Here is a 72089-nt window from a genome sequence, read left to right as displayed (position 1 = left end):
ACTGTTTTGCCAAAAGTTTTCACTTTCATCTCAGGTTCAAAGGATTTGTTAACAAAGTGAGTGACTTGCTATATACAAATAAATAATACAAATATTTATTAGAGAATTATCTAGCTTACTTTCAATATACTAACATTAAAAGAAAAGAGAAATAGAAGGCAGAGAATACATCACCAAATTGGGTTTTGACCAACATCCTGACTTAAATAGCACTGAGAAGTCTCGTGTCGCAGCACATCTGGAATCCCAACTGGGAAAGGGTTCCAGGCAGCAAGTCTGCTCTATGGGTAAAACTTCAAAGATTGCAGTTTAGGGTTCCCATTTATAATCCCAGGAGGGCTGCAAACTGATATTATCATCAATCTGTGACCAAATTGCAAGCCTGGTTTCATGTTAATACTGTTGGTTTTGTCATGTAAAACTTGGAATGTTGCTAAACCTAGGGCTTGGCTGGCCAGGCCCCCTCCAGGGGCTCAATAATCTCAAGACCCTTCCCCCATCTTATCTATGGTGCTGCAAGTCTTGCATTCACAGCAGGCAGTCACTCATAGTCACTCACAGTCAGGACAGTGTCCAGGCAGGTTGGAAGCAATGTCAGAGGCCTGCTTTGTCTCTGAAGCCTAAACAAAACTATTTATTTAATTTCCCAGCAGATGCAAAGATTGCTCAGACTCATTAACTGATCCTATTCATCTCAAACTTGAAATATGATTATAATGATGATAATGACTTTCACCATTTCTATTATATTCACAAACATCTGCTCTGTTGATTTCTTTCAAATTGAATGATGGAATCTTTCTGCTAGAATGATGTTCCATCTACTTCAACCTTGAAATAATCCTCTACAGCTTCATGAATTAGTGTGAAAATCTCAAATTTCCTGTTACATATGTGGAAGCAAGAACTTAGGGGAACTCTAAAGCAGTAAGTATCAAGCTAGGTTTATGATATCCCCAAATTCATCCTGTTCAAACTATTTCACCATAGACACTGCTTTCCCCTGGATGACTGCCACCTATTGCATACATCTATCACTTTGCTTGTGCTGTAAATGAAATTACCTTTCTTTTCTGAATGTCAAAAAAATGAAATATGACATTTTAATATTAATGATGTTACTGTTTTCATCTCAACAGATGTTTCCCCCCCCAAGGTTATTCTGCTGAATTGCTGAGTCTTTGGTTTAAATTGTTTTTAAAAAAAGAATAACAATTGTGTAAGAGTTTGTAGCAGGAAAGAGTTCATTGATGGAGTTAAAAATAATACTCATTTTTATTTGCTTCCAAAGTAAAGATGCTAAAAATGTTGATATATACATACTTGATTTGAGGAGTTTGGCTATGCCAAAGTATTTACAATGATAGGGTTGCAGAGCTGAAATCCAGTACCTGATTAAAAAGAATTCCATAAAAATTAAATGTGATGGGGGAAAAAAAAACACAGAATATTATCAGTGAAGGAAAAAAGAACTTTTTGGGAAAAAAAGCCTACATCAAAATGATAAACTTAAAAAAGAAATTGAAAAAGGGATCTTGGATAAAGATGTGGTACATATGTAGAATAGAATATTACTCATTCACAAAAAAGAAAAAATGTCATTTGCAACAATATGGATGGATTGAGAGATTACCATATTAAGTGAAGTAAGTCAGATGAAGACAAATATCCTATCACTCATATGTGGAATCTAATTTAAAAATAATACAAATGAACTTATTTATAAAACAGATTTCAAAACAGATATCAAAAACAACTGATGTTTACCAAGGGAAATGGAGGAGGGAGGAATAAATCAGGAGCTTGGGAGGAATATACACATACTACTATATATAAGATAGATAACCACCAAGGACCTATGGTATAGCACAAGAAACTCTACTAAATATTCTGTAATGACATATATGAGAAAAGAATCTGAAAAATAATAAATATATGTGTATGTATAACTGAATCACTTTGCTGTACACTGAAACTTAACACAGTGCTGTAAATCAACTATACTGCAATAAAATTATATATATAAGAGACAAAGACTTCCCTGGTGGTCTAGTGGTTAAGAATCCACCTGGTAATACAGAAGACACGGGTTCGATCCCTGGTCTGGGAAGATCTCACAAGACACCGAGCGACTAAGAAATATTGAAACTGCAAGCTGCAACTACTGAGCCCCTGGGCCTAGAGCCTGTGCTCTGCAACAAAAGAAGCTACTGCAATGAGCACCCCTTACTCTCCACATCTAGAAAAGTCCACGCACAGCAACAAAGACCAAGTGCAGCCAAAACCAAACAGATAAACTAATAAAATTAAAAAAAAAAAGAACAAGCCACCTTGTGAACCCATATGAAATTTTGAATCAATGTCAAATAAGTATCTATGATAACTTGAATATATAGTGAAACACTGGAGAACAATGATCTCAGCCCTCTGTGAGAAAGCCGATCATTATTCATAAGTCTCCTCACTATTATTCCAAATGTACTGAAAGTTTCGTTGACCAGGAATCACTCACCTTGGAAGACTCCTCTTCTTTCCACTGTCCTCAAATCTTATTTCAACCAAGATATTAGAGTGGGTTTCAATGATTGATATCTTGTCCCTGAGGAAAGATATATTAATTAAAGAAGCTCCTGCAAAACAGGAGAAATTATCCAATGAATCAGGTCCTGTATTTCTAAAAATGTGATAAAAGTATTTCAGAATAGATAAAAATGGGAATTCACCTATATCTGTTTTCCACAAAGATTGTTTCTCTTTGGCATCTCAAGTCCACGTTCAGATTGATATACACAATGACAAAGCCAAGACTTTTTTTTGAAATGGGAAACTAAGTGCAAAAAGAGAAGTTCATTCACATGGAGAAACCAATATACCAATGATTGTCAAACTTTGTTCTTCATGAGAGTCAAGTCCAGTGTTTGTTAGGACATAGATGACTGGGTGCCAATGCTGCAGTTTCATTCAGTGGGTCAAAGGTGGAGTCTGGGAGTCTGAGAATGCACATGTCTAAGAACGATGGTGATACAGTTAGTCTTCAAACTACAATTTCAGACACCACCAGAATTGAAACCCATTCATGTGAAGACTAGTGAGTTTCCATTATATTCAGATTTAACATCACCCTTGCTGCAATGTACCAGACCACCTTACCTGCCTCCTGAGAAACCTGTATGCAGGTTAAGAAGCAAGAGTTAGAACTGGACATGGAACAATGGACTGGTTCCAAATTGGGAAAGGACTACATCAAGGTTTTATATTTTCACCCTGCTTATTTAACTTATATACAGAGTACATCATGCAAAATGCCAGGCTGGATGAAGCACAAGCTTGAATTAACATTGCTGGGAGAAATATCAATAACCTCAGGTATCCAGATGACACCACCCTTATGGTAGAAAGCAAAGAGGAACTAAAGAGCCTCTTGATGAAAGTGAAAGAGGAGAATGAAAAAGCTGGCTTAAAACTCAACATTCAAAAAACCAAGATCATGGTATCTGGTTCCATCAGTTCAGTTCAGTCGCTCAGTCATGTCTGACTCTTTGCGACCCCATGAACCACAACACATCAGGCCTCCCTGTCCATCACCACCTCCCGGAGTTTACCCAGACTCATGTCCATTGAGTTGGTGATGCCATCCAACCATCTCATCCTCTGTTGTCCCTCAGAGGGGGAGATGAGTCTTCTCTCCCCTCAATCTTTCCCAGCATCAGGGTTTTTTTTCAAATGAGTCAGCTCTTTGCATCAGGTGGCCAAAGTATTGGAGTTTCAGCTTCAATATCAGTCCTCTGGTTTCATCATTTTTTGGCAAATAGATGGGGAAACAATGGAAACGGTGACAGACTTAATTTTCCTGGGTTTCAAAATCACTACAGATGGTGACAGCAGCCATGAAATTAAAAGATGCTTGCTCCTTGGGAAAAAAGCTATGAAAAACACTAGACAGTGTATTAAAAAGCAGACATTACTTAGCCAACAAAGGTCCATATAGTCAAAGCTATAGTTTTTCCAGTAGTCATCTATGGATGTGAAAATTGGACCATAAAGAAGGCTGAGTGTTGAAGAACTGATGCTTTTGAACTGTGGTGTTGGAGAAGACTCCTGAGAGTCCTTTGGACTGCAAGGAGCTCAACCTAGTCAATCCTAAAGGAAATCAATCCTGAATATTCAATGGAAGGACTGATGCTGAAGCTGTAGCTCCAGTATTTTGGCCACCTGATGGGAAGAACTGACTCATTAGAAAAGACCCTGATGCTGGGGAAGATTGAAGTTAGGTGGAAAAGGAGAGGACAGAAGATGAGATGGTTGGATGGCAACACTGACTCAATGGACATGAGTCTGAGCAAGCTCCAGAAGATGGTGATGGACAGGGTTGCCTGGCGTGCTGCAGTCCATGGGGTCGCAAAGAGTTGGACATGACTGAGTGACTGAACAACATCATGCTGCAAGAGTAAGTGCATCACTAATATCTGTTTTCTAAGAGGCTATAGGAATGATGGCAGCCTTATCTGCTGTGGTGAGGTTCTTGTAGTTCTCTAGCATCACATGTCTGCATAGCTTTCTCTGAAAGAGGTCCAGTAAAGTCCACTCTTCCTGGGTGAAGTCCACAACCACATCAGTAAAGGTCATTGAGTCCTAAACCATCACACACATACTAGCTTGAGTAAAGTAAGATTTCCACCAATGTTTAGTGGGGAATGAAGATGGGTGACCCATAGGAAGAGGTATTCAACATCTCATCTCTCCCAGGTCACATTGGTCCTAGGTTCTCTTCCATCTGCACTCACTCATGATTCTTCAGCTATGGCTCTACAGGAACAAGGAATACATGAACTTATCCAAATACAGTGAGCCTAAAAGCATTTCCCTTTGGCTGCACAGTTGTAAGCCAATTGGAGGCCGTGTACATGCAAAACAAAAACAATGCAGTCATCATTGTGAGAGGCAGTATTAGGAGGTAATTACCAAAATACTGAGATCATTCAGGGTAATGAATCCCTTGGACTGCAAGGAAATCAAACCAGTCAATCCTAAAGGAAATCAATCCTGAATATTCATTGGAAGGACTGATGATGAAGCTGAAGCTCCAATACTTTGCCCACCTGATGCAAAGAACAGACTCACTGGAAAAGACCCTGATGCTGGGAAAGGCTGAGGGCAGGATGAGAAGGGGACAACAGAGGATGAGATGGTTGGATGGCACCAGACTTGATGGAGACGAGTTTGAGCAGGCTCTGGGAGATGGTGATGGACAGGGAAGGCTGGCATGCTGCAGTCCATGGGGTCACAGAGTTGGACACAACTGAGTGACTGAACTGAACTGAATGTGTCACCAGAATAAGACTCCATTTTGGGAGGGGATTTCCTAGGGACTGAGTCCTGCAGTGGCTTTTCTTTAAGAAGTTCTGGACAAGGGTCTACCTAAACAAAATGTGTCCACTGGTGGATGCAGCAGGCCATTTTGTAGAAGGATACTCTGTCTTCTTACCAAGAGCAACTTCTCAAACACTCAGACATCATCCTTTCTGTCTATCTTTCCCTCAGGAAGGCAGAAAGGGCCTTTAGAAAGAACACCTAGGAGAAAAGAAAGAAGGCATGGGCACACAGAGATGGTCATAATTCCCACAGTCACTGCCTGAAAGTCATTCCACTCTAGCTCAAAACTTCTGAATATTCTTCACATCCAAGAAATCTCACATAAATCCACACTACTGCTGTGAAATACCAGAATAGCCATGTCTTACCTGGAGCCAGAAAAGGGGATGGTGAGCCACGCTGCCCATTAGGAAAAGACAGTGGCTTCATTTTACATGTAAGGGACCTTAAGATCTGGGTAATGTGACTTTTCACTTGCCAAGACAATAAAATACATGAATAATATTATACAGCAACTCTACCTAACACACATTCCAGAAAACTGACTTAGAGAACAGTATTCCTTCAGCAGTTCCTAGATGAACCAGAAGTATGACAGCTCAGGCCCAGACTAAAGGAAACTGGCAGATCCTAACCTAGGGTCTCTGAAAAATGGCATTAACAAAGACTTCTCATGGGACATATAGCTCTCATGTTGTACCGGGGTCCAGCCCCTGTAGGATCCAGGGATTCCCTCAGGATGACGGCGTTGGCGAAAAGGGATAGCGTCAGTGGAGAGAATCAGAGGCCTAATTATAATTGGTTTACGTGGGAAATCAATATACCCCCACGTTCCAATTACTTTGGCCTGAAGAAAGAGTAGAGACAAAAGGAAAGAAAAGGAGACGAGAAAGAACGACACGGGGAGACCGAGCTTAGTGAGCAGGGTCCGTAGCTTTATTTCCAGCAGGCGCTTTTATACCCAAAGTTGTACATAGAAGATAATAGGGGATGTAAAGTCATGCAAGGTCAGCAGACCTTGAAACCAGGCTTTTCTTCAGATACAAAGGCTTTACGATTTACATCATCTTCTGGTCAGGAGACCTGCTAACATTTTTCTTCTGATAAGAGTTAGTCAGCAGAAAGACTTATTTTCTCCAAAGGTGACTTTAGAGTTTAGTACCACTCCCCAAAAGCACTAGGCAGAGTTGCATTCCTATAGGGCAAGGGTGCAGTGGGGGTAATTAAAGGAAGAATTTATTAGCTTAGGGGTCCAAGGTTATTATTAACATTAAAGCTTCAACTTATATTTCTTATATATCAACTATATTAATCAATACACTTTCAGGGACATCAGATCAGATCAGTCGCTCAGTCGTGTCCGACTCTTTGTGATCCCATGAATTGCAGCACACCAGGCCTCCCTGCCCATCACCAACTCCCGGAGTTCACTGAGACTCACATCCATCGAGTCAGTGATGCCATCCAGCCATCCTCTGTCGTCCCCTTCTCCTCCTGCCCCCAATCCCTCCCAGCATCAGAGTCTTTTCCAATGAGTCAACTCTTTGCATGAGGTGGCCAAGGTACTGGAGTTTCAGCTTTAGTATCATTCCTTCCAAAGAAATCCCAGGGCTGATCTCCTTCAGAATGGACTGGTTGGATCTCCTTGCAGTCCAAGGGACTCTCAAGCGTCTTCTCCCAACACCACAGTTCAAAAGCATCAATTCTTCGGTGCTCAGCCTTCTTCACAGTCCAACTCTCACATCCATACATAACCACAGGAAAAACCATAGCCTTGACTAGACGAAACTTTGTTGGCAAAGGCATATTCAAACCTCTGCTTTTGAATATGCTATCTAGGTTGGTCATAACTTTCCTTCCAAGGAGTAAGCGCCTTTTAATTTCATGGCTGCAGTCACCATCTGTAGTGATTTTGGAGCCCAGAAAAATAAAGTCTGACCCTGTTTCCATAGTGGGTGGGAAATATGGAAACTTGGCAGCAGGCATTAACTCGACAAAGAATTTTCTATTGGTTCTATTTTGACATTTTCTAACTCTCCAGGAGGCTCTGTATTGTTAAAATAACTGACTCTCCTTGTACCTCATACTGTTGCAGGACTATTAACAATCACATGCATAGCTGTAGGAGTCCGGAAACCTGTTGGGCAGGTTAGAAGGCTTTCTGAGGGGATCACAATTGCAACACACCTTATTATACCCTGGAGACTTAGTAACTAGAGCTCTAAGTTGCTTTTCTTACAGATAAGAGTGGTTGGGGATAGCCCCTCGTGACTGTCAAAGGAGTTGGTGAAAGTCATGAAATAGTAAAACAGGCTCAGGTTTTGGGGTAGACACTCAGGCAGGCCCAGAGGGGCACCCCTTGAATTCTGGCTCACCTTGTATCTCCCACATGACCTTGTCATGGGGTGGGGACTCCCATGCTGGCTCCTGGCAATGTTGTAATGATGGTAAAATTTGCCTCTAAATTTCATTCTTTGATGTCAAGACCATGTAAGGCAGCTTATAAATATAAGCGGATAGGAATATCTTCATCCCCTGGGAGATTGGGTTATCTGGAGTCTTGCTTCATACCAAACACCAAACAAGAAATACTAGTTATCTCATATACAACATCATAAATTAGGTCTATGTAGATGATAGTTACAAAAAGAGTATCCTCTATATGACAATATCAGTAACATCAATTGCTATTCACTGAAGACATTATGTACCAGATCTCTCATTAGGAGCTTATACCTTATGTATATGTTTAGAACAACTTGATTATTGGAATCTACTCTTTCCACTGTGAATTATGTAAACTCTAAACAGAAATCAAGTATATAGGATAAAAATTTAATGTCCGGTGGATTCAAATCCCTTTGCATGAAGAAAACAATGTAAAACATCTCATTGTTTTATGTGTGTATGTGTGCTAAGTCATTTCAGTCATGTGCAACTCTGTGCAGCCCTATGGACTGTAGCCTGCCAGGCTCCTCTGTCTATGGGATTCTCCAGGCAAGAATACTGGAGTGGGTTGCCATGCCCTCCTCATTTCATTTTTAATACTGACTAAGTGTTTAATTAATATTTGAGTATATATAGGATAAAATATATTCATATAAACAAATTTCATCTTTCATTTTTGTTTATTGTAGGCACTGAAAATATTTTCTTATGTACATGATCTATTCATTATATTTATATCGGAAAAGCACTGGTGTAGGCTGCTGCTAAAAGGGCTTCCCAGGTGGTGCTAATGGTAAAGAACCCACCTGCCTGGTTTGATCCCTGGGTGGAGAAGATCCCCTAGAGGAGGGCATGGCAACCCACTCCAGTATTCTTGCCTGGAGAATCCCCATGGACAGAGGAGCTTCATAGGCTACAGACCACAGGTTTGCAAAGTCGGAAATGACTGAAGTGACTTAGCAGGCACGCAGGGTGCTTCTGGGCTTATGAAGGGAGAACATAAAACGTTTATTTGGTCAACACCTTTGAGTTTCTCTTAATGGATGTTAGAGAAGTTTGAAGCTCTGGGCCTCTTTAAGTTCTTGAAAGTGAAAGTCGTTCAGTTGTGTCCAACTCTGTGACCCCATGGACTATACAGTCCATGAAATTCTCCAGGCCAGAATACTGGAGTGGGTAGCCTTCCCTCCTCCAGGGGATCTTCCCAACCCAGGGATCGAACACAGGTCTCCCACATTGGACGCAGATTCTTAACCATCACTGGATTATTCCTTTATTCTTTCAATGCCGCTATGCCAGGCAATCACTTGAGAACAGTAACATATACAGAAAATATTATAGGCATTAAATATCCATCATTCTTATTACAGAAGATAGACAACAAAAGAATAATTGATAAATCAATTCATTAGTAATATGGGAAAACAATCAAACAGGTAAAAAAAAAAATCGTTATCCTACACACACATAGAAACAGGACACACAGACACCCTACATATATTTTGCTATTTCCTGGGCAAAATAAAGAAGGGAGAAATCATTAGGTCTCCCATACTTGACCCAAAAAGATTACAAAAAAATTTATGAAACTTTTTACAAAAGAATTCAGAATACATGAAAGTACTGGCAAGCCTCCACAGGTCTTCATCGGAAACACTCAAAACAGTTCTGCACTCTCTCCTTGCCTTGGACAAGGAGCAATGCCCCATCATACTTAGTCCAACATTCATCTGTTTTGTGAGTCTCTTCAGAAAATCACCTTCTCATGTTAGTTTTCAATTCCATTTTCATTCAATTTGCTTTTGTTTATTCACTTCTTCCACAGACTTTCTTCATGCTTAAGTTCTTTTAACATTCTGTATCTAAAGGTTAGCTTCTTTTTGTTAAAATATCAATAACCTTTAACATATCCAAACATGGACCACCACTTTCCCCTACTGCTCACCAGAATCTCCAGGACTGTAAGGATGTGAGGACACGAGGTTGGAGTCGACTTTAAAGGCAGAAATTCCTCACCTCTTGAAGAAAACTCATAAAGGTTGCTGTGGATGCTTTTGAAGAGCAGAGCACAAGATGAAACCAGAATGACCCTGTGGAGGCGCCCTTACATTTTGCGGTAGCGGCCCCTGGACCTGGTTCTGAGAGGCCTCGAGGCCCCAACAGAAGGGATCGGTACACACCAGGCATCTCTAAGCCTGTCTGGGGAGTCCCGGGACAAATTTTTCTTTGAATTTTATTTATTTCATTTTGTTTTTAAATCAGTAAGCAAGCTGAGACTAGCATTACATTTGCTAGATTTCACAACTGCTTGGTGTATAATATTTAGTTTCCCTTTTTTTGATAGGGGTTGAGGAGATTACCTGTAAACCTGTAAAGCCCCAGCCTTTATACTTTTTCTTTTGGTTTCCTGCCTTTCCCTTTTTTATTTTTGTTAAGATACTTATCTTGATAAGCTCCTGATGGTCCTGAGGGACTCCTGCTCTGAGCAGTAGCCTCCCTTTCTAGAATGGCCCTGTCAACTTCAGAGAGACTAGAGTCTATAGCCAAGGTGGGGCAATCCCTACTTTCTAAGTTTGATTTTCAGGAAGATGCTTTTTCATGTTGATAGGCAGTGGCATTCATCAGAGCCCAAGCACACTGACCAGGAGCTTTACAAACTGATTTGAGAAACCTTCTGAGATTTCCTGGGAATTAGAACAAAATGTCCTTCCCCCTTTTCATTAAATACTGAGCCACCAGTCTCTATGGATGAGATCCCTCATATCCCAGTAGGTTGGGGAACAAATCACTACAGAAGCCAAGCAAGGAGCAACAGAGAGATAGGTGAGGGTTGCTGGTGTCTTTGGTTGGACAGCTTCTGGGGACCTCCAGGTCTCTTTGTCTCCCACAAGGGATGTTGTGGAGATGTCTCTTGGTGTTGCAAGGAACATCACAAATAATATGGTGATGAAGAAAGGTTAAGTTGTTTCTGGTTGTCTTTAAAACTGGTAGGGATAAAATGTTACCCTGCGGGTTTCCAGGTGGTGCTAGTGGTAAAAAACCTGCCTGCCAATGCAGGAGACTTAAAGAGATGTGGACTCAATCCCTGGATCAGGAAGATCTCCTGGAGGAGGGCATGGCAACCCACCCCAGTATTCTTGCCTGGAGAATCCCTTGGACAGAGGAACCTGGCAGGCTACAGGCCACAGGGTCACAAAGGGTTGGACACCACTGAAGCAACTTACCATGCATGCAGTAGGTCAATAGCTCACATTTATATCAAGTGAGGGAATTCCCTGGTAGCTCAGACAGTAAAGCGTCTGCTTACAATGTGGGAGACCCAGGTTCGATCCCTGGGTTGGGAATAAATACTTATTAACAGGAAAAGAACAGACACTATTTAAGAATGAAAGGATAATTTATCAGAAACATATAAAATGACTACATTTGTGTGCTTCCAGTTCTATGGCCTCAAAATAAAATAATTTAAAAAACAACCTAATATCCACAGTCATACTGGGACACTAAAATACCTCTCTCAATAAAGGGGTAATCAGGAGATAAAGTTTGTAATGATACAGGTTTTAAAAACACAAGATTTATTCATCAGATATACTGAAAATCTATTCAGTTCAGTTCAGTCACTCAGTTGTGTTCAACTCTTTGTGACCCCATGGACTCCAGCAGGCCAGGCTTCCCTGTCCATCACCAAGTCTCGGAGCTTTCTCAAACTCATGTCCATGGGGTTGGTGATGCCATCCAACCATCTCATCCTCTGTCATACCCTTCTACTCCTGCCTTCAATCTGTCCAGCATCAGGGTCTTTTCTAAGAAGCCAGTTCTTCACATCAGGTGGCCAAAGTATTGGAGCTTCAGCTTCAACATCAGTCCTTCCAATGAATATTCAGGACTGATTTCCTTGAGGACTGACTGGTTGGATCTCCTTGCAGTACAAGGGACTCTTAAGAGTCTTCTCCAACACCACAGTTCAAAAGCATCATCAATTCTTTGGTGCTCAGCTTTCTTTATAGTCCAACTCTCATATCCATACATGACTATGGGAAAAACCATAGCTTGACAACATGGACCTTTGTTGGCTAAGTAATGTCTCTGCTTGTTAATATGTTGTCTAGGTTGGTCATAGCTTTTCTTCCAAGGAGTAAGCGTCTTTTTAAATTTCATGGCTGCAGCCACCATCTACAGTGATTTTGGAGCCCAAGAAAATAGTCTCTTACTGTTTCCTCATTTTTTGCCATGAAGTGATGGGACCGGATGCCATGATCTTAGTTTTCTGAATGGTGAGTTTTAAGCCTACTTTTTCACTTTCCTCTTTCATCAAGAGGCTCTTTAGTTCTTCTTCACTTTCTGCCGTAAGGGTGGTGTCATCTGCACATCTGAGGTTATTGATATTTCTCCTGGCAATCTTGATTCCAGCTTGTATTTCATCCAGCCCAGCATTTCCCATGATGTATTCTGCATATAAATTAAATAAGCAGGGTGACAATATACAGCCCTGACATACTCCTTTCCTGATTTGGAACCAGTCTGTTGTTTCATGTCTAGTTCTAACTGTTGCTTCTTGACCTGCACACAGATTTCTCAAGAGGCAGGTAAGGTGGTCTGCTATTCCCATCTCTTTAGGAATTTTCCAGTCTGTTGTGATCCACACAGGCAAAGGCACTGGCATAGTCAATAAAGCAAAAGTAGATGTTTTTCTGGAACTCTCTTGCTTTGATGGTGCAATGGATGCTGGCAATTTGATCTCTGGTTCCTCTGCCTTTTCTAAATCCAGCTTGAACACCTGGAAGTTCGCAGTTCACATACTGTTGAAGCCTGGCTTGGAGAATTTTGAACATTACTCAAAAAAAAGTCAGACACGACTAAGCGACTGAACTGAACTGAATTAAACTTGTTAGCATGTGAGATGAATGCAATTGTGTGATAGTTTTGGACATTCTTTGGCATCGCCTTTCTTTGGGACTGGAATGAAAACTGACCTATACTCAACAATTACAGAACACACATTGTTTTCAACTATACTTGAAGGATTAAAAAAATTTTTTTAATTGGAGAACTGCTTTACAACGTTGTTGGTTTCTGCCATAAAACAGCATGAATCACCCATAAGAATACATATGCTCCCTCTCCTTTGAAGGATTCTTAAAGCTTGACCATATATGAGATGCATCAGTTAAGACTGAAATCCACTGCAACAGATTCTTCCCACACGAGTGATTTAAACCAGTTAGGAGTTTATTTTTCTCATGTTACATGAAATTCAGAAACAAGCAACTCATAGTTGCTTATATACAGCCAAAAAATACCTTACATGTCTATTATATAATCAGTAGTCTATGATTGTCATCTTATTGGTCTATTCTCTAAGGAAAAAGAGATTAACCTGAGGGCACATGGTAAAGTGAAAATGCCAGATGCCATGCTCCCATTTCCATGGAATTCTTTAGAACCCACAAGCTGTGACCTCTTGCTTCTTTCTCACAGGCCAAGACTGTGAGGTCATGGGCACTCACAGCTGCAAGAAAAGCTGGGAGATGAGTCCTCAGAAATTGTCTACACTGCTAATCTGAACACAACTGTAGTTTTGTTACTTGAAGGAAGGGAGAAATGGATATTGGGACAGCAACTTCTTGTATCTCACACATTAGGCCACATAGCAAGTCTCTAATAATTTTCTGTTTGTATGTTATTGATCTATGTCATGAAGATCAGGCATTCTGTGGACAGTGCAATTCAATTAGGAATCTATAACTAAAAGATAGCTAAAATATGCCCAGCCTGCACATTAAAATACATATTTATAAATAACCTATAGTTCAGTCCAGGATATCTTGATGAGAAATGCACAATACTTAGTACTTACTTATAATAAAAACATTACATACCTAAACTTTAGTGAGGGATTTCCCTTGTGGTCCTGTGGCTAAGACTCCACACTCCTGATGCAGAGGGCCTACCTAGGTTCAATTCCTGGTCAGGGAACTAGATACTGTACGTTGTGACTAAAGATCTTGTATGCCACAATAAAGACTGAGGATCCTACATGCTGCAATTAAGACTTGTTGTAGCCAAATAAATACATAAATAAATAAATACTAAAAAAAAACCATCTTTGTGATGTACATCAAGGGGAATTTAGAGTGCTATATAATCTTTAATACTCATCAGCTAATGAGTTGTCACACTTTAAACACTCACTGATAAATACAATCACAGAATCGTAACATTTACGTTTGCCCCAGTATAATGTAACTGAAGAGTTGTGCCTTCTAAATTGGTCATAATATGGTTTCTCTCCAGAGTGTGTTCAAAAATGACTGAGGGGGGAAGGGGCCCTTAAGGCTAGCTTGTAGTCATTTCATTCACAGAGCTTCTGCCCAGTATGTATTCGCTTGTGCATGATAAGGTTAGTGCTAGTGCTGAATGCTTTTCCACACTGGATACATTTATAAGGCTTCTCCCCTGTATGAGTTCTCATATGCACTCGTAGGCAAGAGGAATTCCTAAAGGCCTTCCCACATTCTTTACATGCATAGGTTTTCTCTCCAGTGTGAGCTCTCTTGTGCACAATGAGATAAGAGCCTGTGCTGAAGGATTTTCCACAGTGATTACACTCATAAGGTTTCTCTCCAGTGTGAGATCGGGTATGTTTCTTAAGGGATGACTGATCAATAAACGCTTTCCCACAGTCACTGCATTCATAGGGTTTCTCGCCAGTATGGGTTCTCATATGTTTCTGAAGGGATGAAGGAACAGTGAAAGCCTTGCCACATTCCTTACAGTCGTAAGGTTTCTCTCCAGTGTGAGTTCTTTTATGAACGTTAAGGTGAGAGCTCTGGCTGAAGGATTTTCCGCAGTGATTACACTCATAAGGTTTCTCTCCAGTGTGTGATCTTACGTGTTTCTTAAGGGAAGACTGAAAAACAAAGGCTTTCCCACAGTCCCTACATTCATAAGCTTTCTCTCCAGTGTGAGGTCTCAAACATATCTGAAGGGACAAGGGGCCAGTGAAAACTTTCCCATGTCCATTACATTTTGAGCTTTCTTTCACAGTACACATTTTTTTGTGGACACTATGGACAGATCTTTTCCCATAGTCACTGTGTTCATGGAGTTTCTCTTCAGTAGGTATTTGTTTATGTACTGAGAAGGAAGAGTGTAATTTGGACATAAGATGTTGATTACATTCAGATTTTTCTCCTGTGAGAGTTCTGAAGTGTTTCCTAAGGGGTGACTCTTGATTAAAAGTTTTTCCACAATCACTGAATTCAAGAATTTTCTCTCCAATGTGAGTACACAAATGATTCCTGAGAGTTGAGGGATGGCCAAAGTCTTTCCCATATTCTTTATATTTGTAGCATTTCTCGCCCTTGCAATATCTTGTATGAATAAGGTGATAATTCTTTCTGAAGAATTTTCTACAGTGATCACATTCCAATGGTTTCTCACCAGGGAGGGTTGGTGCCTACAGAAAAAGGAGTAAGTGATGACTAAAGGCCTTCTTGGGGCTTCCCTGGTGGCTCAAACAATAAAGAATCTGCCTGCAATGCAGGAGACCTGGGTTTGATCCCTGGGTTGGGAAGATCCCGTGGAGAAGAGCATGGCAACCCACTCCAGTATTCTTGCCTGGAGAATCCCATGGACAGAGGAGCCTGGCAGGCTACAGTCCATAGGGTCTGCACAGAGTCTGACATGCCTGAAGTGACTTAACATGCACAAAGGCTTTCTCACTTTTATTACACAGGAACTCATTTCCATGTGGATCCTGCCATATATAGGAAGTATATTATTATGACTAACATTTTTGCCATTTTCAGGATGTGTGTATATTTTTTGCCTTATTCTTTCAAGTTGAAATAGCTGAATACTCTTCCCAAGGCCCCATGGAATTTATTCCATCAAAGGGCATCCTAATTATAGAGTTTTTCTAATCATGGGTGAAGAATGAATGATTTATTAAATACTTGATAGTGGAATGACATTTAAGTAAATGTTTGTTGTTGTTGTTTAGTCGCTATGTTGTGTTTCTTTTGTGACCTCATGGATTGTAGCTCACCAGGCTCCTCTGTCCATGGGATTTCCTAGGTAAGAATACTGGAGTGAGTAGCCATTTCCTTTTCCAGGGGATCTTTCCAACTCAGGGATTGAACCTGTGTCTCCTGCCTTGGCAGGCAGATTCTCTACCATTGCACAACCGGGGAAGCTCAAGTAAATGTTTACTTTTTGATATTCTCTGCAAGGCTGCAAGTGTTGAGGTAGGTTTGGAGATTTCTCCAATTTTATAGGATTAATAAATGATTTCCTGATGCAGCTTTCTGATGAATGATTCTACTTGCCTCAAGTGTCTCCTCTTGTTTGGGTGCTGCTGCTGTTTTAATTTCTTGAAATTCACAGAGATCTCCCAGTCTTAAAAAACAGGAATCATTTCTAGTGAATCTCACCATTTTTATGCCATTGGCAGTTTTTTCTCCAGGGACATTCTGCATGAGAATTACATCTTTTGATTTAAGTTGAGTAGCCCCATCTGAAAGTGAATGGGGAAATTTTTTATAATTATTGGGAGAAAAAGTAGGGGTGAAAGAAAAAAGGAGGCAGGCATGCTATCGATTTGTTTTCAATTAATAACCCTAAATATAAGAGGAAAATGTGAGAGAGAAGATGTAACCAGTGATCAGAGAAATTAATTTAGGAACTTGGCTTTCTCTGGGAAAAGATGCCAATGATAGGAACAAGCAACGGAAATGAGAGGTATTTTACATAGAATTCTGGAGGCTTGGGACATAAAGCTCATGTAATGGTCTCAGCCTTCTTAGCTCACAATGACTGACAACTGTACCACCACTCACAGGCTGTGGCTATTCCATACAATGACCCCTTCCTGCCCGGGGCTCACCTGTACAAGCACTTTGGAGAATTCCTCTCCCCTCTGGCCTCAGTTCTTCCTGCGCCACCTCAGTGATTGGACTGTGTTTGCAGAGATGATACCCTGCTCATGGGAAAAGACATATGATGTGGGGAGACTGTGAAGGAGACAAGGAGTCTTTCCACAAAACTGATTCCAATAGTTTGGTTTTCAAGGATTCTAAAGATAGGCAAGAGCAGCAAAAGAATCAGATTACATAGCCTTTTCACAGAGCACCATAAGACAAACACCCACACACCTTTTCCCACATGATCTGACTCTTGAATTCTAAGCCCAAGATCTGTAAATTACCTACATTTTTTAAGAACTGAGAAAATACCATCAGTGAATTTTCTTGGGAAGTGATAAGACTTCCCCACAAGGGCAGGAACAGTCCATTCTGTGTTTACCGTGTATAGCTGTTCTTTTCAGTTCCTGGGAGAGACAAGTGATGAACTAGTACATGCATAAACAAGTGAATATGAAGGAATGAGGCCAACTTTACCCACTGAGGCCAGGTTCCTAAAGTTCTCCAACATCACATCTCTGTACAGGATTTTCTGAGTGGGGGCCAGCAGGGCCCACTCCTCCTGTGAGAAGTCCACTGACACTTCCTCGAAGGTCACCAACTCCTAAAACACCATGTATACATTCAGGTTCAGCCAAGAACTATCTCTAACTTTGAACCAGAAAGATGATGGGTGAGGCTGAGAGGAAATGGGGAGAAGACCCAATGTGCAGTAAGCTCAGACATTCTTCAGAGGCCTCATCATTTCACCCAAGTTCTTGGAATCTTCCACTTCTGTTCTCACTCACTGGACCATCTCTTTCAGGATCATGGTTTTTAGAAGCTTTTCTAACACAGCTGAGCTGCTATTGCCACAACTAGGTTGCAAGGAGTCTTCTAATCTTATTCAAGATCTAGTACAGATTGAGCATATTATAGAATGAGAAAATACTTGGAAAATGAATGTTTTTCCTAGTGAAAAAAAGTCTTTGTTTTCCTTCATGGCAGCCAGCAGAATATGGAACTAACACTCACCCTCAGGGATTATCTAAAACACAAAACAAATGTTGAAGCTTTTCCTTAAACATTCTCTCTCTCCCATTCTAAGAAGCCCAAAGAACTGAGGGAGCCTGAGGCTCTAGTATTTTGGCCACCTCATGCGAAGAGTTGACTCATTGGAAAAGACTCTGATGTTGGGAGGGATTGGGGGCAGGAGGAGAAGGGGACAACAGAGGATGAGATGGCTGGATGGCATCACTGACTTGATGGACATGAGTCTGAGTGAACTCTGGGAGCTGGTGATGGAGGGAGGCCTGGCGTGCTGTGATTCATGGGCTTGCAAAGAGTTGGACACGACTGAGTGACTGAACTGAACTGAACTGAACTGAGGCTAGTCCGGTTGGGCTGTGAAGCTCTGGGTCACGGACAAGAGATGTAGCCTTTGGGAACAGTGATTTTTTTTGGATAGAGTAACTTCCCACATACCTGTGACCAGGTTGTCAGCAATCCTGCAGCCATTCTTTCTTTTGTGTGTCTCCCTTCTGGCTTGGCAGGGTTCTGACCATGAAGACCTAGAAGCGAAGAAAGAAGCCATGAGATTCTGGGCCTGACAGATATTCAACACTTAGAGGCCTTGTAAGAGTTCTCATACTAGCTTCAGAGTAGCCACACACACCTAAATGCACACACATATATATATACATATATATATATATATATACACACACACACACATAATACAGTAAAGAATTTATCTCCTTATCCAAGAACAATTAGGAATTGGGAATACAGTATGTTCTTATTTTTTAAACTTTTCCTTAGACTGAGCCACCAAAATTGCCTAGAGTCACTAACAATTCAGGAGCAATGAGTCCTCTAGTATTAAAATTCCTCTGTATAAGAAACCAGGACTCCTTTGGGAACTATGTTCAGTGTGGAACAAGAAATGTTCAGCATAAGCCTGGAACAGCTTATACCAGAAAGGAAGGAATCTACCACACAGGAGAAAACTTAAAAAGGTTCCCACTGGCTTATGATGGAACAATTTAATAAACAGTAATTACAATCAGTTGAAATACACCAAATATAAAACAAAGCCATGAGTCCATAATGTTACTAAAAAATGGTCAATGGTCACTACCAGAGGTGACCAGGATATAATTTTGTTATTCTGAAAATTCGTAAAAAAAAAAAAAAAATCAAGCCTGTATCATCCTGTCCCCTCCTTTATGAACAACATTTTATTATTACTAAATAGTTATGATACAGGAAAGTTCTTTCCAGAATAATCATACAAACTTTATTCTAAGTTCCATTTATTATGAAGAAAATGCTAAAATCAGAAAGTCATCATTCTGAAACCACTAGTAAATTAATGCACTTAGGCAATGACAATCAATGGTTACTAAAATATTACGTGAAAAGTGAATGGGAATATTTATTTTCAACTTCTAGCTTTGAAAAAATTTCAAACTCAAAAGTTGTAAGAATTAGTGTAAAAGTGATGAGCTTCCCTATACTCTTTACTAATTGTTAAAGTTTTGTCACATTTGCTTTCCCTCTCCTCTCTATAGGGGTGTGTGTGTGTTTCATCAAGAATATTGAGAGGAAACTACTTGAGAGGAAATTGCGGGTGTCAGACCCTTTTTTCCTATATGCTTCAGAGTGTCATAGGAACTGGGGACTTTCCCTAACAAAATCAAAACCAGGATTTAATATTTATTATCTAACATATAATTCATATGCAGAATTTTACCAACTAGTCCAGTAATATCCTTTACAGCAGCCACTTTAAAATTTCCTATCCAGGATTATGCCCTCAGACTATGTTTCTTTCATCTTCTTTAATCTGGACCAGTCCCTTGGCCTTTCTTCATCTTTTCAGGTTTGAAAAGTCCCAGGTCAAATGTTTTACAGATTACATCTCAGTTTTAGTTTGTCTGTTTTCTCATGGTTAGAGTCACAACGTTTATTTTTGGATGATGTATTTTATAACTGATGCTTGTCCTCAGTGAATCACTTCAGGAGGCATATGGCAACAGTGTGTCTGATTACTGATGTTAATTTCGATCACTTGGTTAAGGTGGTATGCAGCAGGTTTCCCCATTAAGTGACCCCCCCCCTTTTTTTGTAACTAAGAAGAAACCTGAAGGGGATAATTTTAAGACTAAATAGATGTGCTGGGCAACTTTATAAAGGAAGATCAGGCTGATAAATCTTAACATCTTAAGAGACACCTGGACACCATGAGTTCTGATATGATGCAATAAGAGACAATACCAATTATAAAATATTTTTTAATAAAAAAAAAATCCTAACAAATCCTTTCATCTAATTAGCAGTTTATAGAAGAAGGGTAAGAGGAGGGGACAGAGGACATGCTTAATGATATATAGGGGACATAATCAGAAATATCCAGTTTGGAGGAGAAAGAGGAAAGGAAAACTCTTCCTGATTAAGAGACTTCAGAGGTGTAACAATTCACTGCAATGTGTGGCCCTTACAGCTTAAAAAAAAAATAATGTTATTTATTTTAGGCTGTGCTGGGTCTGCGTTGTTGTGTGGGCTTTTCTCTAGTTGCAGTGAGTGGGGGCTACTCTCTAGTTGTGGTACACAGGCTTCAGTAGCTGTGGAACATGGGTTCAGTAGTTGTGGTGCTTTGGCTTAGTTGCTCTGCAGCATGTGGGACCTGCCCAGACCAGGGATTGAACTTGTGTCTCCTGCACGGGTGGGTGGATTCTTTACTACTGAGCCACCACTTCAGTTCAGTTCAGTTGCTCAGTCATGTCCGACTCCTTGCGACCCCATGAATCACAGTACGCCAGGCCTCCCTGTCCATCACCAACTCCCGGAGTTTACCCAAACTCATGTCCATAGAGTCGGTGATGCCATCCAGCCATCTCATCCTCTGTCGTCCCCTTCTCCTCCTGCTCCCAATCCCTCCCAGCATCAGGGTCTTTACCAACGAGTCAGAGTCAACTCTTCGCATGAGGTGGCCAAAGTACTGGAGTTTCAGCTTTAGCATCATTCCTTCCAAAGAACACCCAGGACTGATCTCCTTTAGAATGGACTGGTTGGATCTCCTTGCAGTCCAAGGAACTCTCAAGAGTCTTCTCCAACACCACAGTTCAAAAGCATCCATTCTTTGGCACTCAGCTTTCTTTATAGTCCAACTCTCACATCCATACATGACCACTGGAAAAACCATAGCCTTGACTAGGCGGACCTTTGTTGGCAAAGTAATGTCTCTGCTTTTTAATATGCTATCTAAGTTGGTATTTATTTAACTTATATGCAGAGTACATCATAAGAAATGCTGGGCTGGAAGAAGCACAAGCTGGAATCGAGATTGCTGGGAGAAATATCAATAACCTCAGATATGCAGATGATACCACCCTTAACGGCAGAAAGTGAAGAGGAACTAAAAAACTAAAAAGCCACTTGATGAAAGTGAAAGAGGAGAGTGAAAAAGTTGGCTTAAAGCTCAACATTCAGAAAACGAAGATCATGGCATCTGGTTCCATCACTTAATGGGAAATAGATGGGGCAACAGTAGAAACAGTGTCAGACTTTATTATTTGGGGCTCCAAAATCACTGCAGATGGTGATTTGCAGCCATGAAATCAAAAGACGCTTACTCCTTGGAAGGAAAGTTATGACCAACTGAGCCACCAGGGAAGCGCCCAATTCTTTTTTTTATAGATTAGAGAAATATGGTAAAATTTTTGAACGTTAAGGCTTTGTAACGGCATTTACAAAGTTCCTGGTTTCAGCTGGCACCTCAAAGATATATTCCTTTTAAGTTACATGATTTTAGGTTCTCAATTAACAAAGGTCAACAGACATGGAGAAAGTCTAGAAAATGCTCAACATTGACAAATTAGTTCGAAAACTAGAGAATTTGCCTTCAAAAATAGCTATTTCTACCAAAGTGAGAAAAAAAGGTATTGTTGTTGGATTAAACTACAATTTTAAATATCAACGTCCCTTGGAAAATATCACTATAGCTTGAAAAATCACATGACTTACAACTCACACTTTTGATCCTTGGAATGACATTTTTTAATTCCAAAATGCAGTGTGCTTTTCTTCCCCCAAAGTGATTTATTATAAAAAAGCTTGCTCCCTCTCAATGCTGAGTTAGTTCAGCAATGCAGCTCCATCCTTTTAAGCATTCTAGTCAAGTGTTAGTCACTCAGTCGTGTCTAACTCTTTGCGGCCCCATGGACTGTAGCCCACCAGGCTCCTCTGTCCGTGGAATTCTCCAAACAAGAATACTGGAGTGGGCTCCAATTCCCTTCTCCATGAAGTATGCTTCTGAGTCAGTAGTTTTATACTGGATGCCCTTTAAAGCAATCTTCCTGAATGTTAAAATGATCTATGATTTTTTCATTAAACTTATGAGCAAATTTGCTAATATGTTTATCAAGAGCAATGTTTCCCTTTCTTTTTTTAAAAAATATTTATTATTTATTTCCTGCACCAGGTCTTTGTTGGGCACGTGAGATCTAGGTCTCTGACCAGGGATTGAACCTGGATCCCCTGCATTGGAAACTGGGAGTCTTAGCCATGGGACTATCAGGGAAGTCCCTCCCTTTCCTTTTTAAAAGTAATTTTTAAGTTTATTTTTATTGAGGTAATAATGATTTACAAAACTATGTAAGCTTCATGTGTACAAAACCAAATGTCTTTTCTAACACTCCTTTATTAAGACATCCCACAGTTCACTATAGTGTACATTCTGCCTTGCTGCAATAAGTAATAAATCCAACTTGCTTAATTCTGTGTGTTCCTGGTAACCTTTGGCTAAAGACCACTGATAATATCAAGAAAAACTATTAACTTGGGGGTGTGTCGTAATGGTGTTGTGATAATGCTAAAAACTTCTGTTAAAAGTTTGTTTAAAAATTTTTAATTGAAGTATATTGATATATATGTCATGTTAGTTTCAGGTGTACAGCAAAGTGATTTATTTATATCCATTGTATACATATATCTATGTGTATGTGTGTGTATATATATATACACACACACACACGTTTATACATATATATACATATACATATATGGGCTTCCTTTGTGGCTCCATGGTAAAGAATCCACCTGCCAGTGCAGGAGATGAAGGTTCTATCTCTAGGCTGGGAAGATCCCCTGGAGAAGAAATGGCAGCCCACTCCAGTATTCTGGCCTGGAAAATTCCATGAACAGAGGAGCCTGGCAGGCTATCGTCCATAGGGTCACAAAGAGTTGGACATGACTGAGCAACTGAACACAGCACAATAGATCAAAGTAGAAACTAGTATGATCATCTCAATACACACTAAAAAAGTCTGATAATACTCAACATTGCCTAATGATTTAAAAATATTTTCAGCCAACTCCATAAAAAAAAAAAAACCTCAACTTTTAAAATGGGCAAAATATGTTTTTCTAAAGAAAAATACAATGGCCATTAAGCATATGAAAATATGCTTATTATTAACTACCAGGGACATGCAAATTAAAACCACAAGATACTACTTGACACTCATTTTGATAATTATTCTCAAAAAGACTAACAACTGGTGAGGATGTGGAGAAATCAGAACTCTTATTTGCTGATGGGAAAGAATAATGGTACAGCCCCTTTAGAAATATTTGCAGTTTATCAAAAGGTTACATATACGATTATCATAAAATCAGCATTCCACTCCTAGGTATAAACCCAAGAGAAATGAAAATAAGTCCACACAAAAACTTTAGCAGGAGAGCTCACAGCAGCATTACTTATAATAGCCAAAATGTGGAAAATAACCCAAATGCCCATTAAATTGTGAGTGGATACATGTGATGTATCCATACAAAAGAATTACTTGGCCACTAACAGGAATTAAGTACTGATACTTCCTACAATGTGGATGAACCTTGAAAATATTATACTAAGTGAAAGAAACCATTCACAAAAGACAAAATATTATATGATTACATGTACACGAAATGTCCAGAATGGACAAGTCTATAAAGACAAGAAACAGGCCAGTGCTAACATGGGCCTGGTGGGTAGTGAGGCATGGGGAGTGAGTGCTAATGAGTGTGGGGTTTCTTTATGGGATGACGAAAATCTTCTAAAATTAGATTGCGGTGAGGGTGGCACATCTCTGGGAATACACGAAAATACACTGGATTATACACTTTAGTTACATGTGATTATATCTCAATAAAGCTATTACAATTAAAAGATGCTCCTTGGAAGGAAAGCTATGACAAACCTTGATAGCCTATTAAAAAGCAGAGACATCACTTTGCTGACAAAGGTCTATATAGTCAAAGCAATGGTTTTTCCAGTAGTCATGCAGGGATGTGAGAGTTGGACCATAAAGAAGGCTGAGCACTGAAGAATTGATGCTTTCGAACTGTGGTGCTGGAGAAGACTCTTGAGAGTTCCCTGGACTAGGGAGATCAAACCAGTCAATCCTAATGGATATCAACCCTGAACATTCACTGGAAGGACTGATGCTAAAGCTGAAGCTCCAATACTTTGGCTACCTGATGGGAAGAGCTGACTCACTGGAAAAGACTGTGATGTTGGTAAAGACTGAAGGCAAAAGGAGAAGAGGGCAGCAGAGGATGAAATGGTTAGATAGCATCACTGACTCAGTGGACATGAATCTGAGCAAACTCTGGGAGATAATGGAGGACAGAGAAGCCTGGAGAGCTACAGTCCATGGGGTCACAAAGAGTCAGGCATGACTTGGCAAGTGAACAATAACAACAGTGAAAACTATTACAAAAAATGTTAGTAAACAAAAAAAAGCAGCATAAAGGGAAATGTCTTTAAACCTGAAAACATGCCAAAAATATACAGCAAGTGTTTCAATTTACTAGATAAAAGCCGAAGGCCTTTGAGACACAGAAAAAGAGTGGCTCCTTCTACTAAGCATGTTACAGACAGCACAGTAAACTGGGGAGAGTGGACAAGGATAGGGAGACATGATAGGTTAGAAGATAATAAAGGAAGAATATCATCCTGCCATTCCTGGATGATATGACAGTGTGTAAACAACCAAAAGCATCTACAGGTAAGATTAATTGAAAACTAAGAGGTATGCAGCTTGCTGGATACAGAATATAGCTCTGAGGGCTCAAAACAGAACAAGGGGGCAGTTTGCAGTATACAGGAACAGCACCTATGACCCAACAACTCAAGTTCTAAAAATCGACCTTAAAATTTAAAATCCTAAGTCCATAAAAATGAAGAAACATGGACAAACCCATTCAGATGGGAACAACTCAATCGTCCACCAACAGGATGATTCCACACAACAGAGCTGTAAAAGAGGTTAAAAAAAAAAAAAAAAAGGCAGATCTCTGTGAACTAATGAGTACTTCAAGACACGTCATTAACGGAAGAAAATGAGATACAAGAATGGACATCTTCTTACGGAAATGCAGTCTGATTTGAGAGAGGCTTTTTAAAGAAAGGGTGGACAGGAGACGGAGAAAAGACCCCGAGCATGTGCCCTGTCCGCATCTCTTCCTGTGTACAGACCGATCAAGCAGTCTTTCTGGAGGCGGGAAAAGCGTGGCCCCAACAGGCGGGGATGGAGTCGGTCGCTGCTGGGAGTAAAAGCGGTGGGTCTAGCAGCCCTATGCGCGCAGCTAGGGCTGGGAGTCGCGCGAGAAGCTTGGCAATAGGCGCTGCGGTTCCGAACTGCTTGCGCCTTCTATCATATCCATGATCCTTCCCCGTTCTCCAACCGCCACTCCAGACTCTCAGTCAGAACCTGGGCTTGGGTCTAGCCGGATCGGATGCCAACGGATAAGGTAAGCTGAGGAAGGGGGGCTCTAGAGACCACGCCGTTCCCAGAGGCGCACTTCTGCTTCCGGTTTCGACCTTAATTCCGACGAGTGGGCGGGGCTAGGATGCGGCAAAGCAGAGAGTGGCTAAGGCCCAGTGACGCTGCTGGGCCACAAGCTGAGGACAAGCCCAGTAAAGTTTGGGGGCTTGCCAGGTGTCTCGTGGTAAAGAATCCACCTGGTAATGCAGGAGACGGCAGGTTTCATCCCTGGATCGGGAAGATCCCCTGGAGTAGGAAATGGCAACCTACTCCAGTATTCTTGCCTGGAAAATGCCATGGGCAGAGCAGCCTCGCGGTCTTAAGTCCATGGGGTCTCAGAAGTTGGACAGCCCGAGAACCCACGCAGGACATCTTATTTTAAGCAAAAGAGGCTTATCAAGTAAACTAACTTACTCTTGATGTCACATTAAAATATAAAATGATCCCCAGGTACATGAGCCCAAGTCTTTTGACTCCATTTGCTCTCCCCAAGGGAAAACGTAGAGGTCCCAAGATTTTGAAAAGAAGACTCAGCAGTCAAGAGGAGTCCAAACTTCACTTCCTCAGCCATTATGGATTCTCTTGTGTAGTCACTGCCTCTCCCTTCTTCCTAACCAAAATAAGCCCCCAGAAGTCAGAGACCTTTCTGTCCCAATTCCGATTTCAACAATGATTATCCTGGTATTAAAAACAAATAACCAGAGAGTCTAGATCAGACTTTAAGCTACCTGCTGAGACAGACAGACAGATAGACAGAGACAGAGACAGACAGGCCACTACAAATCTGAGAAGAGCCAAAATCTGATACTAATAATGACAAACACTGGTGAAGATGTAGAACAGGAAAGCTCATTCAGTGCTGGTAGAAATACAAAACTGTACAGCCACTTTGGGATACAATTTGGTGATCGCTTACAAAACTAAACATAATCCTACCAAGTAATACAGTAGTCACACTCTTTGATATTTACCCAAGTAAGCTGAAAACGTATGTCCACACAAAAACCAGCACATGCATGCTCTGGATTGGGGACTGGGGTGGGGGTGGGGGTTGTTTCTTTGCACATGAATGTTTATAGCAATTTTATTTATAACTGCCAAAACTTGGAAGCAGTCAAGATGTCCTTCAGAAGGTGAACAGATAAGAAAACAACATATTACCAGAGCTAAAGTGAATGAACTATCAGGCCATGAAAAGACCTTAAATGCATATATATTAAGTGAAAGAAGCCATTCTGGAAAGATTAAATACTGTATGATTCCAACTATAAGACACTTTGGAAAAGACAAAATTGGAGATCAGTGATTGCCAGGGATTAGTGAGAGTGATTGGTAGAATATATAAGCAGGGCACAGAGAATTTTTAGGGCAGTGAAAATACCCTGTATGATACTATAATGAATATATCGTTACAGTTGACACTTGAACAACACGGGTTGATCTGAACAGGTCCACTTACATGTAGATTTTTTTTTTTTCAATGAGTACATACTAGAGTACTACACAGTTCATGGATGGTTGTATTCACAGGTGCAGAACCCAGAAGGCTGACTGATGAGTTGTACTGGGGTTTTTGACTTTGAAGAGGGTCAGGGTCCTTAGACCTCATGTGTTCAGCATTCAACTGCAGTTCTCAAATGAGATTCATTCAAATGAGAAATTCACATCTGGTTCAATAGTTTTATGCCAGCTTCATCATTCCTGGCCTCAGGTTCTGCTTGGCACCTGGAAGCCATCTATGTGGGTACCCTCAGGACTTACTGTTATATCAAATTAGTGCCCCCCACCCCTGTCCTAAATATTTTTATCCATCAGAAGTAGGAGCAGTGTTTGGTGGTCCTGAAGTGGAAGAACCTTGAGGTCAGGGCCAAAGGTTGTTAATGATTATAGCAGGGAGCAGAGCAAAGTTTGGTGAGAAAAGACATGCCACTTGTCTGAATTTCTGGGCTGTCTGACCCCCTCTGGAACTTCCTTCTACCTCCTCTCTCCCAAATTAAAACAATGGAGTAAACCTCTTCAGTGGATTCTCCTTTCTAGGCTGTATCCCAATGAATAAGCAGCCTGCCCTCTGTGTTTCTGTTGGGTGCAGCCTTGTCATTTCCTCTAGGAACAAGAGGCTCTGGGTTTCTAGTGAGGTGCATGAGTATGGATGGCCAGGGCAGAGTTACTGGCAAAGCGTGTGTGTGCTTATATTTACAGTAGAGCTCAGGAAGGCCCTCTCACTCTTTCTTCTGGTGATATATGATGTGGACCATCTTTTCACATGCTTATTTGCTATTTGTATGTCTTCTTTGCTGCTGTGTCTATTAAGGTCTCAGTCCATTTTTAACCAGCTATTTGTTTTCTTATTGTTAAGTCTTAAGAGTCTTTTATCAGTTGTCTTTTGCAAATATTTTCTCTAAATCTGTGCTTGCCTTCTCACTCTCTGGACAATGCCTTCAGCAGAGCAGAAATTTTTAGTTTTAACAATGTCAGTTTATCAATTATTTCTTTTATGGATCATATCTTCCATGTTATATTTAAAAAAGTATTGCCATACCCCAAGGGCTTCTAAGTTTTCTCCTATGTTATCTTCAAGGAGTTTTACAGTTTTGTATTTAATACCTAGGGCTGCAATGCATTTTGAATTAACTTATGTTGAGAGTGTTAAGGCCAGTGTCTAGATTTATTCTTTTGCATGTGGATGTCTGGCTGTTCCAGCATCATCTGTTGAAAAGAATTATATTTCTATATTTCATTTCCTTCGCTCCTTTGTCAAAGATCAGCTGACCATATTTATGCTTAACATCAGTAGTCTTTAAAAATAAAGTCTTTAAAAATAAGAGTATATACAAGAAACACATTGGTATGATTGAAGTTTTTTGTTTTTTTCTTTCATTTTCACTGCAATGCATGGTTCCAGGCCTCACTGCTTTCAAGCAAAATGAAGTGATCATTCTGCAACAAAGCTCTGTTGTATTCTTTACTTTCATAAGGATTCTTATAGAGTTGAGCTGATAGTTGACCAAAATGAAATAAAACTTCATCAGAATGACATATATGGGAATACTTAGCCAAGTGAATTCTATGTAAAAAAATATATTGTGAGGGGTATTTCAAGTGTCTGCCAAATTCACAATGCTCAGAGACTGAAAAACAGGTGAATGACACAAGCCTTAAATATCTGTCATGGTTATCGTGCTGCTTTTCTATTTTATGGAACTGTTAATCTTCCACTAGTGAAGGGAAGGAACTATACCTTCTGAATCTTACCATGTCTACCACGCTGGACTTTTTTCCCATTCAAAATATCCCACTGAGGTGCTGACCTTCTGGTATTGAGACAAATCTCCCAATCTGAAATAAGATTACAAAAAATTATGTTATTGGAAAATAAATGGAAGGAAGGTGTTAAAAATGAAGGCCAATGTGTGTTTACTTTCAAACATTGACTTAAAATATATTTTAGAACAGAAAGAAAGAATAAATTAAGTTTGGCTGGATTAGGAGTTTGGCGTGATAAGGTGCTGTGGTCAAACTGGTAGGTGATTTACTAAGAAATGATTCTAGTGTTGAAACTGACTATGAACGGAAAGCACCATGGAGGAAAACAAAGGTGAAAGGAAATGGATAAAGAGCTTAAGGCAAATGCAAAATTTAAATTAAAAAATGGGACAGATTCTACCATCAGGCCAAAAGAAAGTTTCCAAAAGTGAGGGAAAAGTTAAAGAGAAGAAAAGTTGGACTTCCCTGGTGGTAGAGTAGATACGAATCCACCTGCCAATGCAGGGGACGTGGGTTCGGTCCCTGGTCCGAGATCTCACTTGCTGTGGAGCAACTTAGCCCGTGTGCCACACTGCTGGGCCCGAAAGCCTAGCGCCTGTGCTCCACAACAAGAGAGGCTACCAAAATGAGAAGCCCGTGCACCACAGCAAGGAGTAGTCCTCAATTGTCACAACTAGAGAAAGCTGCGAACTGCAACGAAGACCCAGCACAGCCAAATACATAAATAATTAGCCTTTTCTCTTTCTTGGAAAACTTTCCATTTTCTTCAGCTTTCCTCTTAGTTCTACCTGAAAGATCAGACGAGGTCTGCATAGCTGGTGCCCTGCTCTGAGAGGAAGATGCCTGATATAATACTAACATGTAAGGGATGACAAATACTTCCATAAATATGGGGCCGAGAGTCTGCTCTTCAGGGATACCAAATACTCTCAGGTATAACTTGAGAAACAACAAAATGTTCATGTCAACTTTATCAAACCAGTACACTTTAAAATAAAACTAAAACGCAATGATATTCACATTCTCTCTCATTTTTCACAAAACAGACTCCCAATCTTTTGCCTAAAACCCAATCTCAAGCTTATATACAGAATTTTGAAGTCCTAAGCCTTTTATCCTAGAAAAAATAAAGTCAGTACAATGGACAGATCTTCATTTTTCAAGAGGAAGCCATTGTACTGTAAAGTCTGTGACCTCAAAGGTCACTGGAACCTACACCATCACAAACATCCTGGCATCAGGCAGTTGCCGTCTCTATCAGTGTGCACTTGAAAAAGAGGAAGGGAGACCCAAAGCCTAGACAGGTTTCATGTTCTCCCACCATCAACCCCAGGGCTTGATGGTCCTCAAGCCCCTTCTCCTCTCTACCTGGACATATTCATAGTGACCTCATCCAATTATGTAGCTTAAGAGCACCTCTCTCTCTAACGATGTATCTCACCACAACTAGATTGTGACCTCTTCTGGTCTTAATTTTCTCTTGTGATAGGATTAGCAATAGTTCTGAGCACATTACGACAATAAATGCTGGAAATGCATCACTCCTCCAGTGACAGCACAAATTCTCAGAATCACATGTCAGCTCCCTGTCTATTATAGCAAAATGAGGGCACACAATCAGCATGGATGGTCAGACTGAATTAGTAAATACTGGGATGATGGTATCATTCTCTTATGTAAATGAAAGGCCCTAAGATCTGAGGAAATTTAACTTGGACTCAGTCCGTAAGCAGGTTCTGTTGGAATAAAAAACTCTGTTTCACTAGAAGGAAACACATCTGCCTGGAAGGAAGAAGCATGTGCTTTTATAAAAGAATAAATTTCCTACTCACTTGAAAATAATTTGTCAAGACATCCAGTCACAGTCCTTTCCCCTTCTGATGTCTCTTCATAAAGACAGAAAAAGTCCTAAGACAGCCTTAAGAAGAAACAAAAACTGAGAATTCAGGCTGCCCACAGTTCCCATACTCACAAGCCTGGAAACAACCCACACTAATTCTAAGTAAACACATACACACTGCTGCCATAAAATGCCCTACAGTCCACTTCACCTGAAATTAGAAATGGATTTTGGTAAAAAGGAAAAAATGTTTAATAATCTAATTTCATTTTACAGATAAAAGTCTAGACAGGTAAAATTGTTGGGGTTATTTTTTTGGCTAACAGTGATGTCTCATCAGTTAAGCAGAACTTCTCCCACAAAAATGGGCAGACTTACCCCTTTCTCCCCAAGTCCCAGGATTTACACAAAAGGATATTGTTATATACTTAAGCACCCTCCTAGACAGCCCAGAAGCAGGACTGTGTAGACCCAGGCCACAAAGACATTATGTTCACAGGCCAGTAAAGTACTGTCTCTGAAAGGAGCATCAGCAAGTACTTGCCACAAGGGAAAAAATCAAAGGCTGGCATCTGTGAATCTGACAGTGAAATCTGCCTTATACATGTTATTCCCGAAGTCTCTTCAAGACAGTTGAATTCCTCTTGATTAAGCAGTAGTGGGAGTCTTGCCTCATGCCATCAATCTTTAAGCAGTAGGCATTACTGATTTGTCATCAAGCATCATTCATTAGCCATCCTTCTGTGGAAGACGGCAGTTATATATTATGTGAAAGTCATTAGAAACTGTAGATGGCATGAATATAAATAATTGCCATTTCCTGAGTACCCATTATGTACTGGAAACATTGAAAGCTCATATGATTATCAAGTTATTATTACTGTCATTCAATAGTTGAGGCAATTCATGTGCAAACAGCAGTAGTAATTGGTCCAAGATCACCACTTAGGAAGTGGTGAGCCAGAGCCTGAATCCAGGTTACTGTGTCTCAAAAGCCTGAACTCCTAAGATTATTGTTAATTCTCCAATATGACTGGACAGTGATCATGAAATAGTGCGCAGGAAATGACTAACTTAGCAGGTCTGGGTTGCCCAAAATTTTTACTAGGAATATGAGTATGAACCTATGATGTAAGAAGATATATTTTAACTGGGTTTTTGAAGAATAATATGAGAGTATGTTCACAATATAATTTATATGGAAAGGAGGATATAAAATTATAAATTAAAAAAAAAACTTATTTATTTATTTATATTTTTGGCCACTTTGTGTGGCATGTAGGATCTGAGTTCCCCAACCAGGGATCGAACTTGTGCCCCCTGCAGTGGCAGCATGGAGTCTTAAGCACTGGACCACCAGAAAAGTCTGGAAAATATCTATTTTAGATATCCACTGAAAGGCCTAGACACAATTAAACCCCAGGAGCACTGAGTCCATGTATCATACAGACCTTGGTGTCTACAAGGAAACAGGCTTCTTGGAGAAATCATTGATTATGGTCTGTTAACAGTCAAATTTGGGGCTTCTCTGGTGCCTCAGCAGTAAAGAATCTGCTGCAATGCAGGAGACCTGGGTTTGATCCCTGGGTTGGGAAGATACCCTGGAAGAGGGCATGGCAACCCACTCCAGTACTCTTGCCTGGAGAATTCCATGGACAGAGGAGCCTGGCAGGCTACAGTCCATAGGGTCACACAGAGTTGGATATGACTGAAGTGACTAAGCAGCAACAGTCAAATTCAAAGTGAATTGGGAATTTATGCTCAAAGATTTATAGGGATGTGTTGAAAGGACAAATGAATCAAATTAAAAGGCCTACTCTTGGCCAAGTTTGGGAGAGCCTGAGCATCAAATAACAGCAACTGTTTATAATATGATAAATGAAAGAAAAATAGGGGAATATGTTGTGAAACCCTGAAAGGGGGAAAAAAAAATAGAGAAGGGAGGGTAAGTGTGGGGAGAAAGCTCTTGTTCACAAAAGACTGACAGCAAGAGAATGGAAAAATTTGGAAAAAGAAAAAGAATTAGAAAAAACAACAACAACCAAAAGCACTTTTCAAGACCTCAATGTAAAAAATAGGTAGAAGTGAAGATCAACAAGTGATGCTAAAACCACTGGGTGAAAGGGCTGGGCAACAGATTATTCCCCTGTTGCCAAGTATCACCCTCAGATTGTTGTTGTTGTTGTTTAGTTGCTGAGTCATGTCCAACTCTTTTGTGACCCCACAGATTAGCCCACCAGGCTCTTCTGTTCATGGGATTTCCCAGACAAGAATCCTGGAGTGGGTTGTCATTTCCTTCTCCAGGGGATCTTCCTGACAAAGGGATCAAACCAGCATTCCTGCACTGTGGACAGATTCTTTACCACCGAGCCACCTGGGAAGCTTATCACCTACAGATTATCACAAAGAAAAATGTGACCGTGCAAGACAGAGATGGGTACCTTAACTAAACACTTTGCACTCCTAATACACAGTGGACGACTTGCATTTATGTGCCTCCTGATGTGACATGACATGAAGTACACATGACCTAGGACATTTTCAAGTCTCTAAACCTGCAGTCTAATGCAGTAGTCATTGTCTTGCTCTATGTGGCTATCGTGAATATGAAATGTGGCTAGTGAGACTGAGGGCCTGAAATTTGTCATTTTACTCACTTTTAATTAAATTTTAGAAATAAAACTGTTCAGTTACTAAAAAAAATCTTTCAGTATGTTTGGAGCAATCTGGGTTTCCCCAAATATTTTTTCAACAGTCAATTTTCTGAAAGCTAAATACAGATCAAGAATTTCTAATAAAAATTTAGCATCCATACTAAATGAGGTGAGCTTACGTGTAAAATACATATCAGAGTCCAACAACTTGGTACAAAAGAAATGTACAATTTCTCACTAATAACTTTGTATTAGCTACATTGGTCATTAATTTCACCAATAGTTATATATTAATAACTGGGTAAATTAGGTTAGCTATGACATATTATTAAAAATAACTTCACATGTGTATTTTCTCCTAATTTGACTACTAAACATTTTAAAATCACATTACATTTGTTAGATACTACTGGCTGTATCAGGTGACTCAGTGGTAAAGAACCTGCCTGCAAAGGCAGGTGACCTGGGTTTGACCCCTGGGTCAAGAAGATCCCCTGGAGGAGGGAATGGCAACCCACTCCCACTTGCCTGGGAAGTCCTATGGACAGAGGAGCCTGGTGGTCTACAGTCCATGAGATACACAATTACATGAAATTATAGGAAAACATTACCATATGGGAATGCCAACATTTTTCAATATAAATCTCCCGGACTGCAGGAACCACAAATACTGGCCAATGTTTTAGGTAAAACAGATGTAAAACCTAAATGCAATGTGCAATTTGAATCCAGCTTATTTGAATCCCAGCTCCGTCCAAAACCCGACAACTATAAAATATACTTTTGGAAAACTGGAGAAATTTTGATTTTCTTGGATGGACAATGGAGTTTTGTTCTTAGTAGGAAACTGTCCTCATTCTTAGAAGTCAGTGTCTGCAATTTACCATTAAATGGTTCATCATTTTATATACATATAAAACGACAGACAAAATCTTAGTGAACTTAGATTCATGGATATTCCTTTTATTGACCACAAATTTTCTTAAGATAAAAATTTCAAGATGAGGGAATTTCTTGGTGGTCCAGTGGTTAGGACTCCGCACTGTCAATCCCGTGGGCCATGGTTCATCTCCTTCCTGGTGGGGGAACTAAGATCCCTCCAGCCGTGCAGCATGGGCGAAAAAAGAAAAAAAAAAAAAAAAAAAAAAGAGAGAAATTCTAGATGAATACCTGGAAGAAAAATCTACCCGTCAAAACTCATCTTACATAAATTCAATTCCAACGGCGGCTACTAATGGCAAACAGCTTCGATCGACTTCCTTCCCAGAGGCTTCTATATTTTGAAGGTTTGGGGCTTTACGGGGCTCTCATATGGTAAATTTATTATTTATATGAATCCCTTCCCTCCTGCTCTTATTTAGATCAAACACACGTGCTCCCTAATAACCTACAAAGGTTTCTTCTGTTTCCAACGGAATATGACTTACCAAACTTCAGTAACCGACAACCACGGCCGGAGTAAAGCCACCGAGAGCTCACCGGGACACGGGGACAGGGGGCCATAGGCGCCGGAGTGTCGAGAAGGACGGAGATGCTATTTCTTTTCCTTGTGGAGTAAGGACCCAAAGGCTGCTCCGGTGGCTTGTGAAATCGGGAGCAAAGCCGATGGAGAGTAGGCCGGGCGGACCCGCCTCCTCCCGGAACTGCCGCCAGGCCGAGTGGGTCCTAGCTCTCGGAGGAGGGGCCGCCGCCCGGCAGCCCTCGAGGCTAGTGTCCTTTGACTTCAAGCCTCCTCTTGGGTCTGTTCCCCTCCTGCTTGACCACACAGAGACCGGACGATATGAAACGAAAATTTCACCTCACACCCGAGCCGAGGCACACCAGTAACAGAACTTCTTCACTGCGCACGCGCAAATACAAACGCGCACGCGCACTTTCATTGTCCGCGTGCAGCCTAAGGGGTGGGGCCTCGGAGGTTGGGCGGGCCCTAGAGGCCACTGCTTCTAAAGTCTGGGAGCTTCGGGGAGTTATTCCCTTTTCCTTCCGCTGAGAGGCACTGAGGCACAGTTTCCGGACCCGCATGGTGGGGCTGTGGCCCAAGATTGGCTAGGTGGTTTGCTTTCCTCAGTAGTCCATGCATCTTACATGAAAGACAAATGCTTTCAAATTTGGGTGCATAATTGAATAGTCATTTCATAGAAGGAGGCAGATAATTAAGGTGACAGTGCACAGTTCACAATAAGTTTTAGGAATCCTAAATACGTGAACCGTGAACTTCCAGATGTTCAAGCTGGTTTTAGAAAAGGCAGAGGAACCAGAGATCAAATTGCCAACATCCGCTGGATCATGGAAAAAGCAAGAGAGTTCCAGAAAAACATCTATTTTTGCTTTATTGACTATGCCAAAGCCTTTGACTGTGTGGATCACAATAAACTGTGGAAAATTCTGAAAGAGATGGGAATACCAGACCACCTGACCTGCCTCTTGAGAGACCTGTATACAGGTCAGGAAGCAACAGTTAGAACTGGACATGGAACAACAGACTGATTCCAAATAGGAACAGGAGTACGTCAAGGGTGTATATTGTCACCCTGCTTATTTAACTTCTATGCAGAGTATATCATGAGAAACGCTGGGCTGGAGGAAGCACAAGCTGGAATCAAGATTGCTGGGAGAAATACCAATAAGCTCAGATATGCAGATGACACCACCCTTATGGCAGAAAGTGAAGAACTAAAGAGCCTCTTTAGTTGAAAGTGAAAGAGGAGAGTGAAAAACTTGGCTTAAAGCTCAACATTCAGAAAACTAAGATCATGGCATTTGGGACCATCACTTCATGGGAAATAGATGGGGAAACAGTGGAAACAGTGGCTGACTTTATTTTGGGGGGGCTCCAAAATCACTGCAGATGGTGACTGCAGCCATGAAATTAAAAGACGCTTACTCCATGGAAGGAAAGTTATGACCAACCTAGACAGCATATTAAAAAGCAGAGACATTACTTTGCCAACAAAGGTCTGTCTAGTCAAGGCTATGGTTTTTCCAGTGGTCATGTATGGATGTGAGAGTGGGACTATAAAGAAAGCTGAACGCCGAAGAATTGATGCTTTTGAACAGTGGTGTTGGAGAAGACTCTTGAGAGTCCCTTGGACTGCAAGGAGATCCAACCAGTTCATCCTAAAGGCGATCAGTCCTGGGTGTTCATTGGAAGGATTGATGTTGAAGCTGAAACTCCAGTACTTTGGCCACCTCATGCGAAGAGTTGACTCATTGTAAAAGACCCTGATGCTGGGAAAGATTGAGGGCAGGAGGAGAAGGGGACGACAGAGGATGAGATGGTTGGATGGCATCACCGACTTGATGGACATGGGTTTGGGTGGACTCCGGGAGTTGGTGGTGATGGACAGGGAGGCCTGGCATGCTGCGATTCATAGGGTCGCAGAGTCAGACAGGACTGAGCAAATGAACTGAACTGAAATGAACTAAGTTGTCTTTCAGCAAAAGGAAACGGAATTTTAAAAAAATTTATTTTACTTTATATTGATGTATTTACTTCACTGCATTGGATCTTAGTATTGGCGCACAGGCTTAGTTGCCCTGCAGCATGTGTGATCTTAGTTCCCCCACCAGGGATGAACCAGCATTCCCTGCATTGGAAGGGAGATTCTTAACCACTGGATCACTGGGGAAGTCCCCAGGAAAGGGGATTTTTAATAGCTGCTATTGAAGATGATGCTGTGAAAGTGCGCACTCAATATGCCAGTAAATTTGGAAAACTCAGCAGTGGCCACAGGACTGGAAAAGGTCAGTTTTCATTCCAATCCCAAAGAAAGGCAATGCCAAAGAATGCTCAAACTACCTCACAATTGCACTCATCTCACATGCTAGTAAAGTAATGCTCAAAATTCTCCAAGCCAGGCTTCAGCAATATGTGAACTGTGAACTTCCAGATGTTCAAGCTGGATTTAGAAAAGGCAGAGGAACCAGAGATCAAATTGCCAACATCCGCTGGATCATGGAAAAAGCAAGAGAGTTCCAGAAAAACATCTATTTCTGCTTTATTGACTATACCAAAGCCTTTGACTGTGTGGATCACAATAAACTGTGGAAAATTCTGAAAGAGATGGGAATACCAGACCACCTGATCTGCCTCTTGAGAAACCTGTATACAGGTCAGGAAGCAACAGTTAGAATTGGACATGGAACAACAGACTGGTTCCAAATAGGAAAAGGAGTACGTCAAGGCTGTATCTTGTCACCCTGCTTATTTAACTTATATGCAGAGTACATCATGAGAAACGCTGGGCTGGAAGAAACACAAGCTAGAATCAAGATTGCTGGGAGAAATATCAATAAGCTCAGATATGCAGATGACACCATCCTTATGGCAGAAAGTGAAGAGGAACTCAAAAGCCTCTTGATGAAAGTTAAAGTGGAGAGTGAAAAAGTTGGCTTAAAGCTCAACATTCAGAAAATGAAGATCATGGCATCTGGTCCCATCACTTCATGGGAAATAGATGGGGAAACAGTGGAAACAGTGGCTGACTTTATTTTTATGGGCTCCAAAATCACTACAGATGGTGACTGCAGCCATGAAATTAAAAGATGCTTACTCCTTGGAAGGAAAGTTATGACCAACCTAGATAGCATATTCAAGAGCAGAGACATTACTTTGCCAACAAAAGTTCGTCTAGTCAAGGCTATGGTTTTTCCTGTGGTTATGTATGGATGTGAGAGTTGGACTGTGAAGAAGGCTGAGCACCGAAGAATTGATGGTTTTGAACTGTGGCTTGGAGAAGACTCTTGAGAGTCCCTTTTACTGCAAGGAGATCCAACCAGTCCATTCTGAAGGAAATCAGTCCTGGGTGTTCTTTGGAAGGAATGATGCTAAAGCTGAAAGTCCAGTACCTTGGCCTCCTCATGGGAACAGTTGACTCATTGGAAAAGACTCTGATGCTGGGAGGGATTGGGGGCAGGAGGAGAAGGGGACGACAGAGGATGAGATGGTTGGATGGCATCACTGACTCGATGGATGTGAGTCTCAGTGAACTCCAGGAGTTGGTGATGGACAGGGAGGCCTGGTGTGCTGCGATTCATGGGGTCACAAAGAGTCAGACACGACTGAGTGACCGATCTGATCTGATCTGATTCAGTTTGATGTCAGGACTTGTTTCTCAGTGTTACATCATGAACTATACAATTAACCTACTAAATCTGATTTAATTATAATTTATCCTCAAAAACTTTGTGTCTTATTTCTTTATTTTTGGTTTGGAGGCTTGCAGGATCTTAGTTCCATGACCAGGAATTGAATCCAGGCCCCCTGCAATGAAAGCACTTATCCCTAACCACTGGATCACCAGGGAATTCCCAGAAACTGTATGTCTTTAGATAACAAAGTTTTCCAGAGACAAAAACGTTTCTCTTGAGGGGAGGTTAGATTAGGTGAATATAAAAGTTCAGCAGAGGATGAGATGGTTGGATGGCATTACCAACTCAATGGACATGAGTTTGAGCAAGCTCTGGGAGATGGTGAAGGACAGGGAAGCCTGGCATGCTGCAGTCCATGGGGTCGAAAAGAGTTGGACAGGGCTGAGCGACTGACCACCACCACCACCACCTAGAATCAAAGTAGAAGAATAGGGAGGTTGAAAGGCTTGTAGATTATGGTTGAGAAACTGGAAGAAGTAGGAGGGGATGTTAGTGAAGCCTTGTGACATCACACTTCCAGGTGTATTGTTTTGTCATACTAAAGCGAAAAGGTATTTGGAGTCAAGATATAAAGAAATACTAGAGAAAGCTGAACAGAGACCTACTACTGTGAAGTAATGATGATTTCAGAAGTAAAGAAGCCAGAATGGCAGTTGGGTTGGGGGGCCACAGCAAATGCGGGCACATGATACAATTTATAACCCTTAATTTTTTTTTTTTTTACAAAATAATTCCCCTTATCATTTTTTTTAAGAGGATAGGAGTGTTTCAGAGATTAGTACAAGGAATGAGTAAGCTCTTGACTATGAAATCTGCAACAATAGGTCATAGTGCCTCTAGTTCTTTGAGATTGTTGTTGTTTAGTTGATAAGTCACGTCTGACTCTTTTGCGATCCCATGGACTATAGCCCACTAGGCCCTTCTGACCATGTGATTTCCCAGGCAAGAATTCTGGAGTGGCAAGTGCACAGTGCCAGAACTGTGCAATTGCAGAGGCATTGTGGGGTTTATATTGATTCATATGGGTCTATAATCTTTCTTTCCCCCACATCTCTAGATGAGAAGTCAGTTATTGAGAAAAGTAAATCAGAAAACTGAACTAATTAGTGAGTTGGAGAAACATGAGTGGACGGTCTTTAAGGGAAGCCAACATAAATTAGTATATTAGGACATCAGAGCCTGAGAGATTAAAGAAGGGAAAAAAAAATCTTTCAGGTGTGAGCCTAATAGTGGCTCTTCATTGAGTCAAAAGTTCCCATCTAAATAGGTTAGTGGGGATGAAGAACTGAGAAAGATGTGTTGAGTATTAAGGGTCACAGAGAGACAGGCAAGGTTGGGAGAAAAAGAGGGAGTGGGAGAGAACGTGGAAACATTTTGTTGGTAAATCCCACCATTGAGAACTTTTTATTGCTCCAAGAAAGGTTCATGGAAGACTGAGAGAAATTAATGGTGGAGAATATGTCTCAAGTGTCTTAAAAAACTGGATGTTTGATGGCAACTCACAAGTAGAGTTATTTTACCTTGCTGACCCAAGGGTCATCTGTAATTTAAGTTTTAAACATTTTCATACCCTCTTGGTGTATGTGTGTGTGGCATAATATCTTGACATGCAAATAAAGTTTGGGGTGGGGGTTCCATTCTACATCTGCAGAGTGACTATGACAATAGGATAACGGGTTCTGTGGATACTAGTAAGCCTCCTTTTCTGGTTGCTCTTGTCTTCCCAGTGGGCTCCAGAACAAAGTAGCCACGGTGGCAGGGATGAAAGTTATGCACGGGCTCAGCAAAAACCTACTACCTCGGGACTTCTCTAGTGGTCCAGTGGTTAAGCATGTGGTTAAGATTATGTCTTGCAATGCAGGCAACAGAGGTTCAATCCCTGATTGGGGAACTAAGATCCCACATGGGAATATTCAACTAAGCCACGCCCCCTAGGCCTGGTCGCGTCCCAGCTCCGCCCCACAGGCCTAGTCAACGAAGCCCCGCTACGGGCCTGGTCCTGCTCCAGCGTCATCCAACGCCAAGTCCTCGGCTGACCCGGCTCCAAGACCCACTCGGGTCTCTCCCTGGAGGAAACTAACACTTCTCCGCTTGCCGCGGGAAGCTGCCACCGCCCTCCCCAATATCCCAGCTCCCGAGACCCCCCCCCTCTTACGCTGTACGTGGCTCAGAAACCGGAAGCAGCAGCATGCTTCTGCGCGTGCGCGAGCGGGCGGCCTTGTCTTCTTGCATCTCTGTCTAAATCTGATAGAAAATTTCCCATCCAGTTCGACCCAGCCGGCCCCAAGTCTGGTGCTCGGGAGGTGGAGAACTCGGCCTTGGGATCTGTGGTCAAAAGGCTGCCGCTTGGGCTCCCCGCCGCTCCCGGGGTCTGTAGCAGCCGCGGCCGGTCCCAAACTTACTGAATCAGGAACTCTGTGAGAGTCCAGCAGTCGGGGTGAATCAGCTGCAGGCAAGAGTTGAGGAGCTATTCTCGTACTTAATCGGCCTCCAAAAGCATCCTCTGCTCTCTTTCCGGAAAGGAAAAGCATCCTTGCCATTCGGGTCACGGGGACTTGAGCCTCAACCTCGTCTCTGTGCCCGTCTGTGGATTTCGGTTTGTTTGGTGAGTGCGGGGTGACGTTTGCTTAACTCCGTCTGCATCTCTCCCTTCCAGGTGCAAGAGATACATTTTAACCTGTGATTTCTTTTTCTCGGATTGTGGTAGTTAGTTTGCTACATTGTATTCAGCTACATACTAGTGAACTGATTACTTAGTATCTTTTTAACCCCTGTTTGCCGGTTGCCGCTCTGAACGTTGGTCAATTATCCATAGATTTTTTAAAAATTTCACACCCGAAGTGTGATCATATGCCACTTTTAGCGTTTTCTTTTTTATTCCTTGTATCTTATATTTTTGTTTATTTAGTGCATTTGCCAGGACTTTCAGTTCAATGTAGAAAAGCATATAAATTGCATCCTTGCCTTGTTCCTGATCCCAGAGGGAATTCTGTCATTTCATTATTAAATAGGATGTTTGCTATAGGTGTTTGTAGATAATATATATATTTTCTAATTAAAGCCTATTTCCTTCTAGTCCTAGTGGGTTAAATTATTATCATCAATGGGTATTGATGGAGATCAGTCACTATTTTGTATTGAAGGGGATAAGTCATATGATCTTTTTCTATTGATGTGAATTATATTTAACGTTTTAACTATGTAAATCATTTTAACCACGCATCATTCCTAGGAGGAAATGAACTTAGTTTGTGATTACTATCTTCATTATTACTTCCTGGACTGTACTTAATATTTTAATATTTTGCCCTTGTGTATACGAATGAGATCTTTCATATATATATGTGTGTGTATGTGTGTACATGTACATAAATACACATATATTTGAGTTTCGAGTCCCTTTCTGGTCTTGTAAATACATGGAAAACACCAACTCAACAACAAAAAAATGGAATTATGAATCCTTTACTTGTTTGGTGAACCTGTCTGTAAAAGTCTATAGCTTCTGTTTCCTTTGTAGGTATGTTCTAAACTGCTATTTTTTTCTTTTCTTTAATGACTGTATGTAAACAGGTTTTGTGTTTATAGTTTTGTTAACTTTTTTCACTTTATTTTTTTTTTTAAATTGCAGTATGGTTGATTTACAATGTTGTGTTAATTTCTGCTCTGCAGCAAAATGACTTATACATGTATACACATTCTTTTTTTATGTAGTATATTCTTTTTCATTATAGTCTATCCCAGGATATGGAATATAATTCTCTTTGCTATGCAATAGGACTTTGTTGTTTATCCATTCTATAGTTTGCATCTACTAATTCCAGACTTCTAGTCCATCCTTGTCCTATCTCCTCTCCCCTTTGGTAACCACAAGTCTGTTCTCTATATCTGTTGAGTCTTTTTCCATTTTGTAGATCGGCTTGTTTGTGCTACATTTTAGATTCTGCATATAAGTGATATCATATGGTATTTGTCTTTCACTTTCTGACTTACTTCACTTAGTGTGATAATTTCTGGCTGTACCCATGTTGCTGCAAATAGTATTATTCCTTTCTTTTTTTAATGGCTGAGTAATGTTCCATTTTATATATGTACCACATCGTCTTTATTCATTCCTCCACTGATAGATATTTAGGTTGTTTACCTGACTTCACTGTTGTGAATAGTGCTGCTTTGAATATAGGGATGCATGTATCTTTTTGAATTGCTTTACTCCAGATATATGCCCAGGAGTGGGGTTTTTGCATCATACGGTAGTTTTGTGTTTAGTTTTTTAAGGAACCTTACATACTGTTCTCCACAATGGTTGTACCAGTTTACATTCCTACCAACAGGTAGTAGGGTTCCCTTTTTTCCATGGGAGAGAGTGTGTTCTAATTTCTTTGATTTACATGCAGCTTTCCAGCTTTCCCAGCACCACTTGCTGAAGAGATTGTCTTTTAGCCATTGTATATTCTTGCCTCCTTTGTTGATGATTAATTGACCGTAGGAGTATGGGTTTGTTTCTGGGCTCTCTATTCTGTTTCATTGATCTGTATGCCTGTTTTGTGTGTGTGTGTGTAAATACCACACTGTTTTGATTACTATAGTTTTGTAGTGTTGTCTGAAGCCTGGGACAGTTATGGCTTTTGCTTCATTCTTTTTCCTCAGGATTGCATTGGCAATTCTGGGTCTTTTATGATTTCATAAAAGTTCATGTTCTAGTTCTGTGAAAAATGTCATGGGTAATTTGATTGCTAAGTCACTTCAGTCGTGTCCGACTCTGTGCGACCCCATAGGTGGCAGCCCACCAGGCTCCCCTGTCCCTGGGATTCTCCAGGCAAGAACACCGGAGTGGGTTGCCATTTCCTCCTCCAATGCATGAAAGTGAAAAGTGAAAATGAAGTCGCTCAGTCGTGTCCGACTCTTAGCGACCCCATGGACTGCAGCCTACCAGGCTCCTCCATCCATGGGACTCTTCAGCCAAGAGTATTGGAGTGGCTTGCCATTGCCTTCTCCAGGTAATTTGATAGGGATGGCAATAAATCTGTAGGTTGTTTTGGGTAGTATTGCCATTTTAGCTTTTCTGATTCTGTTTTAAGTTTTTAAAAATATCAAATATCAAAATATCAAATAATTTATGCACAACTGACCCTCAAACAGTTGCATGGGTTGGGGTACCAACCCTCCAGCAGTGGAAAATCTGAGTTTAACTCATAGTCAGCCCTCAGTATCCAAGGAGTCAACCAATGGCCCATCCTGTAGTATCTGCAGTATTTAAGTGAACACATGCATTTCAAACCTATGTTGTTCAAGGATTCGGGTTAGTTGTGGTGGTTTAGTCACTAAGTAGTGTCTGACTCTTGTGACCCCATGGACTGTAGCCTGCCAGGCTCCTCTGTCCATGGGATTCTCCAGGCAAGAGTACTGGAGTGGGTTTCCATTTCCTTCTCCAAAAGATATCATTAATTTTGTCATATATATATATATATTTACACCTTTATGAGGTTCTTTTCCTGCTATTATACGTCAATGGTTAACCTATCATTACTAATTTTTCTTCTATAGGAATTGATATTTATAAATACAATTAACCCTTGAACAACATAGGTTTGAAATGCATGTGTTCACTTATATGCAGATTTTTTTTTTTCCCCCACTATTAAATACTGCAGATACTACAGGATGGGCCATTGGTTGACTCCTTGGATACTGAGGGCTGACTATGAGTTAAACAGATTTTCCACTGCTGGAGGGTTGGTACCCCAACCCATGCAATTGTTTGAGGGTCAGTTGTGCATAAATATATGTGCCACACCAGCCATTGATTTTTTGTGTTATTTGAAACAGTTCTATTTATTTATTCTTAAAAAATTATTTTTGGCTGCACTGGGTCTCCATTGCCAAGCATGGGTTTTCTTTGGTTGTAGTGAGTAGGGGCTACTCTTCTTTGCAGTGCGTGGGCTTCTCATGGTGTTGGCTTCTCATTGCAGAGCACAGACTCTAGGTGTGCAGGCTTTGGTAGTTGCAGCATGTGAGCTTAGTAGTTGCAGTGTGAGGGCCCTAGAGTGCTGGCTCAGTAGTTGTGGTGCACAGCTTAGTTGCCCTGTGGCATTTACAATCTTTCTGGACTAGGGATCAAACCCCTGTACCCTGGAGATTCTTAACCACTGGGCCACCAGGGAAGTCCTAAAACAGTTGTTTTAATTTCCTGCTTCTACCCTGTCACATAAGTGGTCCTGACTTGCTAAAGGTAAATGTGTGTGTATCTCCTTATCCCTATAATGTGATATATTTTTATATAGCATATACCATCACCTGATAATATTTTGTTAATGTACTGGTCCTCCTTAAAACAATTATAAGACCCAAGCACTTTAGGATTTTTCTATTTTGTTCAGTGCTGTGTCTCCTATGATTGCACATAGTTGGACAGGGCAAATATTACCTAAATAAATATGAGATGAAGGAGCAGGAGGTAGGTACCTTAAGGGGAGCATCCTTGTTGAAGACATAGGGCTTAGTCAAGAGAAGGAGCTCAATGGCAGGAATAGAGATGCAAATGTAGAGAATGGACTTGTGGATACAGTGGAGGAAGGAGATGGTGGGATGAATTGCGAGAGTAGCATTGACATATGTATGCTACCATGTGTACAACGGATAGTAGAAAGCTGCTGTATGGCACAGGGAGCTCAGCTTGCTGCTGGGTTACAACCTAGAGGGGTGGGATGGACATGGGTGAGAGGGAGACTCAAGAGGGAGGGAAAATATGTAATTTGTAGCTGATTCACATTGTTGTATAGAAGAAACCAACATAACATTGTAAAGCATTTGTTGTTCAGTCACTAGTGAAAGTGAAAGTCACTCAGTCGTGTCCAACTCTTTGCAACCCCATGGACTATACAGTCCGTGGAATTCTCCAGGCTGGAATACTGGAATAGGTAGCTGTTTCCTTCTCCAGGGCATCTTCCCATCCCAGGGATCGAACCCAGGTCTCCCCTGCATTGCAGGCAGATCTTTACCAGCTGAGCTACCAGGGAAGCATTCAGTCTCTAAGTTGTGTCCAACTCTTTGCAACCCCATGAACTGCAGCATGCCAGGCTTCCCTGTCCCTCATCATCTCCCGGAGTTTGCTCAAACTCATGTCCATTGAGTCAGTGATGCCATCCAGCTGACATCCATCTTCTGTCATCCCCTTCTCCTCTTGCCCTCAATCTTTCTCAGCCTCAGAGTCTTTTCCAATGAGTTGGTTCTTTGCATCAGAAGGCCAAAGTAGCAAAGGTTCAGCATCAATCCTTCCAATGAGTATTCAGGGTTGATTTCCTTTAGGATTGACTGGTTTGATCTCCTTCCTGTCCAAGGGACTCTGAAAAGTCTTCCCTCCAATTAAAAATAAATAAAAAAAGAGAAGGAGCTCAAAGATAAAACAGTTGAAGGGAATACTTTATTTGTTTACTCTCCATGGTGTGCCCGACAGCATTCTAGGCTAGACCCCAGTAATGTTAGGGCATAGGGGCCTCACTGACAACTAAATTGTAAGGTATATGTTCAGAAACACACTCTTTGGGCATTTAGCTTTGAAGGTAAACACACCTGGATACACACCCTCCCTTAGCTTTCTAATTGGATAACATTGAGCACATGTCTAAGTGACTTAAGTTTCTACTGGCTCTACAATACGTATTTGGTCCACTGAAGTGAGAGAGACTGCTGTGTTTTCATTATTTGAAATTCATGCACTAGTGCTGTGGATGCCACTGTCAGAGATGACACATATGCCAGCTTCACTTCAGGTGTTCTTGTTATGCTGTGACTGTATTTCCTGTACAGGCAAGATTTAACATAAGATGTCTTCTCTGCCACCTGCATGTAAAATTCAGTTGGTTGTGCTGTTTCTCAAAAACCAGGTTTTGGAGACCCTGCAGCCCTCAGAGGGAGAAGATCTCATAGTCAGAGATTGAGTAGTAATACATGTAGGCCTGCCAGGCAGTGCAGAAATAAATATTGGGTCTGGAACCCCTGGAGATGTGGCATACAAGTCACGCTTTCCTTTGAGATGGAATGTATATTCTTACTACTGAAGGCATTCTCTTATGTTTTTAATGTTTTCATTATCATGGGCAGATTGACAGCCAAATTTTTTTAGACTGTGGCTGACTTACTTACAAAATGGACTCTTAAACCTTTTTTTTTTTTTTTAATGATCTACAAGAATGAGAGGACTGTTTCTAGCTCTGGAGGAGATAAAATTGCTCCAACTTAAAAAAAAAAACAAACACCTTTTTATTTTGTATTGGGGTGTAGCTAATTAACAATGTTGTGATAGTTTCAGGTGAGCAACTAAGACACTCAGCCATACATATACATGTATCCATTCTTCCCTAAACTCTCCTCCCATCCAGGCCTCCACATAACATTGAACAGAGTTCCATGTGCTACACAGTAGGCCCTTGTTTGTTATCCACTTTAAATATAGGAGTGTGTACATGTCCATTCTAAACTCCCTAACTATCCTTTTCCCCTATCCTTCCCCCTGGCAACCATAAGCTCCTTCTCTATGTCTGTGAGTCTCGTTTTGTTTTGTAAGTTACTATTAGGATTTTTTTTCTTGCTCCATTTTCTCACAAGATCAATGTGTATTTGCTTGGGTGTGCAGGGTCTTTGCATATGTGTGTGTGTGTTTTGAGGAGAATGATCACTCATAACAGATGTGCTGCCAAATCCACAGTCTTGATTGTGGAGACTGTGGGGACACCCAGATTCTCATGTCTTCTTTCTCCTGTCTCAGCTGTAACATCTCAGTACTCTGTCTTTCTTCATGAAGGGAACATGGAGGAAGAGAGAACAGCTGCTGAGTTACAGAAAAATGTGATACAGGTAAGTAAGAGCTAATAATTCTCCAAAACAATATTTCAATTCCATCAGCTTATCTATGTCCTAAATTTAGAGCAGAGATCAAGAACCTATTCCTACATTGGGTCACATAGTAAGCATTTTAGGCCATAGTTTCTATTTTACTCAGTTCTGGTATTTTATTGTTTTTTGTTTGTTTGTTTTGGGCAGCTTGTGGGATCTTATTTCCCTGACCAGGGATTGAACCTGTGCCCTCAGCAGTGAAAGCATGGAGTCCTAACCATTGGACTGCCAGGGATTTCCCATCAATTCTGCTATTTTAGTGTGAAAGCATCTATATACAGTGTATAAATAAATGTTTTATTGTGTTCCAGTAAAACTTTACTTATACAAACAGGTGATAGGCTGGTTTTAGTTCATGTTCTATAATTTACAGCTCCTGGGCCTAGAGTGTAAGAAAATATGACTGACTGTGGGCCTGGGTTGAATGTTGTGTTTCTTGCTGACTTCTGGGCTCCAGGTGTATGGGGGGAAAAAGAAAAAGAAAAGGTCCTTGTCCCTTGGGGATTTAAACCTCATCCAAATTTTATCTAGTGTTTTGTGTTGTGCTGATTGCTATGGTGGGGAATAAGGAAGCAGGTGAACTTGTTTCTGTAACAAGGATGTTTTTTTTAATAGTTTTTTTTTTGTTACAATAGTTTTTCTATTTTGCAGTAGAATGTTTTGTTACACTTGTTTTTTCTGTTTTCTGTTTTGGTTTTTTGGCCCTAAGGCATGTGGGATCTTAGCCCCTCAACCAAGGATTGAACCCACATCCCCTGCATTGGAAGGCACAGTCTTAAGCCCTGAACCTCCAGGGAAGTCCCTCTAACAAGGGATTTTTGCTTCTTTCAATGTGGAAATTGTCATTTCATTTTTAGAGCATTTCTCTCATTTCTGCAATATGTTCTGGATGTTCTTGATTATTGTAAGAGTGGAACTGGTCACCATCAAACAGTGGAAAGATAAATTTAGTGTTTCAAAAATGTTGTTAAATTTATGAGGCAGAATTTGATCAGTCAGGATGCTTAGATAGAATGAGAAAGATCTGATGACTGAATCCTAGGGTAGATATTTGGGAGAAAAGAATCTTCTGAACTTCCTGTGAGTTGATTCTCAGTTCCCCGTAGTGTCAGCCTCATTCAGCCTCCTGCACATGCTGGGGGAGTTGGTACCTTTCTGAACAAAGTATGTGGAATGTTTTAGGACACAGTGGTCTTCGAGGATGTGGCTGTGGACTTTACCCAAGAGGAGTGGGCTCTGCTGAATCTCACTCAGAGAAACCTCTACAGAGATGTGATGCTGGAAAACTTCCGGAACCTGGCCTCATTAGGTAAGGATGGTAACATTCCTCCAACGTTCTGTTATTTAGAAAACAGCTTTATCTTATAAATTGCCCTTGTTCTAGGATTTGGGTTGAGAAACTGGAACAAATTGTTAAATAAGACAGACATGGTCACTGACCCCAAGGAGCTTATAGTCTAGTGGCTTCACCATGAAAATAAACACGTGTATTGTTAAAGTATTTCACCAATATAAAACAAACAAAAGAATTAGTGAAAATTTCCTTACCCATTTTGCCACTGGCACTGAATGCAGAGTTTGCATTTTCGCAGGGTTGTAAGGTTTTCATTTTCTCTCAGAGTACTGAAAGCATTATTTTTCTTCATTCAGTCATTCTTTCATTCTTTAAGCGTTTTTTTTGAGGGTGAATTTGTATCAAACCCTTTTGAATATATACTATAGACCATAAGATGTCATTGTATTCAAAATGCTTCAGTAATGGAGAAGATAAATATGAAATTAACGCGACAAAAAGAAAGAAAATAAACATATATGTTGAACCTGCTTTTCCTTTTTCTTGTGGTCAGAATCCTCAAGGAGGATTATCAAGTGTATGTGGTGTGGGCACAGGCTTCAGGGGTCACTTTGGGGGACAGGGAGAAAATTGGTGGTTTGGGACCTTTTGAGAATTTTACTGCTATTAATTCCCTGTACCCAAAGACCACCAGTTTAACAAATTGGGTTTATTCCTTGGAGCAGTGAGGGAGAAACACATATCATGGGGAACAATGCAGTGTGTTAGAAAGTAAATATAGGATTTATATACTTAGGTCGAATGATTTGGGGGTAGGTCCATGACAACAGGCTGTTCTGTTTTCCTAGGCCTTTCATAACAAAGTGCCACAAACTGGGTAGCTAGGAACAACAGAAACTTACTCTTTTACTTAAAAAAAAAACTTCCTCTACCTCTACTCCCCACTCTTATTCTGTAGCTAGGCAACTATTTTATTTATTTAGGTTGTGCTAGGTCTTTGCTGCACTTGGACTTTCTCTAGTTGCAGTGAGTGGGGCTACTCTTTGTTGGGGTGCGTGGGCTTCCCACAGTGGTGGCTTCTGTTGTCGGGGAGCCCAGGCTTTAGGTGCGAGGGCTTTGGTAGTTAGTTGTAGGGTGCGAGGGCTTCAGTAGTTGTGGTGCATGGGCTTAGTTGCTCCACGGCATGTGGAATCTTCCTGCCCCAGGGATCGAACCTGTGTCTCCTGCCTTGGCAGGCATCTTCTGTACCACCTGTACTACCAGGGAAGTGTGAAATTTACTCTTCTAAATTAAAGAGATTGGAAGTCTGAAATCAAGGTGTCATGATCCTTCTGAAGGCTCAGGAAAAATCCCTCCTTGTCTCTTCCTAGCTTTTGGTTGTTGCTGGCAGTCCTTGGTTGGTAGCCACATCACTCCAATCTCTGCCTCCATCTTCATAGGGCCTTTGTCCTTTGTCTCTACATCTTTCTGTCCTTGTAAGGACACCAGTCATTGCATTTAGGGCTTACCCTAGTCGAGTATAACTTTATGTTAACTTGATTACATCTGCAAATATCTGTTTCCAAATAAAGTAATGTTCTGAATTCTGGGTGGACATGGATTTTCTTTTTTCCAGTACACTCTATTTTTTCTTAGAGCAGTTTATAGGCTCACAGCAAAATTAACCGGCAAGTACAAAGATTTCCCATAAATGCACTGCCTTCTGCCAGAGTAGTATATTTATTACAGTGGATGAACCTATATCGACACATCATTATTACGGTAAATCTCAAGTTTATATTAGTGTTCACTTTTGTTGTTGTACTTTGTTACAGTTTAGATAAATATGTGATGACATTTCCACCATTATGGGCTTCCCTGGTGGCTCAGTAGTAAAGAACCCTCCTGACAATGCAGCAGATGTGCAGTTTGGATCCCTGGGTTGGGAAGATCCTCTGGAGTAAGAAATGGCAATCCACTCCAGGGTTCTTGCCTGGGAAATCCCATAGACAAAGGAGTCTGGTGGGCTGTAGTCCATGCGGTCATGAAAGAGTAGGACACAACTGATCAACTAAACAACAAGCATCCACCATTATAGTATCAGAGAGTAATTTCACTACTCCTAAAAATCTTTTATCCCCCTCCACCCCAATTTATCTCTCCTTCCCTCCCAACTCCTGGCAGCCACTGATCTTTTTACTGTTCTCATAGTTTTGCCTTTTCCAGAATGTCATGTAGTTGGGATCACACAGTATATAGCCTTTTCAGATTGACTTTTTTCACTTACTAATATGCATTTAATGTTCTTCATCTCTTCATGGCTTGATGGCTGATTTCTTTTTAGTGCTGAGTAATATTTTGTTGTCTGGATATGCAATACCAGTCTGTTTATCCATTCAGTCACTGAAGAAGACCTTGATTGCTTCCAAATTTTGGCAATTATGAGTAAAACTGCTATAAACATCCACATGAAGGTTTTTGTGTAGATGTGTTTTTAACTCCTTTTTGTAACTTCCAGAGAGCATGATTGCTTGCTTATATGGCTAAGAGTATGTTTAATTTGGTAAGAAACTGCTTTGTATTCCAAAGCAGCTGTACCATTTTGCATTCCCACCAGCTCCATATCCTCACCAGGACTTGGCCATTCTTTTAGGTATGTAGTGGTGTCTCATTGTTTTGATTTGCATTTTCCTGATGACATGTAATGTGGAACATCTTTTTTTTTCATATGCTTATTTGGCATCTATGTATCTTCTTGGTAAGGCATCTGTTAAAGTATTAGGCCCATTAAAAAAAAAAAACTTAAAAAAATTTTTATTGAAGTATAGTTGGTTTACATTGTTGTATTTAATGTCTGCTGTATAGCAAAATGACTCAGTTATACATATATATACATATACACATATATATATGTGTATATATATATATATATATATATTCTTCTTCATATTCTTTTGGAGAAGGAAATGGGAACCCACTCCAGTATTCTTGCCTGAAGAATTCCATGAACAGAGGAACCTGGCAGGATATAGTCCATGGGATCGCAAAGAGTCAGACACGACTGAACAACTAACACTTTTCATTTTCTTTTCCATTATGATTTATCACAGGATATTAACTATATTTCCCTGTGCTATACAGTAGGACCTTGTTGTTTATTTATTCTATATATAATAGTTTGCATCTGCTAATCCCACACTCCCAATCCATCCCTTGCCCTTGACAACCACGAGTCTGTTCTCTGTGTCTGCCAGTCTGTTTTTGTTTTGTAGATATGTTCCATTTGTGTCGTATTTTAGATTCCACATATTAAGTGAGAGCATATGGTATTTGTCTTTCTCTTTTTGACTTACTTTGCTTAGTATGATAATCTCTAGGTCAATCCATGTTGCTGCAAATGGCATTATTTAATTCTTTTTAATGGCTGAGTAATATTCCACTGTATATGTATACTGCATCTTCTTTATCCATTCATATGTTGATGGACATTTGGGTTGTTTCCATATCTTGGCTATTGTAATAAATAGTGCTGGTTTGAACGTTGGGGTGTATGTATCTTTTAGAATTATAGTTTTGTCTGGGTATATGCACAGGAGTGGGATTGCTGAATCATATGGCAACTGTACTTTTTGTTTCTTGAGGAACCTCCATACAGTTTTCCATAGTAACTGCAGAAGTTTACATTCCCACCAACAATGTAGGTGGTTATTCAGTTGCTAAGTCATATTTCACTCTTTGTGATCCCATGGACAGCAGCACACCAGGCTTCACTACCTTCACTATCTCCTGGATAGTGTAGGAGGGTTTCCTTTTCTCCATACCCTCTCCAGTGTTTGTTATTTGTAGACTTTTTAAAATTAATTAATCTTTTATTGAAGGATAATTGCTTTACAGAATTTTGTTGTTTTCTGTCAAACCTCAACATGAATCAGCCATAGGTATACATGTATCCCTTCCCTTTTGAACCTCCCTCCCATCTCCCTCCCCATCCCACCCCTGTAGGTTGATTCAGAGCCCCTGTTTGAGTTTCCTGAGCCATATAGCAAATTCCTGTTGGCTGTCTATTTTACATATGGTAATGTAAGTTTCCATGTTACTCTTGGCATACATAATTGTAGACTTTTTAATAATCACCATTCTGACTGGTGTGAGGTGGAACCTTGTTGTTTTGATTTGCATTTCTCTAATAATTAGTGATGATGAACATCTTTTCATGTGCCTGTTGGCCATTTGTATGTCTTTAAGAGAGAAATGTCTAGGTCTTCTGCATGTTTTTCAATTTTGTTGTTGTTGTTATTGAATTGTTTGAGTTAAGGAGCTTAATTTTGGAAATTAAGCTCTTGTCAGTCGCATCATTTGCAAATATTTTCTCTCAGTCTGTAGGTTGTCTTTTTGCTTTGTTTATGGTTTCCTTTGCTGTGCAAAAGCTTGTAAGTTTGACTCAGTCCCATTTGTTTATTTTTGCTTTTCTTTCTCTTGCCTTGGGAGACTGACCTAAGAAAACATTGGTATGATTTATGTCAAAGAGTATTTTGCCTGTGTTCTCTTATAGGAATTTTATGGTGTCTTGTCTTTTAAGCCATTTTGAGTATAGTTTTGTGTATGATGTGAGGGTGTGTTGTTGTTTCCTTGATACACATGCAGCTGTCTAGAGTTCCCAACATCACTTGCTGAAGAGACTTTTTCTCCATTGTATATTCTTACTTTGGCCTATTAAAAAAAAATCAATTTATTTTCTTATTGTTGAGTTTTAAGACTTCTGTGTATATTTTGGATAATAGTTCTTTATCACACATGTCTTTTGCAAATATTTTCTCCAAGTATGTGGCATGTCTTTTCATTTTCTTGACAGTGTTTTACTCAGAGCAAAAATTTTTAATTTTAATGAAGACCAGCTTGTTACTTCTTTCTTTCATGAATTGTCCTTTTCAGGTTACCTATTGGCTTTAAAAATAAAAAGTTATTTTACCAACAAAAAAATAGTTTACTTGGAAATAGTAGGGGAATTGCAATTTGAGATAAGATAGCTATAACAAAAGCCATTGGCAAGTCCACAGAACAACGGAGAAGAATGTAATTTTGTAGAGAAAAATGAGGAAATTGGGAAAGGTTGTTTTGGATGAAAGTCCACTGGATAAAGGTGAGAGTTCAGGGTGATGATGGCTGAGTTGCTGGAGTAGTGATTTTTGATAGGAGATGTGATGTACATCTTTTCCTGTTAGGATTATAATTGGTGATTCTTATTGGGGTCTCTGATGAACAATTCTCCCTGTAATTAATGTTGTAAAGAATTAGATGAAAACTTCCTCTTCTGGCCTCTCAACTCCATTTTTTTTTTTTCAACTCCATTTTAGTGAAGTTTTCCTTGATTAATTTTCACATATCTAACAAATCACTAGATCTTAGGGCATCTACATTTTTCCCCTGTTATCTTTTAGGAATTCCATAGTTTTACGTTTTACATTTAGATTTGTGATCCATTTTGAGCTAATCTTTTACTCTCTATTGATGGACCCCAATTATCCCAAAGCCCTGTATGCCTCCCTGTGTATTTTGAGTTAATTTTTTGCAAGCCTATGTCAAGATTTTTTTTAAAAATGTACCTTAATGTCTAGTAGTTGTTTTAGCACTGTTTGTTGGAAAGACTTATTTTTTTCTCTATTGTATTGCCTTTGAGCCTTTGTCAAAGATAAGTTGACTATATTTATGTGGGTCTATTTCTAGACTCTCTATTCTGTTCTGTTGGTCTATTTAGATATGAATTTTTGAGGGCCACTGTCACCTCAGTTCACAGGTGTTCATTTTAGATTGGATGCTGACAGAAAGCAGGGGAAATTCTGGTAATACTTTGTCCCTAGGCTAAATCATGAAGTAGCTTTATTTTGTTTCATTTTATCACCGTATTAGAGTAACCTTGTCTAAGATTGGTATTTGGAGATTATTTATCTTCAACAGGAGAACAACATATCCTACCTGTGAGTATTGGACCAGCTTTTAATAATATCGAGGTCTATGTGTGAATATCAGATCAGTTCTATTCATCAGACTGCCCCGTCCCCTTAAAGATAAATTAGATAATTTTTTTGCAGTTAAATTCACACTTGTGAAACAGTTCACCTCAGATTGCGACTTGAACCCGTGTGCCAGAGTTTGAACTCATGTGCCAGGACTCGAACTTGGCCAAAATCCAGTTTGGAACTTGAACTCATGAGGCTGGAACTTCAGCCTGGCCAAAACTCATGGTCTTCCAACTGAGATCGCATACCTGGTTTCTGGACTTAATGATGGTCAGATTCTTTGTATCTCAGTGCGAAAGGAACAGCAAGAAGCAAACTGATAGGCAAAAAGTAGATTTATTAGTATAAGATGCTTGTAAGAGATGTAGGTGGATAGGTGAGGGAGCCCTGCACTGAGGATTAAGTGGGCTATAATTTTATTGTCAAAGGAAAGTGGGGGAGGGGAAAGGACTGCCTTCTTTGAGTTGATTTCAGGCTTACATCACTAGCTCCTCCTTTGTATCAGGCACAAGAATGTCTGACCCTGTGTGGTCAAACTAGAATTGTCATGTGTGGATGCATGCTCAGTCCTGTCTGACTCTTTGAGATCCCATAGACTATAGCTCACCAGACTCCCCTGTCCCTGGAATTTTCCAAGTAAGAATAGTGGAGTGGGTTGCCATTTTCTACTTCAGAGGATCTTCCCAATGTAGGTGTTGAACCTGTGAATCCTGCTTTGGCAGGCAGAGTTTTGACCACTGGTGCCACATTGTTATAGCACTTATTCAAATCAGTAGAAGGGTGGTGACATTCTTATTTCACCTAATGACCTGGGGCATATCTTTTGCGTTTATAAATTGCATTATAGTTAAACAAGCCTGCTTTGTTCCACCATGGTCTAATAGCTTTTTGAGCATCATTAACTTCCACAGAGTACATCATGAGAAACGCTGGGCTGGCAGAAGCACAAGCTGAAATCAAGATTGCTGGGAGAAATATCAATAACCTCAGATATGCAGATGACACCACCCTTATGGCAGAAAGTGAAGAGGAACTAAAAAGCCTCTTGATGAAAGTGAAAGAGGAGAATGAAAAAGTTGGCTTAAAGCTCAACATTCAGAAAACTAAGATCATGGCATCTGGTCCCATCACTTCATGGGAAATAGATGGGGAAACAGTGTCAGACTTTAATTTTTTGGGCTCCAAAATCACTGCAGATGGTGATTACAGCCATGAAATTAAAAGACACTTACTCCTTGGAAGGAAAGTTATGACCAATCTAGATAGTATATTGAAAAGCAGAGATATTACTTTGCCAACAAAGATCCGTCTAGCCAAGGCTATGGTTTTTCCAGTGGTCATGTATGGATGTGAGTGTTGGACTGTGAAGAAAGCTGAGCACCGAAGAATTGATGCTTTTGAACTGTGGTGTTGGAGAAGACTCTTGAGAGTCCCTTGGACTGCAAGGAGATCCAACCAGTCCATTCTAAAAGAGGTCAGCCCTGGGATTTCTTTGGAAGGAATGATGCTAAAGCTGAAACTCCAGTACTTTGGCCACCTCATGAGAAGAGTTGACTCATTGGAAAAGACCCCGATGCTGGGAGAGATTGGGGGCAGGAGGAGAAGGGGATGACAGAGGCTGAGATGGCTGGATGGCATCACCGACTCGATGGACATGAGTCTGAGTGAACTCTGGGAGCTGGTGATGGACAGGGAGGCCTGGCGTTTTGTGATTCAAGGGGTCGCAAAGAGTTGGACACAACTGAGCGACTGAACTGAACTGAACTGAACTTCCACTGGTCTCTTAAAGTTCCCTAGGTTTCCCTCTTTATCTATAATCCACTACTGGGACTTCTGCATAACTATCCTGTATGACTATCCTATTCTATCCCTATCACTTGCTTTAGAGTATCAGAAGAGCAGTTTTTGTTCTGTTTCATAGAAATATTTGTGGTAACTCATTGTTTTCCCGCATGATATACCTTTTTATGTGAACAGGGTATCCACTACACAAACCGTATCTGATCTTACAGTGGAAACAAGAGGAGGACCTAGAGACAGTGGAGAGAAGACTCTTTCCAAGGGGAGCATCAGTAAAGCAAGAATACTTGATGTAGTTGGGGGATATTACATTTGGAAAAAATAATGTAAAATCAAAATGAAGCTTTGTTTTGTCTGAGGAAGCTGAGCTTCCACAGATACCTTAGATTACTATTTTATTTATTTAACATTTTTTTATGTTTTTACTGTGCTGGATCTTCATTACTTTGCATGGGCTTTTCTCTAGTTGCAGAGAGTGGGAACTGCCCTCTAGTTGCAGTGCTTGGGCTTAGTATTTGCAGCTTGTGGGCTTGAAGGTGTGGGCTTAGTAGTTACAGCACACTGGCTTAGTTGCTCTGTGGCATGTGGAATCTTCCTGGACCAGGGATTGAACCAGTGTCCCTACATTGGCAAGTGGATTCTTATCCACTGTGCCACCAGTCCTTGATTACTATTTTGACTTTTCTTCAGTCCTCTCACCTGTTCTTGTTCTTGGCAAAGACCACATTTTGTCTTTGTAATGTACTATTTGGTCATGTGTGTTTTATTCCATTTCTTTTTGTTTTGTTATCCTAGTAATATCTCATTTATGCTACCATCAGTTTCCATCTTCATGGGATTATTTCCTAGTCACTTTACTATTTCGACCGTGTGCTTATTACCAAAGTCCTGAACCAGCTGTACTGCCAAAGTCCTTTGCTCAAGGGTACCTTTGCTACTTTGTTTCAGGTTTCGAGATTCAACTTAAAATTAATGAATCAGTTGCTCCACAAGATGCTTATGGAGAAATATCCAATGAACAGGATGTAGCAGGATTCAAAAAGAGTGATTCCTCATTGTCCATTTTACATAAAATCTGGGAATACCATGATGTTGATTATCAGAACAAAAACCACAAGAGAAGTTTGAGGTAAGTGTCATTCATATAAGAGAAAAGTAGTGTCTCAGGAAAGAATCTTAAAATATCACAGAATTAAAAAAAGAAAAATCTAAAACTTAGTCAAAAATTGTAATTTCATAAAGACTTTTCATAAGATATTTTTTTCACAAGTGAGACTTGAGCCCTTCCATGTTTGACACATAAATCATTGAGCAACCATCATAAAAATCTCATAAGTCAAAAACTCAGTCATAATATTGTCTGTCTTAGAGCACTATGTGAGTACTTTCATCTTATCATTGGACAGGGCAGAAAAACACACATAGTCACTGAACATGGTAAAAATTTACTTGCCACTAATAATGTGCTTTTTATTTTTGAAAGAATTCATGGGATTGAGAACATCTATGAACATAATGAAGAAAATCAGTGTGGCCAAACCGTCAGCCAAATTTCACATCTTAATATACCCAAGAGAACTACTGAAGTAAGAGCCTATGAGTGCCATGTGTGTAAAAAGGCCTTCATAGATCATTTATCCCTGAAGAATCACATTAGGTCTCACACTGGTAGCAAACCCTATCAGTGTAAGGAATGTGGGAAAGCTTTCCATTTTTTTGCTTGTTTTAAAAAGCATATGAAAACTCCCACTGAAGAGAAACCCTACGAATGTCAGGAATGTACCAAAGCCTTCAGTTGTTCTTCCTTCTTTCGGGCACATATGAAGATTCATGCAGGAAAGACAAGTTGCGAATGCAGGGAATGTGGGAAAACCTTTAGCTGTTCTTCATCCCTCACAGAACACAAAAGAATTCACAGTGGAGATAAGCCTTATGAATGTAAGGAGTGTGGGAAAGCCTTTAGCTGTTCCTCCTCACTCTCCAAACACAAAAGAATTCACAGTGGAGATAAGCCATATGAGTGTAAGGAGTGTGGGAAGGCCTTCAGTTCCTCCTCTCACCTTATCATACATATAAGAATCCATACTGGAGAAAAGCCTTATGAATGTCAAGAGTGTGGGAAAGCCTTCAGTGAGTCCTCGAAGCTCACTGTACACGTTAGAACACATACAGGCGAGAAACCCTATAAATGTAAGGAATGTGGGAAAGCCTACAACTGTCCATCCTCCTTGAGCATCCACATGAGAAAACACACAGGGGAAAAACCCTATGAATGCCTAGAATGTGGGAAAGCCTTCTATCTTCCCACTTCCCTGAATACACATGTGAAAAATCAGAGTAGAGAGAAACCCTATGAATGTAAAGAATGTGGAAAAGCCTTCAGTTGCCCTTCGTCCTTTCGAGCACACGTGAGAGATCACACTGGAAAGGCGCAGTATGAATGTAAGGAATGTGGGAAAGCCTTCAGTCGTTCCTCATCCCTCACTGAACACTTAAGAACTCATAGCGGAGAAAAGCCTTATGAATGTAAGGAATGTGGGAAAGCCTTCATCAGTTCATCCCACCTGACGGTACATATAAGAACTCACACTGGAGAGAAACCTTATGAATGTAAGAAATGTGGAAAAGCCTTCATTTACCCCTCAGCTCTTAGGATCCACATGAGAACACACACTGGGGAGAAACCCTATGAATGTAAGGAATGTGGGAAAGCCTTTCGCCATTCTTCATACCTGACTGTCCATACAAGGATGCACACTGGAGAGAAACCCTTTGAATGTCTGGAATGTGGGAAAGCTTTCAGTTGTCCTTCATCCTTTCGAAGACATGTAAGAAGCCACACTGGTGAGAAGCCCTATGAATGTAAGGAATGTGGGAAAGCCTTTGTTTGTCCCGCTTACTTTCGAAGACATGTGAAAACTCACACTAGAGAAAATGTATAAAGTAAGGAATGAGGGAATGTCTTTAATGCTTTTTCAAAGCTTAGGGAGTGTGTGAGATCTCACACTGTGGAGACACCCTATTTTGGAAAAACCCATAACTGAGAGAAACTCTGTGTATGTAAATCATGTGGTAATACCTCCATGACCATCACTTATTGTGTTGTAAGAAAGTTCATACTCAAAACAAAGATCAGTGCCTCATCCTTAAAGTGGGCTACTGCTGGCTCATTGGTTTCCAGTTTAATTTTCTGATATGAATGTTTAAGGTCATAAATTTCCTCTAATACATTTCAGCTCTAGCCCCATATGTTTTATTATGAGGTGCTTTTATTTTGGTTCAGCTGTAAGTGTTATTTCTATTACAGAGTTTTCTTGACCCATCAGGCATTTAAAGTATATATTTTTTATATGTAGGCATGAGTGATCTTTTATTATTATTATTATTAGTTACTAACTAATTCTCTTTGTTCTCTAAGTGTGCAGTCATTGTGGTATTGACATTCTAGTATTTGTAGTTTCTTTGGTAAATGGTAATTTCATTTTGATCTAGTATGGTGGAAACTGGAAATTGCCTACCCACTATTCCCCCCAACCCCACCTCTTTTTTTTTTTTTTTACAAAAACATTATTAGTTTTTTACCATTAAAAGCTTTCCCTGTCTAATAACTAATCCAGTGGAAATCAATAAGTGCAAAAGCCTTGATAGAAGAATCTCATCTGTTATGGTATTTTTGTATTTTGTTCTTTATCCTTGCTTATGACTGGGAATTGGACCCAATGTTTTGAACGTTTACAAAAGAGACCTTGCAACAGGAAAGCTACAAGTAAAGTTGGTTGGGCTGTCTTATGTTGTGGTACTTTGGACGTGGCTGGGACTGCATTTCCCAGAGTCAGTTCTTTATCTAGTTCCAGGTTTGAGTTGTCTAAAATAAGAGTTTGTGTGAAAATTGGAAGGCAGAGGGAAGAAACCATTATTCTGAGTTTGTGGGGGCAATGAGACAGGGAGACAGATGCATGGGGGCCTGGCAAGCTTCAGTTTCCAGCTTTTTCCCTAATTATTGGACTCGCTGATCAATACTGGCTCAAAGCAGAACACAAAATGCTTGACTTTCATTATCTCAGAGGCAGCCATTCCATAGACACCTCCATAAATTTCTCCATCATGGCCATACACAGCTTCTTGGATTTTTCTGGCAAGTTCTTGCATTGTAATTTTGCTGATATTACAGCTCCTCTGGCACATCTGTTGACTGCATAGAGTTGGCTCCAGTTTGGATCAGGGTTGTTGTCATCTACATGGTCCAAAGTGTGCTAATCTTAAGTGTACAGCTTGATGAAATTTTATACTACATACTGTGACAAACAGAACTTTCCCAGGATTTCAGAAAGTTCATTCATCTGCCTTCTCAATAATTGCTCTGGGGACTTTCCTGGTGGTCCAGTGGCTAAGAATCTGCCTGCCAGTGCAGGGGGCTGAGGTTTGATCCCTGGTCAGGGAACTAGATCTCACATGCCACAACTAAAGATCCTGCATACTGCAACTAAGACTTAGTGCAGCCAAAAAAAAAAAAAATAAATAAATAAAAATAAATAAATAAAATAAAATGTGTTGCTCCACAATTTTGGCTTTGATTATAATTTATTAAGTTTGCTTGTTCTTGATCTTCATGTAAATGTTAAGATACAATATGTACAGTTACATATTTGGCTTCTTTTTTCAATGTCTAATTTGCCTCCTAATTGCTATTTTGGCAGACTATGAACTTACGTCTCTTGTTATGCTTTGAATATAAGAATGAAATTACTGAATCATAGGATAGACTTTATGTTTAGGTAGGTATTCCAGTTTTTCAAAAGCAATTCTACTTATAATCCTAAAAGCAATGAATGAAGGTCCTAACTGTTCCACATGCCTGATTAGCACTTTCTAATTTTAGCTGTTCAACACAGAATGTACTATTATCTTGTTTCTGGTTTTAATTTGCATTTATCTGATATGTAACAATAGTGAATACTTTTTTATATGCTTATTGATTATTTGAATATCTGTTTTTTTGGGTTTTTTTTTGGCTGTGTGACTTGCAGGTTCTTAGTTCCCTGACCAGAGATTGAACCTGGGCCATGATAGTGAAAGCCTGGAATCCTAACCACTAGGCAACCAGGCAACTCCCTGGATATCTTCTTTCTGGGGGATACCTGTTAAAGCACTTCACCCATTTTTGGTTCCTTTTCTGTTTGAAAGGTTTCCTATGGTTGTGTGTGTGTGTGCTCAGTTGATCAGTCATGTCCAGTTCTTTGCAACCCCAGGGACTGTAACCTCTAGTCCCCTCTGTCCATGGAATTCTCCAGGCAAGAATACTGGAGTGAGTAGCTGTTTCCTTCTCCAGGGGATCTTACTGACCAGAGATAAACCCCAGGTCTCCTATAATGCAGGTGAATTCTTTTCTATCTGAGCTACCTGGGAAGTCAGGTAAGCCCTGACTATAGTTAGATCTTGAGAATTCATCTTCTATCTGGCAGTTTGCATACTTTGATCAATATCTCCCCATTTTCCCCATCCCTAGTCCCTGGAGAAACTGGTTGCATGAAATCAAGATTAAATTGTGTAGAGTCCACAGAGATAAGAAAAGAGATCTATACCTGTGGCAGTGAATGTAGGAGCATGTGAGAATACATAGCTGAGATCTAAAAATATTATAGAAAATCGTAATTTTTATTGGCCCCATTTTAAAACTAAGAAACTGACATTTCAATAGGCTGGGTAGCAAAGTTTTTAGAAACAGGTATTAATAGTTTCAGCTACAATTCATACTTAGAGTTACAAGTTGATTCAAAAGAGGAAATATGGACTTCACTTTCATGAGAAGACTATAAAAGAATTTGGGAGCCATGTCTTAAAATTGCCACCTTTGTGCCTGATCAGTCACTCAGTCATGTCCAGCTCTTTGTGACCCCATGGACTGTAGCCCACCAAGCTCCTCTGTCCACGGGATTTCCCAGGCAAGAATACTGAAGTGGGTTGCCATTTCCTTCTCCAGGGGACCTTCTGAGCCAGGGGTTGAACCCACGTCTCCTGTGTCTCCTGCATTGGCAGGAGGATTCTTTTGCATTACACCACCTGGGAAGCCCTTCCTCTGGTTACTTATCCTTTTTAAATGTATGTATATGTCTCTGTCTAGTTACATACATATACATAAAACATCTGTTGTATATTATATATATGTAAATTATGTATACTATATACCTGTATTGCAGGTATATACTATATATAAACTGTATTGCAGATAATTTTTCCCAGTCTCTGGCTTGTCTTCATTCTTTTCACTTTTGTAAACTATAAAGATAATTAAATAGTTTGACTACAGAAAAATCTTTGGGTATAACTAATTGCAGAGATGGCTGGATCCTGGAGCTAAAAAGATGTTATCTGGATGAATTCTGTCTCCATTCCTTGACTGTGCATCTTTCTGCATTAACTATTCTTCCTGGTGGGCTCTTTCTCTCCACAGTGGCCCTCAGAAGATCCAAGCTGCTTTCTTTCCAGGTTGATGTGTTAGGGAGAAGAGAGTGATTATCATTATGACCAATTCCAATATGCCTGTTACAGTTCAATCTGATTGGCTTACTTGCCAACTGTTATCAATTCATTGTGGCCAGAGAAATACGATTCTTTGGTTGGTTTAGGAGTGGCTTCTCACTGAATCTTGTTCAGTTGATAAGTCATGTCAGAATCTTTGTGACCCAATGGACTGAAGCACACCAGCCTTCCCTGTCCTTTACTATCTCCCAGAGTTTGCTCAAACTCATATCCATTAAGTTGGTGATGCCTTCTAACCATCTCATTCTCTGTCACCCCCTTCTCCTGCCCTCAATCTTTCCCATCATCAGGGTGTTTTCCAATGAATTGGCTCTCTGCATCTGGTGGTCAAAGTATTGGAACTTCAGTTTCAGTAATGGTCCTTCCAATGAATATTCATGATGTATATGGTGAAGGGAGAAGGAACTTCAGTTTCAGTAATGGTCCTTCCAATGAATATTCATGATGTATATGGTGAAGGGAGAAGGCAGCAGGGGCAGATAGGGTATAGTAATAGATGTAATAATAACATTAGCCAACACAATATGCTTACTCTAATCTTAGCAGTGGGAGGGAACTATGAAGTCTGGGGATTCTCAGCCAGCCATAGTTCAAGAAATCTTTCAGAAAGGTTTGATTATGTTACCATCTCTTTTGATTGCCGAATATGATTTCTCAGTCTTTACATAATTTTGCAATATTTTTAGATACTTGGTAGCAAGAACCTTCCAACCTTTTTATTCATCAAGATTGTCTTGCCTTCTCTATTTCTCACTTGATTCTATATTAATTTTAGGATCTCCTTAGCAATTTTCACAAATCTTTTGGGACTCTGCTTGGAATTGCATTGACTTTATAGAACAACGTGAATAAAATTAACGTTTTACAACACTAAGTCTTCCAATTGATGAGCCTACTAAAATTGTTCATTTATCTAGGTCAGCTTTAATTCCTCTTAACAGTTTTTTTTTTTTTTTTTTGTAGTTTCTATTATAGAGGTCTTGAATAACTTTATTTCTAGGCTTGTGGTATGTTTTCCTTTGTAAATATTTTAATTTAATTTTTGATTTTGGAGGCTAGCACATAGAGTTGCAGTTTTTTTTTTTTTGTACATTGATCTTTTATTCATGACATTTATAAATTCAATTATTTATTCAAATGGTTTATGAGTTATTTTGGATTTTCGTTGTATACAATCTTGTGAACACCAATAAAAGAAAGTCTTACTTGATTTCTAAATTTTACCCTTTCTTTTTCTTCTTTATAGTAATAAATAGAAATGATGAAAGTGAACATCTTTGTATTCTTCCTGATCTTAGGGGAAAATGTTCCATATTTTGCCATTAAGTATAATAATAGTTATAAGTTCTTCATAGATAACTTTTAAAAATAAAAGGAATTCTGTTCTACTATCTATTCCTCAATTGTGAAGATGTTTTTGAAAAAAATACCTTGTAACTTAAAAAAATCTTTTTTAAATATAAATTTATTTATTTTAATTGAAGGTTAGGTTACTTTACAATATTGTATTGGTTTTGCCATACATCAACATGAATCTGGAGGATAATTGCGTTACAACATTGTGCTGGTTTCTGCTATACAATAACATAAATCATCCATAATCAGCTGTAAGTATATATATATATACGAAGAGTTTTTAAAATCATTAATGGATAATGGATTTTATCTAGTGCCTTTTCTGTCTATGTCAGGGTCTTTAAAAATCATTCCTTGGTCTCTTAATGTGGAGAATTACTACATTCCTTGCTTTTCAAGTGGTAAGACAACCTGTATTCCTGGAATAAACCATACTTGGGAATGTTATAGATTAGCTTATTAACCTATTCATTTTGCTCTACTCAAAATGCTATTAAAAAATTATTTCTGTGTCTGTGTTAATGAGGTTTGTCTTGTAATTCCTTTTATGTCAGTATGCTTTGTATCAGGTTCATGCTGCCTCATAAAAGTTGGAAACTGTTCTGAAGACTTTATATGAAATCTGAACTGTCTATTATCTATTCCTTATATGTTTGGAAAAATTCACCAGGGAATCTATATTTGGGTTTTCTTGACAGGAAACTTGTAAAATAGTTTTACTTATGAATTTGTGTGTGTGTGTGTAATGCTCAGTTGTGTCCAACTCTTTGCAACCCCATGGACTGTAGCCTGCCAGGTGCCACTGTTCATGGAATTTTCCAGGAAGAATACTGGAGTGGGTTGCTATTTCCTACTCCAGTAGTGATTTATATTGAATGTATAAATAGACAAAGATTATTTAAAATTTGTATTTGTTTTGCTATATTGTATCTGTCTATTCCATAACTTTCCAAATTTGTTGGTCTAAAGTTATTAATAAAATCCTATAATTTGTTTTTAATGTCTAAAAGCTGTAATGATACTAATATCTCCTTTTTCATTCCTGATCTTGGTAATTTATGTGGTCCCCCTTTTCTTCATCTTGGTAGGGATTTAGATATTTTAATTGTTTTTGAAGAACCAACTGTCAGTTTTATTCTACTTATAAGTCTTTAATTTTTGGTCTTATTCCTTCTACTGGATTTGGGTTTAAGTTTCTCATTTTCCTAGCTAGTTGTGATAGATGCTTATGTCAGTGCCTGTCTTCTGTTTTGTGTAGTTTGCTTATAGAACCATCCCATCAGAATATTCTACTATTAACATTATCAGTTGTGATGCATTTGAGATGTATGCAGAGAAACACCTTTATGTGCCCATTGTCATAAGATCACAGGGTTTCCTTGTTGGAATGGAAAGACAACTGGTCTGGGAACCAAGACACCTGATTTCTAGTCTTCACTTTTCAACTCATTACTTCTGTGACCTTAGAAAAAAGTCATTTAAGCTTTCTGATCCTTAGTTTAGTGTATCAGAAAGGCACATAGGAAGTGCTACTGCAGTGGGCTGGGGTGGGACTGCATCCTTTCTGTGCTATCAGAAACACTTCCTTCTCAGGGACTTCCCTGGTGGTCCAGTGGTTAAGATTGTGCCTCCAATGCTGGGGATGTAGGTTTGATCCCTGGTCAGGGAACTAAGACCATTGGAACTAAGATGTCACATGCTATGGGGCCATACAGTCTCTGTCCCATACCGTGGAGAAGTTTGCTGCTGCTGCTGCTGCTGCTGCTAAGTCGCTTCAGTCGTGTCCAACTCTGTGCGACCCCATAGACAGCAGCTTACCAGGCTCCCCCGTCCCTAGGATTCTCCAGGCAAGAACACTGGAGTGGGTTGCCATTTCCTTCTCCAATGCATGAAAGTGAAAAGTGAAAGTAAAGTCGCTCAGTCGTGTCCGACTCTTCGCGACCCCATGGACTGCAGCCCACCAGGCTCTGCCATCCATGGGATTTTCCAGGCAAGAGTACTGGAGTGGGGTGCCATTGCCTTCTCCAGTGGAGAAGTTTAGAAGACAAATTTGTTTCAGAGAAGGCTTTGAAGAGAAGGGGCTTATTTGGTTTTATGATAAGAGGTAAGAGGTAAGAGAAAAATAATATTTAATATTTCATGAATTTCTGTGTCATTCACTATCTTAATACTCAAGATATTTCTATATATTAATCTTTTTGATTGTCACAAAAAGTTATGAGGCAGATACTTATCCACTTGACACAAATAGTGAAACAGCACACATGAACTCAAATAATTGGCCAATGTTATGCATATAGTGAAACTATGTCTGAATTCAGAATGCATGATGTTTATAACTACACTATATTGCCTCCAGTGACCAAAGAATTTTGAGGAACCAGTTAGAGAAAGCAGGCTTATTTGTGGTTAGACAAGGAACTGCTAGGTTCAGCTGAGGCTGAGACAGCATTCTGGAGTGACCTTCACTTGGCATCTTCTAGGCAAGCTCCAGATATCTTTTCAATTTTCCACAGAATATGAATTCCTTATCTTATGGAAGGAGTGTGGTTACAAGGGAAGGAAAGAATCCGCCAGGACATGGAAGCAACCTAGATGTCCATCAGCAGATGAATGGATAAGAAAGCTGTGGTACATATACACAATGGAGTATTACTCAGCCATTAAAAAGAATACATTTGAATCAGTTCTAATGAGGTAGATGAAACTGGAGCCTATTATACAGAGTGAAGTAAGCCAGAAAGAAAAATACCAATACAGTATACTAACACATATATATGGAATTTAGAAAGATGGTAACAATAACCCTGTGTACGAGACAGCAAAAGAGACACTGATGTATATAGAACAGTCTTATGGACTCTGTTGGAGAGGGAGAAGGTGGGAAGATTTGGGAGAATGGCATTGAAACATGTATAATATCATGTATGAAACGAGTTGCCAGTCCAGGTTCGATGCACGATACTGGATGCTTGGGGCTGGTGCACTGGGACGACCCAGAGGGATGGTATGGGGAGGGAGGAGGGAGGAGGGTTCAGGATGGGGAACGCATGTATATCTGTGGCAGATTCATTTCGATATTTGGCAAAACGAATACAATTTTGTAAAGTTTAAAAACAAAAAAAATTAAAAACAATAAAATAAAATATTTTCCAATTAATAAAAAAAGTATAAGACCTAACTAAAAAAGACACATGCACCCCAATATTCATTGATGGACCTAGAGAATGTCATACAGAGTGAAGTAAGTCAGAGAAAAGCAAATATTGTATATTAATTCATATATGTGAAACCTAGAAAAATAGTACAGATGATATTTGGAAAGCAGAAATAGAGACACAGGTGTAGAGAACAAATATATGTGTACCAAGGGGAAACGGTGGAGTGGGAGGAATTGGGAGACTGATATTGACACATATATACTACTTATACTGTGTATAAAATAGATAACCTACTGTATGGCACAGGGAACTCTACTTAATGCACTGTGATGACCTGAATGGGAAGGAAGTATGTACATGTATAACTGATTCATTTTTCTGTACAGTAAAACTAATACAACATTGTAAAGCAACTATACTCCAATTAAAAAAAAATGAGACCAATACATACAGCTCATTGTTAGCAATATATGCATATTAATAGTTTGATTCAACTGAAATAGTTATGGTTTATTGAACTGTTTGTTACTCTGTGCAGGGAACTGTGAACACTTTATAGCTCTAACGCATTTAACTCTTCACACACAAAAGTTTTGAGATAGCTCTTTTCCAGCTGGAACCATGAAGTGTTCAGAAGAGAAAAAAAATAAAGAAGGTTCCTACTGTGCCTGAAACCCTTAAGAAAAAGCAAAAGAATTTCACAGAGCTTAAGATCAAGCACCTGAGACAGAAGTTTGCCCAAGAGATGCTTCAAAAGGCAAGGAGGAAGCTTATCTATGAAAAAGCTAAGCATTACCACAAGGAATACATACAGATGTACAGAACTGAAATTTGAATGGCTAGGATGGAACAAAAAGCTGGCAACTTCTATGTACCTGCAGAACCCAAATTGGCATTTGTCGTCAGGATCAGAGGTGTCAACGACGTGAGCCCAAATGTTCGAAAGGTGCTACAGCTCCTTTGCCTCCGGCAGATCTTCAATGGCACCTTTGTGAAGCTCAACAGGGCTTCAGTTAACATGCTGAGAATTGTGGAGTCATACATTGCATGCTGCTGCTGAGTCACTTCAGTCGTGTCTGACTCTATGCGACCCCATAGACGGCAGCCCACCAGGATGCCCCGTCCCTGGGATTCTCCAGGCAAGAACACTGGAGTGGGTTGCCATTTCCTTCTCCAGTGCATGAAAGTGAAAAGTGAAAGTGAAGTTGCTCAGTCGTGTCCGACCCTCAGCGACCCATGGACTGCAGCCTTCCAGGCACCTCCGTCCATGGGATTTTCCAGGCAAGAGTCCTGGAGTGGGATGCCATTGCCTTCTCTGATACATTGCATGGGGGTACCCAAATCTGAAGTCCGTAAATGAATTGAAATACAAACATGGTTATGGAAAAATCAGCAAGAAGCAAATTGCCCTGACAGGTAACGTGTTGATTGCTCGATCTCTTGGGAAATATGGCATCTTCTGCATGGAGGATTTGATTCATGAGATCTATACCATTAGAAAACATTTCAAAGAAGCAAACAATTTCCTGTGGCCCTTTAAATTGTCTTCTCCACGAGGTGGAATGAAGAATAAGACCAGTCATTTTGTAGAAGGTGGAGATGCTGGCGACAGGGAAGACCAGATCAACAGGCTTATTAGAAGGATGAATTAAGGTATCTACCAGGATTATTTTTATAATCTCCTCAGTTAATAAACAATTGAAACAAATTTAAAAAAAAAAAAAAACAACCTTTGAGATAGATGCTGTCATTATCCACATTTCATAGATGGGGAGATTGAGGCAGAGAAACTGAGTTTTCCCAAAGTCACAACTAGCAGCTAAAATCTGCCTGGATTCAGAATTCACACTTTTAACGTGTGTTACTGCAGTTGACCCTTGAACAATGCTGCAGGGAGGGGCACTGACCTTGAGCAGGAGAAAATCCATGTATTATTGCATTCAACCCTTCATATAAGTGATTTTGTATTCTCAGATTCAACCAGCCAGATGTGTAGTGTTGTAGTCTGAATAACTGGACCTGTACAGTTCATACCCATATTCAACGGTCAACTGTACTCAAAAGAGGATTTGTGGGAGACATAAGAGATGTTGATTTGATCCCTGGATTGGGGAGATCCCCTGGAGGAGGAGATGGCAACTCACTCCAGTATTCTTGCCTGGGAAATCCCATGGACAGAGGGGCCTAGCAGACTCTTGGGTCACAAAAGTCAGACACGACTTAGTGACTAAACAATAAAAACACAAAGATCCTATTACTAGTAAAGAAAAGAGTTAACCTTTGCTTAAGTAAAGTACAGAAGGCTGAATTCAGAGCAAGGTGACAATATCTTATTAATGAGCACAAGCAACAGGTTTTATGGTATGGAAAGCAAATATATGTAAAGAAATATCAGGAATGTCGGGGAACATAACATGGCCTGTTTCTAAGGTAAACTTTCTCAGATCATCCTTCTTGTGAGCTAGTATGACTTTAATAACTTCAGCATCTGCTCATGAACACTAAAGGATCCAAACCTACCAGTCAGACTTTATTTTCTTGGGCTCCAAAATCACTGCAGATGGTGACTGCAGCTGTGAAATTGAAAAATGCTTGCTCCTTGGAAGAAAAGCTATGATAAACCTCTGCTATATTAAAAAACAGAGACATTACTTTGCTGACAAAGGTCTGTATAGTCCAAGCTCTGGTTTTTCCAGTAGTCTTGTATGGATGTGAGAGTTGGACCATAAAGAAGGCTGAGTGCCCAGGAGTTGATGCTTTTCAATTGTGGTGTTGGAGAAGACTCTTGAGAGTCCCTTGGACAGCAAGGAGATCAAACCAATCAATCCTAAAAGAAATCAACTCTGAATATCCATTGGTAGGCCTGATGCTGAAGCTGAAGCTCTGAAGAGCCAACTCATTGGAAAAGACCCTGATTCTGGGAAAGATTGAAGGGAGGAGGAGAAGGGGATGACAAAGGATGAGATGATTGGATGACATCACCAACTCAATGGATATGAGTTTGAGCAAGCTCTGGGTGATGGTGAAGGACAGGGAGGCCTGGTGTGCTGCAGTCCATGGGGTCACAAAGGGTTGGACATGATTGAGTGACTGAACAACAACAACAGTCTTTGAACAAAATGTGATTATATCATTAGTTCCCAAACTCAGCATGAAAATCAACTGGGATAATTTTAAAATCCTATGCTAAGAATGCAACTCAGTCTAATTAAATCATAATCTATGTTGAGAAGCTGTCACCAATATTTTTAAAAGACTCCCAGGTGAGTCCAATATGAAACCAAAGTTGAGGACCAGTTACATGGATGTTACACACAACATGCATAAGCAGATATGAAAGATACAACAGTTCTGTGGACAATAGACATGAATTTTGGAAAGAATTGCAGATTTTTAAAATTTATTTTTTAATTGGAGTATAGTAGCTTTACAATTTTGTGTGAGTTTCTGCTGTACAACATTGTGAATCAGGTATGTATGTACCTATATCCCCTCCCTAAGGATTGAAGATTTTAATTGTTAAGGATTTTTACATGTCTCCAGGATGTCTGGGTCCAGCAATATGACCCAGCAATCCCACTGCTAGGCATACACACTGAGGAAACCAGAATTGAAAGAGACACATGTACCCCAATGTTCATTGCAGCACTGTTTACAAATAGCTAGGACATGGAACCAACCTAGATGTCCATCAGCAGATGAATGGATAAGGAAGCTGTGGTACAAATACACAATGGAATATTACTCAGCTATTAAAAAGAGTGCATTTGAATCAATTCTAATGAGGTGGATGAAACTGGAGCCTATTATACAGAGAGAAGTAAGCCGGAAAGAAAAACATCAGTACAGTATACTAACGCATATGTATGGAATTTAGAAAGATGGTAACGATAACCCTATATGCGAGACAGCAAAACAGACACAGAGATAAAGAATAGGCTTTTGGACTCTGTGGGAGAAGGCGAGGGTGGGATGATTTGAAAGAATAGCATTGAAACGTGTATGTTACCATATATGAAATAGATCACCAGTCCAGGTTTGATGCATGAGACAGGGCACTCAAGGCCGGTGCACTGGGATGACCCTGAAGGATGGGATGGGGAGGAAGCTGGGAGGGGTGTTCAGGATGGGGGACACGTGTACACCTGTGGCTGATTCATGTCGATGTATGGCGAAAGCCACTGCAATATTGTAATTAGCTTCCAATTAAAATAAACTAACTAAAAAAAAAGAAATAAAGAGAGTCTATAGCTATAACATGATTCAATCATGCAGTGAATATAATGATAGGATCCCACAATAATCCCTTAATCCCATTCAGTTCAGTTCAGTTCAGTCGCTCAGTCGTATCCGACTCTTTGCGACCCCATGAATCGCAGCACGCCAGGCCTCCCTGTCCATCACCAACTCCTGGAGTTCACTCAGACTCACGTCCATCGAGTTGGTGATGCCATCCAGCCATCTCATCCTCTGTCGTCCCCTTTTCCTCCTGCCCCCAATCCCTCCCAGCATCAGAGTCTTTTCCAATGAGTCAACTCTTCGCATGAGATGGCCAAAGTACTGGAGTTTCAGCTTCAGCATCATTCCTTCCAAAGAAC

General features: G+C 40.2%; 2 protein-coding genes and 1 pseudogene across 11 annotated transcripts; 2 read left to right on the top strand and 1 right to left on the bottom strand.

Annotated features, from left to right (window-relative positions):
* Nucleotides 1-13032: 13032 nt before the first annotated feature.
* LOC147368537 (zinc finger protein 177-like) lies at nt 13033-35156 on the bottom strand. 8 transcript variants are annotated; one of them, XM_086409142.1, is made up of 8 exons: nt 34726-35156; nt 30637-34395; nt 28793-28876; nt 18210-18295; nt 17223-17349; nt 16709-16801; nt 16152-16339; nt 13033-15280 (listed from the first exon to the last, which is right to left on the bottom strand). In XM_086409142.1, the coding sequence occupies exons 4-8, from the start codon at nt 18240-18242 to the stop codon at nt 14174-14176; spliced, it is 1548 nt and encodes a 515-aa protein (XP_086265268.1). In that variant the 5' UTR covers nt 18243-18295; nt 28793-28876; nt 30637-34395; nt 34726-35156; the 3' UTR covers nt 13033-14173. The 8 variants fall into 8 exon arrangements, 7 of the variants coding, with proteins under 7 accessions (XP_086265268.1, XP_086265273.1, XP_086265270.1 ...); XM_086409147.1 differs by having other exon boundaries at nt 16257-16339; XM_086409144.1 differs by having other exon boundaries at nt 28779-28876; nt 30637-30722.
* A 5226-nt stretch (nt 35157-40382) lies between these two features.
* On the top strand, nt 40383-65339 carry ZNF699 (zinc finger protein 699). 3 transcript variants are annotated; one of them, XM_086409103.1, is made up of 6 exons: nt 40635-41054; nt 47253-47305; nt 48527-48653; nt 56612-56706; nt 57346-57563; nt 57918-60982. In XM_086409103.1, the coding sequence occupies exons 2-6, from the start codon at nt 47258-47260 to the stop codon at nt 59374-59376; spliced, it is 1947 nt and encodes a 648-aa protein (XP_086265229.1). In that variant the 5' UTR covers nt 40635-41054; nt 47253-47257; the 3' UTR covers nt 59377-60982. The 3 variants fall into 3 exon arrangements, with proteins under 3 accessions (XP_086265227.1, XP_086265229.1, XP_086265228.1); XM_086409101.1 differs by lacking the exon at nt 56612-56706 and having other exon boundaries at nt 40383-41054; nt 57383-57563; nt 57918-65339; XM_086409102.1 differs by lacking the exon at nt 56612-56706 and having other exon boundaries at nt 40636-41054; nt 47217-47305; nt 57383-57563; nt 57918-60996.
* Nucleotides 65340-68110: 2771 nt separating this feature from the next.
* LOC147368535 (large ribosomal subunit protein uL30-like) lies at nt 68111-69280 on the top strand (annotated as a pseudogene).
* Nucleotides 69281-72089: the final 2809 nt, after the last annotated feature.

Source organism: Bos grunniens, chromosome 7 (assembly GCF_055505025.1).
Source record: "Bos grunniens cultivar Pamir isolate PY7600 chromosome 7, Bosgru_T2T1.0, whole genome shotgun sequence".
Lineage (NCBI taxonomy): Eukaryota > Metazoa > Chordata > Mammalia > Artiodactyla > Bovidae > Bos > Bos grunniens.
Note: the sequence above shows the minus strand (reverse complement) of the source record. Positions and strands in the feature narration are given on the sequence as shown.

What these genes read in the sequence shown, in the direction of transcription:
- ZNF699 (XM_086409103.1), top strand. Translation starts at nt 47,258, where the DNA reads ATGGAGGAAGAGAGAACAGCTGCTGAGTTACAGAAAAATGTGATACAG. An exon ending in CCGGAACCTGGCCTCATTAG is followed by an intron (nt 48,654 to 56,611) that starts GTAAGGATGGTA and finishes TTATGTGAACAG; the next exon opens with GGTATCCACTACACAAACCG. An exon ending in AACCACAAGAGAAGTTTGAG is followed by an intron (nt 57,564 to 57,917) that starts GTAAGTGTCATT and finishes TATTTTTGAAAG; the next exon opens with AATTCATGGGATTGAGAACA.
- LOC147368537 (XM_086409142.1), bottom strand. Translation starts at nt 18,242, where the DNA reads ATGGCTGCAGGATTGCTGACAACCTGGTCACAG. An exon ending in TGCTGACAACCTGGTCACAG is followed by an intron (nt 17,350 to 18,209) that starts GTATGTGGGAAG and finishes ATGGTGTTTTAG; the next exon opens with GAGTTGGTGACCTTCGAGGA. An exon ending in TAGGAACCTGGCCTCAGTGG is followed by an intron (nt 16,802 to 17,222) that starts GTAAAGTTGGCC and finishes TCCCATGAGCAG; the next exon opens with GGTATCATCTCTGCAAACAC.